General features: G+C 37.6%; 2 protein-coding genes across 2 annotated transcripts; both read left to right on the forward strand.

Moving 5' to 3' along the window:
- Positions 1–23,596: 23,596 nt before the first annotated feature.
- pacsin2 (protein kinase C and casein kinase substrate in neurons 2) lies at positions 23,597–44,246 on the forward strand. Its single transcript, XM_048155550.1, is given in 12 exon segments — positions 23,597–23,743; positions 29,644–29,699; positions 29,788–29,944; positions 31,534–31,769; positions 33,910–34,062; positions 34,387–34,407; positions 34,409–34,563; positions 34,802–34,922; positions 39,830–39,951; positions 41,530–41,679; positions 43,057–43,247; positions 43,327–44,246. Coding segments are annotated over 11 exon segments (1,470 nt in total). The 5' UTR covers positions 23,597–23,743; positions 29,644–29,645; the 3' UTR covers positions 43,437–44,246.
- A 2,792-nt stretch (positions 44,247–47,038) lies between these two features.
- arfgap3 (ADP-ribosylation factor GTPase activating protein 3) lies at positions 47,039–60,373 on the forward strand. Its single transcript, XM_048155549.1, has 16 exons — positions 47,039–47,226; positions 47,627–47,745; positions 47,883–47,955; positions 48,041–48,172; positions 48,251–48,331; positions 54,017–54,092; positions 54,173–54,244; positions 54,312–54,361; positions 54,511–54,644; positions 54,839–54,976; positions 57,461–57,580; positions 57,654–57,722; positions 57,803–57,920; positions 59,208–59,295; positions 59,379–59,509; positions 59,602–60,373. The coding sequence occupies exons 1-16, from the start codon at positions 47,158–47,160 to the stop codon at positions 59,617–59,619; spliced, it is 1,488 nt and encodes a 495-aa protein (XP_048011506.1). The 5' UTR covers positions 47,039–47,157; the 3' UTR covers positions 59,620–60,373.
- The last annotated feature ends 2,887 nt before the right edge of the window (positions 60,374–63,260 follow it).

The raw sequence follows: 63,260 nt of genomic DNA on the forward strand, positions 1-63,260 counted from the left end.
AAATGATATTCGCCTTAACACAGATTCAGGTAAATTATCAGTGCTGGTTCTTCTCGACCTCAGTGCTGCATTTGACACTGTCGATCACAACATACTTCTTGACAGGCTGGAAAACTGGGTTGGGCTTTCTGGGATGGTCCTTAAATGGTTCAGGTCATACTTAGAAGGGAGAGGTTATTATGTGAGTATCGGTGACCATAAGTCTGAGTGGACATCCATGACATGCGGAGTCCCTCAAGGTTCAATACTCGCACCCCTCCTGTTCAACCTATATATGCTGCCACTGAGCCAAATAATGAGAAAGAACCAAATTGAATATCACAGCTATGCAGATGACACCCAGATTTACCTAGCCCTATCACCTAATGACTACAGCCCCATTGACTCCCTGTGCCAATGCATTGATGAAATTAAAAATTGGATGTGCCTAAACTTCTTCAGTTCAACAAAGACAAAACTGAAGTCATTGCATTTGGAAACAAAGATGAAGTTCTCAAAGTGAACACGTACCTTCACTCTAGGGGTCAAACAACTAAAAATCAAGTCAGGAATCTTGGTGTGATTTTGGAGTCAGACCTGAGTTTCAGTAGCCATGTAAAGACAGTAACTAAATCAGCATATTATCATCTCAAAAATATTGCAAGAATTAGATGCTTTGTGTCCAGTCAAGACTTAGAGAAACTTGTTCATGCTTTCATCACCAGCAGGGTGGATTATTGTAATGGGCTCCTCACTGGTCTTCCCAAAAAGACCATAAGACAGCTGCAGCTCGTACAGAATGCTGCTGCCAGGATTCTGAGCAGAACCCGAAAACATGAACACATCACACCAGTCCTCAGGTCCTTGCACTGGCTTCCAGTTACATTTAGAATTGATTTTAAAGTACTGTTACTTGTTTATAAATCACTCAATGGCCTAGGACCTCAATACATTGCAGATATGCTCATAGAATATAAACCTAACAGATCACTCAGATCATCAGGATCAAGTCACTTAGAAATACCAAGGGTTCACTCAAAGCAAGGAGAGTCTGCTTTTAGCTGTTACGTCAGCCGCAGCTGGAACCAGCTTCCAGAAGAGATCAGGTGTGCTCCAACAGTAGCCACATTCAAATCCAGACTCAAAACACATCTTTTTACCTATGCATTTGCTGACTGAGCACTGTGCTATGTCCAAACTGTTTGCATTTTATTTTATACGTATTATCTTTTTATTCTTTTAAATTCCTTTTCCTGTTTTATTTCTTTTTTAATGTATTTTATATCTTTTACGTATCATCTTGCTTTCTGACTTTTAATGCATTTTAAATATTGCTGTCTGGTTGAAAGAGCTGGGAGAATTAGGAAGAAAGCATTTGTGATTAGGTTTCAAATTTGGTACAAACCATGAGGAAATTTGAGCTGTGGTGCATGGTTAAGATATCTCTGGATTACAGTCAGGACACTTTCCAAAGGGGAAATTTAAACTGTGTTGCATAGATAAGATATCTCCAGAAGGGGGGATAAGGGCTGTGTGGTGCAGTTTGAGGTGTCTTGGCAAAAGGGGAGATTGAAACTTTGTGTATCAGTTTGAAGTGCCTTAACAGGTAGCAGTCCTGTAGTGTGAGGAAGATCCATTCAGATCTGCTCTGATGGATAGATCTGTTTAGATCCACTCTGATGGACAACAACAACAACAACAACAACAAAACTCCCTGAGACTTCCTAGCTCATCCATCCAGATAGCAAAATTCTCTGTTTTTACTGTTATTTCTATTCCTTATGTTCTATTTTTATTATTCTTCTTTATGTAAAGCACTTTGAATTACCATTGTGTATGAAATGTGCTATACAAATAAAATTGCCTTGCCTTGCCTTACATCCTTTCGACCAGGTATAAAATTATCATTTCCCCATATTGGGCTAAAAGCAGATAAAGACTCCTTTTCCTTTAAATAAATTCGTACTTCCCCCAGACATTTATCATGTTCAGTACTATTGGATTAAATGATATTGCACTCAAATTTTTCTGCAACATTTTTGTATTGGCTGAATAAAGATATACAGGTCCTTCTCAAAACATTAGCATATTGTGATAAAAGTTCATTATTTTCCATAATGTAATGATAAAAATTAAACTTTCATATATTTTAGATTCATTGCACACCAACTGAAATATTTCAGGTCTTTTATTGTTTTAATACTGATGATTTTGGCATACAGCTCATGAAAACACAAAATTCCAATCTCAAAAAATTAGCATATTTCATCCGACCAATAAAAGAAAAGTGTTTTTAATACAAAAAAAGTCAACCTTCTAATAATTATGTTCAGTTATGCACTCAATACTTGGTCGGGAATCGTTTTGCAGAAATGACTGCTTCAATGCGGCGTGGCATGGAGACAATCAGCCTGTGGCACTGCTGAGGTGTTATGGAGGCCCAGGATGCTTCGATAGCGGCCTTAAGCTCATCCAGAGTGTTGGGTCTTGCGTCTCTCAACTTTCTCTTCACAATATCCCACAGATTCTAAACCATTTACCAGTGGTTTTGGCACTGTGAGCAGGTGCCAGGTCGTGCTGAAAAAACGAAATCTTCATCTCCATAAAGCTTTTCAGCAGATGGAAGCATGAAGTGCTCCAAAATCTCCTGATAGCTAGCTGCATTGACCCTGCCCTTGTTAAAACACAGTGGACCAACACCAGCAGCTGACATGGCACCCCAGACCATCACTGACTGTGGGTACTTGACACTGGACTTCAGGCATTTTGGCATTTCCTTCTCCCCAGTCTTCCTCCAGACTCTGGCACCTTGATTTCCGAATGACATGCAAAACTGAGCAACAGTCCAGTGCTGCTTCTCTGTAGCCCAGGTCAGGCGCTTCTGCCGCTGTTTCTGGTTCAAAAGTGGCTTGACCTGGGGAATGCGGCACCTGTAGCCCATTTCCTGCACACGCCTGTACACGGTGGCTCTGGATGTTTCTACTCCAGACTCAGTCCACTGCTTCCGCAGGTCCCCCAAAGTCTGGAATCGGTCCTTCTCCACAATCTTCCTCAGGGTCCGGTCACCTCTTCTCGTTGTGCAGCGTTTTTTGCCACACTTTTTCCTTCCCACAGACTTCCCACTGAGGTGCCTTGATACAGCACTCTGGGAACAGCCTATTCGTTCAGAAATTTCTTTCTGTGTCTTACCCTCTCGCTTGAGGGTGTCAATGATGGCCTTCTGGACAGCAGTCAGGTCGGCAGTCTTACCCATGATTGCGGTTTTGAGTAATGAACCAGGCTGGGAGTTTTTAAAAGCCTCAGGAATCTTTTGCAAGTGTTTAGAGTTAATTAGTTGATTCAGATGATTAGGTTAATAGCTCGTTTAGAGAACCTTTTCATGATATGCTAATTTTTTTGAGGTTTTCATGAGCTGTATGCCAAAATCATCAGTATTAAAACAATAAAAGACCTGAAATATTTCAGTTGGTGTGCAATGAATCTAAAATATATGAAAGTTTAATTTTTATCATTACATTATGGAAAATAATGAACTTTTATCACAATATGCTAATTTTTTTGAGAAGGACCTGTAAATTAAAAGGAATCTTAGACTTTACAAATGAATTTTCTATTTCTATCTATTTAGGAGGAGCGCTTACCGAAAAATGAAACATTATCACCCTTAACTGGGATGCCCAATAGTATGATTGAATATTCGGGAGTTTTAATCCTCCCCTGTCATATGGTAGGTAAAGCAAAGATGTCCGGACTCTTGGGTGTTTATTATTCCAAATAAACTGGATAAACATTCTTCTTATGTTGGTGAAAAATGAAGTAGTGGGGGGCAGAGGAATATTTTGGAAATGATAGAGTAATTTGGGTAGTATATTCATCTCCAATATATTAATTCGACCAATTAATGAAATTGGTAAACTTAACCATCTATTTGCCTGGCAAGGCCAGACTGATATATATATATATTCTACAAGATATATCAGTCTGGTCAGCCTGCCATCCGTCGCGATTCAAGTCAACTCCAAAACATACCATGCAATCAGATTTGTTTATTTCAGTGATGCAAACAGCGTCACTCTAGTGCGGCGAAAGTCCCTTCAATATCAACAAAGATTGCACACAGGAGACCCGAGAGTTTGTTCTATTCAGCCGTGAATTCAGTTTTAAATGACCAAAAACACATTAATGATTTACTTTTCGCTGTTGACTCTCTTGTCGCTTTGCTTACGTCATATCCGCCATTCTCTGATTGGTTTACTCCGCTTTCTGTTTGCTCGGATTTGCTCTGCCAAAGAAATCGAATTGATTCGATGGCCGACCAGACTCATGCGCTGGTACAGTGGTGAGGTTGGATTTTCCAGGCAATCTATCTATAGACTTAGTAATTGAATTTGTTAGGGCATTGTAGTTCAATGCAGTTATTTTTTCTATATCTGACATAATCTGAAGTTCTAAGTATGTAAATGAATCTGTAATGTTAAGATTGGAAGTTAAGTATGATAATTTTGACTTTTCCTCTTGATTAAGAAATAAAATAGAGGTTTTAGATGGATTTATCTTATAACCAGAACATTTCCCAAACCTTTTAATAAGATTGAGTAAAGCTGGAATAGATTGGCTGAGCTCGGTAAGAAATAATAAAACATCATCTGCATAGATATGCTGTGTTATTGAGCCTATCCTAATTCCACTTATGTTGCTTTCAGCTCGTACTGCAATAGCAAGTGGTTCGATTACCAAGAGAAACAAAAGTGGTGACAGAGGACATCCCTGCCGGGTGCCTCTATTTACTTTCAAAGGCTTAGAAATAATTCCATTGGTCAGAACCTCTGCTGTAGGGTATGTATACAACAGCTTAATCCATAAGCAAAATACTTCTCCAAAACCAAACCTTTGTAGAATCTCCCAGAGGGAAGGCCATTCCACCCTATCAAAGGCCTTCTCTGCATCTAAAGATAAAATTGCTGTATCTGGAGAATCCTTTTTACAATGTAAAATATGAAACAACATCTGGACGTTGTGAAAACCCTGACGGCCTTTCACAAATCCATTCTGATCACGGTCTGCTATATTTGGTAAGACATTTTCTAGTCTTTTTGCCAATATCTTACTAAGTATCTTTGTCTTACTAAGTATCTTTATCTTTGTCTTACTTTGTATCTTTATCTTACTAAGTATCTAAATTGGACAGTAGGATTCACACTTTGTTTTTAATTTGTTGGGTTTAATAAGGAGCATAATCAGTGCACCTCTTATAGATGGTGGGAGAACACCTTGTTGGTATGACTCTTTAAACATATTCAAAATAGGAGAGACAAATTTTTTCTTAAAGGTGCCCTAGATTATGTTTTTAAAAGATGTAATATAAGTCTACGGTGTGCCCTGAATGTGTCTGTGAAGTTTCAGCTCAAAATACCCCATAGATTTTTTTTTATTAATTTTTTTAACTGCCTATTTTGGGGCATCATTATAAACGCGCCGATTTATGCTGTGGCCCCTTTAAATCTCTGCCCACAGAGCTCGCGCTTGCCTTAAACAGTGCCTTAAAGTTTACACAGCTAATATAACCCTCAAATGGATCTTTACAAAGTGTTCGTCATGCATGCGGCATGCATGCGTCGGATTATGTGAGTATTGTATACTGTTGTATCGTTTACATTGATTATGAATGAGTTTGAGGCTATGCTGCGGCTAAAGCAAACATTACACACTGTTGGAGAGATTTATAAAGAATGAAGTTGTGTTTATGCATTATACAGACTGCAAGTGTTTAAAAATGAAAATAGCGACGGCTCTTGTCTCCGTGAATACAGTAAGAAACGATGGTAACTTTAACCACATTTAACAGTACATTAGCAACATGCTAACAAAACATTTAGAAAGACAATTTACAAATATCACTAAAAATATTATGATATCATGGATCATGTCAGTTATTATTGCTCCATCTGCCATTTTCGCTGTTGTTCTTGCTTGCTTACCTAGTCTGTTGATTCAGACGTTGATCCAGACGTTTTGCCCTTGTCTAATGCCTTTCATAATGATAATGTTGGGACCGTGGGCTGGCATTATGCAAATATTGGGGCGTACACCCCGACTGTTACGTAACAGTCGGTGTTATGTTGAGATTCGCCTGTTCTTCGGAGGTCTTTTAAACAAATGAGATTTATATAAGAAGGAGGAAACAATGGAGTTTGAGACTCACTGTATGTCTTTTCCATGTACTGAACTATTGTTATTTAACTATGGCAAGATAAATTACATTTTTCATTCGAGGGCACCTTTAAACTTCTTATAAAAATCAATAGGAATTACATCTGGTCCAGGAGATCGGCCCGCTCTCAAATTCTCAATTGCACTCAAAACTTCCTCTTCCGATACGTCTACTTCAAGATTGTCTTTTACCTCATTAGAGTTCTTAGGAATTTTAACCTCATTTAAAAAAGTTTCTTGTTGTTTCCTATATTCTGTATATTCTGAGCTGTATAAAGAACTAAAAAATTCTTTAAACACGTTATTTATTTTGACAGGATCCGTCGTAATATCTTCCCCATCTTCCTGAATAGAATTAATAGCACTTTCTGACTGCAACTGTTTGATTCTCCATGCTAAAAGTTTCCCTGGCTTTTCTCCTTAATCATAATAGCTTTGCTTCAATTTCATCTTACTGCTTGCCACTCTAGAGGCAGACATCTCTTCATACTAGGCTCTAAGAAATAAAATTTCCTGATTGATTTTTGTATCATTAATTTGGTTTTGAGATTGTCTTTTTCTAGGTCTTTCAATTTAGAATCCACAAGATTCAACTTTTCATTAAATAATTTTGATTTTGCTTTAGTAAAACTAATCATTTGTCCTCTAATAAAGGTTTTAAAAGCTTCCCACCTAATACTATCTGATGTCTGTGAAGTATTCATATCAAAATATAGGTCAATCTGCTGTTCCATATATTCAATAAACTTTGCATTTCCGAGCCACTTTGGATGTAATCTCCAGTTTGGTGGGTCACTTCTTAAATTAGCATCCACATATATCATAGAAATAGAAGCATGATCTGATAGTACCATACTATCATACCAACAGTCTTGGATTTTTGACAGGAGAGGTGCTGATATAAGAAAATAGTCAATTCTTGAGTGAGTCTTGTGCATACTTGAGTATCTCTGGGCTTTTGGTTTCTCCTTACATCAATTAAATTTAATTCATTTATAAAATTATTTAGTACTTTTCTTGTTTGATTGTGTGACCGATCCACTCCAGAAGATCGATCTTTACTCGGATCTAAGGTGCAATTAAAGTCACCTCCCATTATATAGTAACCATGTTGTGAGGAAATGGTTAAGAATAGGTTAGTAAAGAATGCAGCATTATCTATATTGGGACCGTATACGTTAATTAAGTTCAGTGTTTCTGACAAAAGGGTTCCTTTTACAATTACATATCTTCCCATATTATCATATTTTACCTCAGACATGGAATAGATTTATGAACTAAGATGATTACCCCTCTTGCTTGACTACTATAAGATGCAGAAAAAACTTGTCCAGGCCATCTCTTTCTAACCCTTATTATATCTTCAGATCTTAGATGTGTTTCTTGAAGGAACACTATCTTGCACTACAATTGTTTAAGTCGGAGCATGACCTGCTTAAGTTTTGTAAAGCTGTTAAGACCCCTACAGTTCCAGGATGTTATTTTAAGCTTTACTTCTCTAGACATTGTTATTGATTATATGCAATACACCATCATTCTCTATTCAATACTTGCATGCCCCCAAAATACAACAGAATAAAGAACATCGTCGTGAACATATAGACCAAAAATAGAAGGCAGCCCCAAATAAAACAAACAAACAAACAAAAATTATACATACAAATGAACTAATTAAACTGAATTAACACTTCCCAGGTCTCTACGACCACCCTTATCCCCCTGAATGTAACTTCACTACTAATTACACGGGTCCACCGACTCACTCCCCGAGGAACCGTTTTTTGTCAACATCTCGCCATCGCTTCCATACTTAAGCTCTTTAAGATTTAGCAGACTATTTACACTGATATGCAAAAAATGAAATAAATAAATCAAATGATAAATAAAAATAATAATTAAATATCAATTATAAGGTAAACAAACTTTGTCCAACTGATTTAGTCTTTCATTTACACTCTTTCTGATGCAGTACCATGCCCATACAAAACAATGTCAAGCTCAATGAAATAAATAAATAAGAACCCTTAACTAAATAACAAATAAAAATTATAAAATGTATAAATAAATAAGGTGGGCATTATTAAAGTCTCAAGTCTTTGTCATTACATTTCAGTTCAATTTGTTACACAAGTGACTCACCCAATTTCTATTTGAATCTACTCTGATGGATTGTTCAAAAAGGCCTCAACTTCTCCAGGATTTACAAAAGAGTTCCACTGGAAGACACCTGTAGCCGTGAGGGGAAGATGAATCTGTAATCCAGAGTTTTTTCTTGACCTCATTGTAGCGCTGGCGTTTCTTGCTGACTTCGGCTGAATAATCAGGAAAGAGCATCACTCGCTTGCCTTTGTATAGAACCTCTCTTTTTTCTCTGGCCACATTCAATACACGGACTTTGTCTTTGTAGTTGAGGAACTTCATTATCAATGCCCTCGGCGGTGCTTTGTCGTCTGATCTAGCACTTGCGATTCTGTGGGCTCGTTCGATGATCGGTGGAACCCGAGGCAGGCGCGCATAGCCGCGGCAGGTCCCGAGGCAGGCGCGCATAGCCGCGGCAGGTCCCGAGGCAGGCGCGCATAGCCGCGGCAGGTCCCGAGGCAGGCGCGCATAACCGCGGCAGGTGCCGAGGCAGGCGCGGAGGCAGGCGCGCATAGCCGTGGCAGGTCCCGAGGCAGGCGCGCATAACCGTGGCAGGCGCCGAGGCAGGCGTGCATAGCCGTGGCAGGTCCCGAGGCAGGCGCGCATAGCCGCGGCAGGTCCCGAGGCAGGCGTGCATAGCCGTGGCAGGTCCCGAGGCAGGCGCGCATAACCGCGGCAGGCGCCGAGGCAGGCGCGCATAGCCGCGGCAGGTCCCGAGGCAGGCGCGCATAACCGCGGCAGGCGCGGAGGCAGGCGCGGAGGCAGGCGCGCATAGCCGTGGCAGGTCCCGAGGCAGGCGCGTATAACCCTGGCAGGTCCCGAGGCAGGCGCGCATAAGCGTGGCAGGCGCATATAACGGTGGCAGGTCCCGTGGCAGCTCCCCCTTCCACGTATTAAAGATTTTACTCCTACGGCAGCGCTGCCCAGGCTCTGTCCACCTGTCAGCGCTGTGACACCGGCAACGGTAAATGGCACTGAGCCCAGCCCACACATCAGAGAAGTGTCAGCTCTTATTTTGAAAAGGGCTTATTGAGGGGGCGTGACATCACATTGAAGCAATACCCCTGATTGGCTGACTACACGTGTGGATCGTGGTCACACACACTGTAAAAAGTTTAACTATTATTTACTCAAGTTTTTTGGTGAAACATTTTTACACTCAAAAAAATTGAGTAAATTTTAAAGCTGCAAAATCAATGAAATATACTGTATAAATTGAGTAAATGTCAGTAAAAAAAATCGGCGCGCATAGCCGTGGCAGGTGCCGAGGCAGGAGTTTGTTTGCAGATTTGGAATCTATTTACAGATTGTGTTTTACATTTGCAGATTTTAAATTTATTTGTAGATCTTGTTTTGTGTTTACAAATTGTAATATGCATTTTTGACTCATAGTCTCTTCATTTTCAATGATTATGGCATTATTTTGTCACAACAGCGAAACAATAGTGTCAGAATTATGAAAACAAATGTGACACAATCTACAAACAGAACATGATCTTCACCTGCAAACAAGTCACTTTACATTCATTCAAATTCTGGTTTTCAAGTACAAGTCACTGATTTCTATTTAGAAAATAGAAACCTGTTTATTTCTGTTTATTTGTGGATTTTTAATCTTTTTGTAGATCATGCTTTATATTTGTGGATCACAAAGAGTTTGTTTGAGGACTTTGTATCTATTTGTAGATTGTGTTTTGTGTTTACAAGTTGTAATATCTATTTGTGAATTTTAGTCTGTCCATTTTCAATGGTTTTGGCATCAATTTACCCCCATAATTGTTGTCTTGTTGTTGCTGCACAGGCTGTCTCTCCTCCAGCTGCTGAAAATAAAAAGTATGTTAGATTTACTGGAATGAATAGACTCACACATTAACGTTAAACCAGTAAGAATTTAAGTAAACAAATCGTGAAGTAATTAACGGTGTCTGATTAACCGTTTTATACAGATTTATTGAATTTTCAATATGGTTCATATGAGCTTCAGGGAGACCAGGCAGTTGCCATTTAACGAATATAAGTGATTATTCTGCTGTTTATAGCATTAAACAGTTAACGTTACACTTAAAATAACTAAAATAAAATTATAAAACTGTGTCTCAGATTTTAACGTATCTCCTCATCTTTGCATAATGATGCATTTAAAAGTTAATGACCAAACGCATCGTTATAAAAGTTCACAATGCTGTTGCAGATGAAATATAATGTGGATAACATTTAATAAATATCTTTTTGTCAGGTTATTCTGATTATTAATCATTCAAGCCCCTTTATCTTAACCGCTCTGCTCAACCGTCGGTCTCGCACATCTGTCATATTTGTAGTTTTTTAACACTTTTTATTCGTATTTGTAGTTCTAATCGAATCATCGTCCACAGCGCAATGTGTTATGGGCAATATTAGCCATTAGAAGTACTGCACTTCGGATTCTAACCGGAAAAAGCAGACCATCCGGGTATCTTTGGAATACTCATTTCATCATACTACGATTTGAGACACACTAATTCTTTTTTCGAATACTATTTAGGACTGATAGTATGCGAATTGGGAAGCAGCAATCTATTTCTCATGGCCAGGAGTTAAATGTGTAAAAAAACCTATCAGAAACGGATAAGACTATAATAATATTTATTTTTAATTAAGAAAAAGCATGGAATTAAGAAATGATTATATTAACATGTTGCCTATTGTGCGATGCTTACAGCAGCATTCGAATGAAGTTTATCAATAAATACTAGAATATGCCATGTATATTTTTTATCACCTTTGGGGCAGCATAAATGACACCTTTTTAACTGAAAACAGAAGACTTTTAATGCATTTTTGCCATTCATAATTTGTTTGCACTGAAGAGGAGTTCTTGCACCTTCAAGTCTGAACACAGTCTTGGATATCGCTCAGAAAGTTGAGGAGGCATGTGACCTAAGCTCTTGTCCTGACTGGCATGAGCTCCACAAATCAAGGGTTACAGCCTCCAGACTTCTCGGCATTAGGCTGGCCACGATAAAAGGCCACTCTAAAATGTAACTCTATAAATAGTAAAAGTAATCTACATATGGGGATGATACCTCCCTGAAATGACTTTTTGCAGGTTGGGATGTCTGATGTCTACAGATGTAATGGATGACAGAGAACTAAACACTGACCCCCAAAACAAAGAAAGAGCTGGACAGGTCCAAAACATGTGGCTTAATTCGTGCAAGCTTACATTTTGACCAGTGAACTCTATGAACCACCTTACATTGAATAAGGCAATGACGGTCACAGATAGACGAGGAATGGACCCTGTCCAGCATTTCCTCCCATGTTTCCTGATCTATTTCAATATTGAGGTCTGAAGACCAACTGATACGCAAACTATCAACAGGGAAAGACTGTAAAGTGGCAAAAGTATTGATTAACTTAGATATTGAGCCTTATAGGCAGGAACACACCAAGCCGTCGGGCAGTTTTTGTTCGTCGGCCGACTAAGTTTTCTCAGTGTGTTCTGCACCGTCGGCTGAAGTTGGTCCTCGCCACCTTTTTTTCGGCCGATTCGAAATGTTGAATCGGCGTCGGAGCTCGTCTGTCCATCTGATCACTCTGATTGGCTGTTCAGCTACTGCCACCTGCTGGTTCGGAAAGGCATTTCATCTCGCGCAGCCGCAGAACTGACGTGCTGCTTGGCTGTCGGCTGTCTAGCATTGGTTTGGTGTGTCAGGCCAACTTTGGACACAGACCCTGCCGACGTGAGCCTACTTTAGTCAGCCAGCTCTCTTGATAGGTATTAAAAATATTTAATATTTTTTAAAGTTAAGTGCTTATTGTAGCCTAAATAGATGCTTATTGAATTATTATATTTAGAGAACGACTGATCATCAAATAGGACTATATCAAAGAGTAATCAAAATGGCTGGGGGAATTTATGACTCTGGATAATCTATATTTTTTAGTATAGAGATCACGGTTTTTCCACGATTCAAAAAGTAAATTACACAATCAAACAAAATATGTAGGGCTAATTTACTTGAGGTTCTGACAAATTGTTTTATTTAATGTTCATGTTACGAGCCCCTCTTTAAAGTCTAGAGGTAAGAAGGCGTGTAACAAAAAAACAAACAAACAAACAAACAAACAAAAAAGCGTGGAGAGAATGAGAGAACTGCCGTCTCCAGGTCCCAGGGCAGATACAATAATGCTCAATACCACAAGATTCAAAAATAAGATTTATTAAACAAATAGTAGACTTAAGGAGGGGAGAGGCCAAAATAACAAACAAAAGGACTCTTAAAGTTAAGGGATAACTTACCTACCAAAAGAAAATGAAATAAAAATCCAAACACAATTCCCTAACTCCCTTTCTGCATAAACAAGAGAAAATATGGCTCTTAAATAAAACAAAGGCATCCACCTCCCAACAGAACTAAAAAGAAAAGACTTAGACTTACAAGAAAATTGAGGCAACAGAATAGAATAACTGATGTTCACAAATAACTCTTAAATTAACTGAAAAACTCAGTACTGCTCAGATTACACTCAAGTCTCAGGATTTCAAAAATTAGCTGAAACACTAGACAGCTCGGGTGCCTCACTCACACGCAGACACTATATCAGTTCTAGCATTGCTAAAGGCCCCAGTATACTTCAAAGGTCCGTGTACTTTTGCGTCCATTCGTTTTTCCTTTTTTAAACCAGAAATGAAATATGGAAAATGCGGTTTCTTTGTTTTTTATTTTAACATTGATGAATAGAATTAGCAGATACAAGCCAATTTTCTTTATGCAAGATTAATATTTTATTAAAAATAACATAAATGATATACAAGTTGTTATTTAATATGTAAAAATGCTAAATTTAATTTCCAGTGTTTTGTGTCATACACAGACGCTAAAGCGCCCTCTAGTGCCTTTTCCTCTGGCGTCAATACAATGACTCCTTCAAGAGCCAGCCTAAATGACATTGATTAATTTTCATTCATTAAATTACTATTATTATTATTTGTACATTTAAATTTTAACCTAAACATTACATTTCTAAACCTTAAGCCTCTTGTTTAGCGCTCGAGTTCCCGCTTGTGGTCCCAATCCCGTCATTTTTATGTGAATAAAGGCCAAAACGACATCTAAATTACTGTGACTTTTTCATCTGGCTCTGTTAGGTGTTTTATATTGAGAAATTGTTTGGGATTAGGAGTCACTTTATAGCTATGCTGTTATGCTGTATATGAAAATATACCAACATTTGTTATGATGACAAAATTATACCCCAATATGTGATTTCGTAAAGACAAAATTCCCATGCCCTTTGCCTCAGTGGAGATTTGACATGAAATATTTCTCAATTCTCATTGAAAGCAAGGCGTTACGGCCGCGTCGCTGGACATTACGCTTTACGTGGCTTAATCCTAAAAACATCCAGGGAGAAACATTTTCTTTTCTTGTCATCACTAGCATCTGCTATAACTGCAACGTAAACAAAATGGAAGGACAATATAAAGTTATGCGTTTATAATGGTTTTCTACAAGTGGAAAACGCTGAACGTTGAAAGCGCGTTGCCTTCGACCTGACCTGCTTGTCTGCATATCTGTATTGGTAATTTAATATCAGTGTCTTAATGCATTAGCGTTTTCTTCATAACTGTGTTTTATTTTCTAAAATGCTTAACGTGTTATTAATTGTGTTCATAGTGGGCTGCTTATAAGGTGTAGTGAATTTGGTCCTCCAATATCACCATTAAGCCACATTAAGGATTTTTTCACGTTAAGCACTTAGAATGTCCCGCTTCGCTGGACGCGTTTGCTGCCAGTATCTCTTGGACATGCGGCATTATCGGACCCCTCGTGAGTGAGAAGCGTGTGGAAATCAAGTCAAGATAGGGTGACCACCCGTCTCGCATTTTGCGGGACAGTCCCGAAATTGGGAGCTTTGTCCTGCGTCACGCAAGACTTAAGTAGTGTCCCGCATTTCATTTATGTCTGTAATTTTTTTTTTCATCCCTGAAATTACAACAGAAGGAAATATAATAAAAACTAGGAGCATTAAAACTCTATTTGTGCAGCCGTCATATTCTAGCTGTGAAAATAACCAACCAGCGCAATCATAGAGAGAGGTTTTCCCTCTGATGACAACTGAATGGACAGCGCAAAGAGCAGGCCTCATCAAAGTCAGTAAACACAATACACCAGCAAGGATTTCATCCTCCATACTGGATAAGAACCTCAAGAGCTGCTCAAAGCTGCCCAAATCGATGATTTAAAGCATGCAATCATTCATCCTGATGTTAAATATTTCCAACGAACGGCGACGATCAAGCGCCACACACGGAAATGGTCGAGCACCTACAGAAAACGAGACATTCTCCATTTGTTTTAACCAATACAAAATTGCGAAATTCAGACACGACTTTCTTCATACGTTAATAGTTCATTTAATGCGGGTTTATGGCGTTATTATAATGAAAAATGTCGAGAGCGCATTATTGTATCACGAGAGCTCATCAAATGCGCGAGCAGGAATCTCTCCGCTCACAGGCGGATTCCCCTGCACAAAACTGGACGCGCGCGCGCTCTCGCTCAGATATCACATCTGCGTGCTCAAACTTTTGTCTTCCTGCATGCAGCCGTGAATCTATCTTCTCTCCAGGATTTAATGTTGCCATAAGCGCAACATTATGTAGCCTGGTAATACCAGACTCTGCTACTTCACTTTGCTTCGTAGACAGAGTCTGGAATGGCATAATAGAGAAGTGTTTTCTCTCTCGCTAGGGGGCGCTTGTCTGAAGTTTAAAATCATTGGTTACCCGTAAGCCAATCAGATACGTTTAGTTATGACGTATGTTATGCGCCTGTACAGCCGCATCGAAGCACAGACATCATGCATCGAACTCAAATCTATGATTGAACTTCCACTGTAAACCTGTTGTAAACACATGATGATGTGAGCGAAATACCGGAGTGAACATGGTATCCATAACAGAGCGAATTGCATCCCGTGTCTCGTTTCCCAAAATCACATCTACTGCTCTGCAACAGATCAATAGCCAGGTGGTCACCCTAAGTCAAGTATTATCATGTTTCAGAGACATGGCTCTCGAAAGTGTGGGGGAAACAACAATTTTACAAAAGAAAACTTGTAAATTGACATTTTTTCGACTTTAATCTGTCCTTTTTTAATTTTGGTTTATAAAGATGCAAAATGTAATAAACAAAAATCTGAAAATAAGTCAATATTTATTTTGTGCACATGAAATTTGTGTATTCGGTTTAATTTAAATTTTGGTATTCACCATAGCATTTAAAAATACAACCACCGTTCGTTTTTTGTTTTTCTTGACGTGGTTAAAAAACGAAAAAGGAATGGACGCAAAAGTACACGGACCTTCAAACGAACTTCTTTTTCGTTCTTCGTTTCGGGGTAAAACGAAGTTTGAAATGTGTGACCAGCGATATACTACTGTAAACGAACATGTGACGCCGCCCACACTGCTGAGGTTAGATGAATATGTAAATATGTACCGGGCACTTTCTTCTCAGTAACAAAATAAACGCAACAAAAATGAGAAAACAGCAACCACTTATTATAGAAAGAAAGCAAAGCGTCTGATCATAACAGCATGGGTATGTTAGCACGAGCTCTGCAAATTAGCACTCACGTCTTCATATAGCACTTTATTCAATAGATTGCTCAAAATCAAGCAGCTTTACAGTATCAAACATGAAAAACAGTGTTAGTGCCTCATTTTATCAGAAGCACAACTTCATGTTGTACTATAAAGCGGCTATCCAGTGTGTTCATGTTTTCACCCGCGGAGCTCTTACCTCGACAAATTCAACAGATCAAATGAGTCAAAGACGCGTCCCACGTGAGTGAAGGCGGAGCCTCAGAGCACACCTCCTATTATGTTATCGTCACTGACCAATGGCAGTACGAAGGTGTTTTGCAGCTGGAGCGAACTTTTCCTGAAAGTTCTCTTTGGCAAGCCGATTCGAACTTCACAAAAGAACACAAAACAAACTTCGTTTTTTGTTTTTTTTTTCAAAACAAACTTCGTTTTTTGTTTTTTTTTTCAAAACAAACTTCGTTTTGGCCTGATTTTGTTCGAAATGACGTCACACCAGTTCCTTCTTCGATTTCGTTTGAAGTATACCGGGGCCTTAACTTTACATTTCAGCTATTTATCAGCAAACTAAATGCAGAGAAAGTTAACACTCCTCAGTTTAAATGGTTCGCCATGTTTTATGTGGATATTGAAACGAAACGAGTGAAATAGAAAGCCTTAGTTTACATAATGAACAGTGGTTCAGCAAGAAATAAATATTACATCGCGAATATGGGAACGTTTGGATTCTTCCTGAATGAGAGAGGTAGGCTATGTGAGCCCATTCAGTTTTGCTCTAAATAAATTCATTTCTGCTTTATAATGAATGCCACTATAGCCTAATTTGTGTTTCAGTATATAGCTACTTATTTTTCATTCTTGTTCTGCTATGAATGAAACAAATTTAAAGGATTTTCTGTGGAGTGAGGCTCTAAAATGATCAAATTATTGATTTGTATGTGTGTAATGTTTGTAAGTGTTTAGTTTTATTTACCAGTAGGCTATTGTTATTTAAATTAATTTTATTTTTTGAAATTACGAAGTTGAGGGGTGACATGCGATTACTTCCTCTCATGGCCGGGTTATGTTTCTCTGTGTCGTAAACTATAGAGCGAGGCTTGTAAAATTTGGGGCGTGATATTTAAATGATGATTGTTTTCAGCCGCCAAATTTATCATCAGCCGTTCATTCGTGCGACAGAATTGGCCGCTTGCGAAAGTTTAATGAATCACACGTGAGCGTTGTCGTTCAATAGTATCCAGCTGCAGACCCGCAGCACCACAGTTTCAGAACCGCAGCCACAGAACGGAAGTGAGGGGCGGGGCTTAACACTCATATTTGCGTGACCCATACATGTCATTTTCTTTTGTTAAATATAAGTTGTTTTTACATGGATTTTGATCGGATCGATGTCTACAGTATTTAACAACAATACTTTTAAATAAATTTTTCTGTTCATATAGGCCTAATATGCATAAGATATCATGATGTACAAAGAGCACAATTTTAAAACAGCCTGCTTAATGTCAATGAATGGATACAGTCGTGTATACTGCGAGGATATTGGCTACAAACGCCGTTTTTATTTTAAATTATTTCCTCCACGTTCCAAATAATAGTTAATGACACAGAGTTTGAGAAGATTTATTTATTTACGTTTTTTTTGTATTAATTCAAACATATATTAATAAATGTGCAACATTTGACTGTATATTTGATTGTATTATTTCCTTCATGTTCAAATTGTTACAAATAATACTTAGATTATGTAATGTATAGGCAATTTAATGTCAAATAAAATTAACCATTAAAAAAAAAGCCTTGAACAAGTGAAACGTGTGTTTCTTTGTATGAAAACAAATAGGATATTTAAAAAACATTTCTAAAATAATGGGGTTAAAACATATTTAAACTGCTCACAATAAAATAAAAACAAGCAAAAAACAAATAATCATCTTTATTTAATATTAACACGATAAATATCTTTGACAAATGCAAAAAATCGTTAATGATAAAATGTAAATGATTCAATAGCCTATAGCAGATAAACACTTTATATATATATATATATATAAATTCATTCACCACATTATGACAGAAATATCATACTCACCGTATACACCTTCTGTTGTTAAATCGCTTAAATGCATGTTTCACTTGTTCAAGGATTTGCAATGATTAAATACATGTAGGCCTATATTTTGACATTAAATGCCCATACCTCCGTGTCTTTATTTGTCACAAGTTCACAACATGATACGGAAATATCACATACGGTCAAGGGAGACATTTTACTATAGCTATGGTTACACATTTATTAATATATTTTCAAAATTATATGGTTAAAAGTATTTGTTCACAGTTTATACAAATTAGTTCATGGCTTAACAAAAAATAGTTTGTATTATCCATTAACATGGTAATTAAAGCTCCTCTTTGTACATCATGATATCTTATGCATATTAGGCCTATATGAACAGAAAAATTACTTTATTTAAAAGTACTGTTGATAACCCTGTAAAACCCAAATATAGGGAAAAAAATGAGCAAATTTTTTTTTGACCTCTCAGATATTGTTTTAGGAGGCCTCTGATGTAGAAATTAAAGATTTTTCAATTTTTTTACATTTTAGTAAGTTTTTAGGGAAATGTTGTAATATTGCAACGTTGGGCCTAGGTAGGAGCAGAATTTCTGTATTTTTACTCACTTTGTCTGAACAGATATACAGAGCATTTAAGCATTCATTTGCAGGGCTGATTGCTTACTTTGCCCCATAACAGTATATATCATGAGTAATAATCACACAACAATCATATTTTTTTTATGAATAGGCATTTATTAATAAAAATGTTGGAAAAAATTGTGTGGTTTGAATGAAGTCTGTGTTTTGCAGTGATAGTCCCTAAGACAGTTCTTTTCATTTGAGAAGCACAGGCGAACATGCACTTGATACAGTGTATTTGTGTATCCATTATTGCAGTGTCTGCAGCATCTTGGCATTCTGAAATGGAAAAAGTAAAAATATAAATAAGTGAATAATACATATGGGTCTTACATTGTAGATAAACTGAAAGAATAGACAGGGTGGTAGACCATGTGTCGAGTGTAGAGATCTATATCCATCAAAGTATTATAATTTCAAAAATAAAATTCAAATGCTAATCAAAATTCCTCTACTACATTCAAACAATACTGTCTGGCTGGCCTATTAGGCTCTTTACTTATACTAAAGGAACACATGCATCCCCCCAGAGCACTTGCAGGTTCATGTTCAAGACCATTCACACCTGTCCCTGAACAATGCAACAGGCATCCCCCCCAAAAAATCCAAAACATTAAAAGCCTGATGCTATAAACTGCTACTTGGGCAACACTAATAATAATAAAAAAAAATCTCAGGATCATTTAGAAGTTAAAAAACAAATAAACTACAAAGATACAGGGAGTTTCAGATACTGCTCTAGATCAGTGGTTCTCAAACCTGTCCTGGGGACCCCTCACCACTGCACATTTTGCATGTTTCCCTCATCTAACACACCTGATTCAACTTAGGCTATTAACTAATTAGTAGAAACTGCAATAGTTGAATTGGGTGTGTCTGATGAGGGAGACATTTAGAACTTAGTTCAAATGAATCTAACAGTTTGAATTTCAATTTGTGACCATGTGAGAAGTGCAGGGTCCTTATATAATGTGTAAGGACAATCGAACCCATTAACTATGTAAATGTGGTCTTGAGGAAAAAAAAACACTTGCAAGCCTTTTTTTAAAATTGTTGAAAGTGATGTTGTAATTCTGCAACAGTGGGCTTTACAGGGTTAAATACTGTAGACATCGATCCGATTAAAATCCATGTGAAAACAACTTATATTTAACAAATGAAAATGACATGTATGGGTAGCGCAAATATGACTGTTAAGCCCCGCCCCTCACTTCCGTTCTGTGGCTGCGGTTCTGAAACTGTGGTGCTGCGGGTCTGCAGCTGGATATGTCTCTTGTCGTTAGCTGATTTTTTTCGTCCGGATGTACGCTGGTTTCTACGTCCGTTTGATAAATGAGGGCCAGTTTGTGTCATTTCAGTGTCTGCAGTTAAGGATGTGTTTAAAAGCTTCTCAGACACATTTGATGTGCTTAAACTATTTATGTACAATTTAATCTAAAAAGAATTTTAATGTCATTCAAAAAAAAAAAAAATGTCGCGTTACACACAAACCATCGTTCAAAGGGGGGCGGCCTCCCTCTCACAATATAGTTCCCACGTCCCTGTTTATGACTGCATGCTTTGAGCTCATGATGAATCAGTGACAGTCACACTTGACTAGATGATCCAAGATAAGAGTCTCGACACATAAAGACGATGAACACTTTTATTTACAGTATTTTTCAACACGTCTCGAAAGCAAAGTCCAGGGAATTAAGATCAATCACACAGTTTGATGATCAGTTCCTGTGTAAATGAAGGATCTCAATAGAAACCTGTGTGTTACTTCAACCGTACGTCTGTTTCTGTTTGAATTCAGTTCTCATTTGATTTACAGCATTTATCATGTTATTATGATTATTGTCAGGGTTATGTTTAGTGTTGTGTTTTTGTTCATATGTTCCTCTTGATCTGTTTGTGATTATTGTCAGCTGTGTTCACTCGTGAAGCTCTGTGTATTTACACTCCTGCTTCTGTTCAGTTCAGTCAAAGTCCCTTTAAGACAAGTCATTTCACTCGGCGGCCATCTTTGAAACGCCTCTCGGGCATCCTGGGCATGCAGCTCCTATCTCTTTGAATGGGGAAACATCAAATTCTCCAAAACTGTTCGCCAACCTTACGATTAAATTTCATATTTGAAATCACCAATGAAATCTAACAACAACCGGCTCATAAATTTAGTTTCTAAACGCTCGAATCATGACAAAAAAAACTATATATTTCAGGCTGGATCAAGCTAATGCGCATGCGCAGACCTAAATGCGCGTCTCTTCGGAGGCGCGCGTCTGACTGTTTCTATAGAAACCGGTGATTCTAACGGCCGCTGAAGTGATGCGATGACTTTACCAGTCAGCGATTGGCTCTTGGCAGAAGGCGGGACTTATTCCGCCATATTGCGCGTTACACTTTCTCCCATTCAAAACAATACGAGTGACACGTCTTGTGTTATTCTATAGACCTTATTTTCCAGAGAAACATGCGCGCCGCCATCTTTAGAATATTGTCTTTGAACTTCCGTTTTTGCTGTAGCCCTATATATTTCTATGGCATCTCTGTTGAAGAATAATTAGCTGGTGAAGTGGATTTACGTGTTGTAGAGTTAATGAAAGTTATCATGAGCATTGTTATGTTTAAAGCAGATGTCTTAACAAATGTCAGTAGACCAGGAAGATTTTAAAACGAGCAGTTCATTCATAAATGTAAGATCGCTGTGGAAATACAAACCGGAAGTCAAAAGACAACGAGCGTAACGCTGAAAAGGGGCGGGGCTACATAAGGTCTATAGTCTTTGGTTCAGTTCATCACCTCAGAGAGTCACTCACTCAATGTCAGGACTGTCTGATGAGGAGTTTCAGCTCATATATAACCTGTTTTGTGTAGAAATGCAGATAGACATAAGAATGAAATGTTTCCACAGATCAATTTCATTAATATGACTCATTATTATTTTGGATTATTATTTACATGATCAACTTTAGTAAGTGTGTAATGTTGCTGTTTAAGCATAAATGAGCATAGAAGTGTTACATTTTTCTGAATCAGAAGATGAACGAATTGTTGGTATTTTGGCCAATTGAGCATGTTGAATCGGTGTCCGTCAGTGAGAGAGATCTCTGTGATTGGCTGTTCATCCTAGCGAACAAATCAGAGCGTGGGAATAAACGCAAAAGTAATGAAAGCGATCAGAGAAGTCAAAACAGCTTTCCCTTTTGATTGACGAATATAGACTATTGATACCTGCTGATAGAGAGCGATATTTCCTGGCTAGGGTTGCAAAGGGGCGGAAACTTTCCACGGGAACTTAACCTGGGGAATTCTGGAAATATTCCAGTATGGAAACTTAAAAGGATTTTATGGAATTTATGGAAATTTATTAGAATTTATGGAAAATTATTGATAGTTTTAGTAATTTTTAAAAAATTACAATATTTATATAAAATGTATCTTATAAAAACAAATATAAACATTTTGTTTGGTCATAACATGAAATAACATTTATTTTTGCATTCAATTAATTCTAATTTAGTAAATAAGTAAAATAAATATATTTTTATTGCAGCATTTATTTATTTCAGTGTCACATGATCCTTCAGAAATCATTCTAATATGCTGATTTGATACTCAGTTATTATCAATGTTGGAAACAGTTGTGCTGATGAATATTTTTCTGGAACCTGTAATACTATTTTCAGGATTCACTGATTAATAAAAAGTTAAAAAGAACAGAATTTATTCAAAATAGAAATATTTTCTAACAATATAAATCTTTACTATCACTTTTTATCAATTTCACACATCCTTGCTGAATAAAAGTATGAATTTCTTTCACAAAAGAAAGAAAAAAATGACTGACCCCAAATTTTTGAACAGTAGTGTATATTCTTACAAAAGATTTATATTTTACATAAATGCTGTTCTTTACATTTTTATTCATCAAAGAATCCTGAAAAAAGTATCACAGGTTATAAAAATATTCATCAGCACAACTGTTTCCAACATTGATAATTGAGCATCAAATCATCATATCAGAATGATTTCTGAAGGATCATGTGACACTGAAGACTGGAGAAATGATCACAGGAATAAATTATATTTTTAAGTATATCAAAATGGAAAACCATTATTTTAAATTGTAGTTCTGTTTGACAGTATGACTGGGGGAATGCACAGCTGTTTGACCAGATCCACTGGATCATGGTGCAGTCGCTCAAAGCCGTGGCTGTGAGTCCAGATCATGAGGAGCGATTGTTCTGATGAAGCATGAACACGTCGAGCTGAAGCTCTCAATCGCAATAATGTGTTCCAAATTATAAATGTTTCTTGAGCAGCAAATCATCATATCAGAATGATTTCTGAAGGATCATGTGACACTGAAGACTGGAGAAATGATGCTGAAAATGATCACAGGAATAACTATATATTCACATAATAAACAGTTCAATGTCAATATATATTAAATATAGTGTATAATATATAAATATAGTGGATATCTCACAATTTTACTGTATTTACAATCAAATAAATCCAGCCTTGGTGAACAAAAGAGACTTATTTGAACAGTCTTTTTTCTATTTAACAAAATATTTAGTGTATTTCTGTTTAGTTTCTGCTGAAAAGGCTTTAATAAGCTGTTCGATGACAGATTCTCACTGTGACAACATGCCCCGTTACTGTGGTTTGACTGTGTTTACACTAAACCTCAGAAATATTCACTGGATAAATATATATTGTGATTATATATAAGACTGATAATGTCGTATATACTTGTAAAATGAATAATATTTTTAGTATTTTTCTGTTTTGTGTGTCTTTGACAATCCTTCAAACCGGATCGTTTTTCAGGAAATAAAAAGATTACGAATTAATGAAATTAAATCAATATTAAAAATATAATCTTTTTTGTTTCATTTCGCTGATAAATGTACCTATTTCTACCACAGAGAATATAAAAATAACAAAAGTAATATGTTAGTACGCGCTCCTGAAATGTCGAGAGCAGAGCTCGTGCGCGGAGGGGATGTGACGTCAGAGAGGCGCGCCTCCCTCCGCTCGCTCACTAGTCGTTGAATTTCGATGAAAAACGGGAGAAAGTCCGAGTCACATCGACACGGAGCGGCGGATCGCGACTGTCACACACTCAGGTAACGATAAAACATCGCGTCTGCCGCGGCTCAGCGCGCGAGCGGCACTTCACACACTTTTGTCGCAGTCTAGAGAAAGTTTGTGGTCAGAGAGAGTCCGATCATCGATCACTGATGACGGACCAAACGCTGTATTCACACAGGCGCTTCAAATCTCCATATCCGAGTGTTTATACTCTTACTCGACACCCGCAGCGGTGTGTCCGTAGGGCGGGGCGCGGGCGCTGTTCGCGTGGGGCTTTCCGTGGTCCGTTTTTACTCTTTCTGTGTGTTTAACGCGGTTTATTTGAGTGACGTGATAACACTGCAGTGTCACGTCACACTCTCTGTGTCTCTGTGTGTGTGTGTGTGTGTGTGTGTGTGTGTGTGTGTGTGTGTGAACTGACTGAACCTAGGTGACAAACTGGACTCAAACCCACTATGGCGTGGTTTACTGTCATTAGGATTGGGAAACATGTTCATGGCCTTAAATCCATTCAAATAATGTTTACATTTTGATAATCAAACTTTACAATCCTGTAAAAATAATTATTTTTTCATTGTTTCAAAGTAACTTTACAGAAAATCATGATGTCAGTGTTTATAATCTCTTCCTTTATCAGATTAGAGCTAGTCGATAATATAGTTTATATTTTGCGACAGTGTAAATAATCACGCAGGTTGAGATGTGCTGTAGTATATATTGATGTTTTTAGATTGTACATTACACTGTAAGTGTATATAATATAAAGTATATAAACTGAGGCGAGATGAAGTGACGGAGCCATGAACAATATCCATATTTAACAAGTTATGGAGTCAAATAAGACCGCCGTCGACTAAACTGAATTCATGTGGATTAGTTTTACGACCTCTTTATGAACTTTATGAAGCGTTGAAGTGGTAGTTGCGTAGACTGTCAATGGAGGGACAGAAATCTCTCAGATTTTAGGGCTGGGTATTGACACAGTTTTCACGATTCGATTTGATTACTATTCACATGCTTTCGAATTCGATATCGGATTATTTTGGGTGTAGTATTTCAGTTACAGTACATGGCAAATTTTCTAGAGGAAAAAAATCTCTCAACTAATGCTGTAAACTACACATGAGAGTCAGCTGATATTAGCTATAGTAATATTGAAGGTTAAAATTAACTTATTTATATACAAACACTTAAATTACACTCAGTGATGCTTTTATTATAAATAAAGTTTAGAATTACATAATCATATTTCTACTCCAATTCGTTTTTTTTAAATATAAACATTTAAATCGCGGCTGATTTATTCAAACATGCATTAAATATTGAAGAACATTAAAGAATGATAATGAATATATAACGGTGCATAGCTATATTTATCAGAATGCTGCTTTCTACCTTTTTCTAGCTGACTAATGAGTTTATGGTCACTGAATATTTTTTAGTAAGGTAGGTAACTAAAGGTAGGTAAATGTGATGTTACGTGACATTGTTTAAGTTTTATTGACGTCTTTCCGAGGTTGAAGCACTGATTGAGCGATTACACGAGACATGATACGGATTTCAGTAAGTTGTACTGTATATTTTAACATACCTTCAGATGTTCATGTTTATTTCGCTGTAACTGGTATTAAAGCGGAGGAGAGGATGATCACATGCTTCTGTCTAACTGAGGCGCTAAAGCGATCTGTCACGCCACATTAAACAGAGCCAAAACGGTGTTTATTTTCTGAATCTCATAATAAGATGGACGTCATTTGAAACATATTACATATTCTGCTCATTCATCAACTGAAAACAGACTAGACTAATCGATTCTTGGGATTTAAGAATCAATATCGGCTCATAAAAATGAGAATCAATTAAAATCGAGAAATTGATATTTTTTACCCAGCCCTATCAGATTTCATCAAAACTATCTTAATTTGTGTTCTGAAGATGAAGGAAGGTCTCACGGTTTGTAGATTAACATTGTCAGCCCTAAAACACAAAAACAAACACACGAGCTGAGCTGAAATTTGAGAGCTCACCTGTTTGGTGCAGAGCTATTATTATTATTACTTCAAACTATACACAGAAAAACATGTTCCTAACCTGAAGCACAGTAAACATTAGCTGAAATAAAATATTATCTTCATTTAGTTTAAGCTGAAATAAGGGTCTAATAATACTTTAAGGTGGAAATACAGACATATAAAATGTTAACATAGATCATGATTGAGACTGAAATAACTTTTATTTTATGATTTCATAAATATGATTGTGTTTGAGTCGCACCACATGACCGGAGAGACTCACCGACTGAATGAGTTTAATTTGGGTGAAGTCATTGATGATTGGTGTTATTTTGGTATAAGAGGGCGGGTTGAGACGCTGGGTAATCATGTGTGTGTGTGTTCATGATGTGTGACGCTGAAAAACATCAGACGCTGCTGCAGGTGTGTGTGTGTGTGTAGCTCAGCTGTCAATCACTGACCTCACCAGCCGACCAATCAGATTCAGGCAGCCTCGTCCGCGCACCAATCAGAACGAATCGATCTCCTCGAGTTTATTGATGACTCTGGAGTGTGAAACATTTAATTTCAATGCTGAGAATCTGAGGACTGAATGGATTCTGATTGGCTGTCAGTGTTATATGGAAATGAGTGTTTAACGCTAACTGATGCTTCTGGAACAAATACTGTATTGAGTCACATGATTGAAGATGTTTTCATGCAGTGACAGTCAGTGTGCTTCAGTTCTTCAGGAGATGATCTTGTGTGTGTGTGTGTGTGGCTCAGGGCATGTTCCCGCATCAGTGTGTTGTTGTTGTTGTTGTGTGAAGCACATGTGACGCTGTTGTTCTGCTCACTGAACACAATGAAGGCACAGCTGTGATTGACCAGCACTTTCTCTCTCACTGCACACAGAAGGGTTGTGGGTAATGAGGGCGCCGTTCATTCACTCCTCCACCTACACTTCCTGCTGGCGCTGAGACTCGAACCCATGACCTTCGGGTTACACGTCCGACTCTCTTATTAGGCCACAACTGCAAAAGAGAATGAATATGTAATCAAGTGCATATTTTTCTAGAGTTATTTTTTATGGACACTGAACATCTTTCCTGAGGGAAATGTGACATTACGTGACTCACGCCGACATCTTTCGGCGGTTGAAGCACTGATTGATCGATCACATGATTGATTTCAGTATGTTGTACTGTACCTTCTGATGTTCATTCATGTTTATTTGCTGCCGTTAGTAGTAGGGCTGGGTAAACAATATTGATTTCTCGATTTTAATCGATTCTCATTTTTATGAACCGATATTGATTCTTAAATCCCAAGAATCGATTAGTCTAGTCTGTTTTCAGTTGATGAATGAGCAGAATATGTAGCTCCTCCCATCCAATAAATCGCAATCATCTTTGTTACTTTTGATATGAAGCAAAGTCTCAGATTTCAAATGACGTCCATCTTATTATGAGATTCAAAAAATAAATACAGTTTTGGCGCTGTTTAATGTGGCGTGACAGATCGCTTTAGCGCCTCAGTTAAAGAGAAGCATGTGATCATCCTCTCCTCCACTTTAATACCAGTTACAGCGAAATAAACATGAACATCTGAAGGTATGTTAAAATATACAGTACAACTTACTGAAATCCGTATCATGTCTCGTGTAATCGCTCAATCAGTGTTTCAACCTCGGAAAGACGTCAATAAAACTTAAACAATGTCACGTAACATCACATTTACCTCAGAAAAACATATTCAGTGACCATAAACTCATCAGTCAGCTAGAAAAGTGAACTCTAGAAAGATAAATATAGATATGCACCGTTACATATTCATTATCATGTTCTTCAATATTTAATGCATGTTTGAATAAATCAGCCACGACAGCCGCGATTTAAATGTTTGTATTGGAGTAGAAATATAATTATGTAATTCTAAACTTTATTTATAATAAAAATCATGTTTGTATATAAATTAAAGAGACTCAAACACATTAATTGATGAATTTAGTGACGAATTATAAACATAATGTTTAGTGAACTTAAATTCACGTATTGACCGAGAACAGCACAGACTGAAAGGTTCATTCTAGAATCGATAACAGTTCATTAAAATGAGAATGAAAATCGAGGAATCGCTGCACAGCTGACACGTTTACCTGTTGTGATGTGTTCATGTTGAACACAGTGGACATGCTCTTTAAACGCCACTGCTTCAGTGATTCTGCCCTTCAGAAGTGTTTGGTTTCTGTGCATCACTAATTGACTGATAGATTTTCAGACTGAAATTGGCCAGTTAGTTCATGTGTTTCTTCTCCACCAATGAAAACAGCTGTACATATAAACATGAAGTGCATGTCAGAGCTGAAGTGATTGCGTTATGATAAATGCTGTATCACATGACGTATGTGAGGTAAAGCATCTCGACAATGTGACATTCCAGTGATCTCACGTCAGAAACATGCACAGACAGGAACACAGGGATATATTTATATCAGCAGTGAGCTGAAGAACAATCTCTATTGTGTGTTTGGACGAGAGCGAGCGAGCGCAGCGGACACATGATTCTCACTGACTGTCCCTTTAAGAGCCTCGGCCTCTAGAAGTTTCCGTGTTCCTCTTTCCCACTGTGAGGTAATCTGATTATGTAATATTGTTTGAGTCTCTAAATCGTGGAAAGTATGAGTTTGCTCAGTGTGAGTGTGATAAAGCCGCTGGAGGAATGGCAGGAATGTCCGTCGCTTCCCTGGAAAGTGTGGCGCTGTTTTCAGCTCACGGGTGACACGCGTCTTGAGGGAAACTGAAACACAACACACAGTTTTCTGTTCATGTTTTCAGCCCTGTTCATAGTTTCAGTGCTGTACGTTCAGCTCTATCACTGAGTGGAAATTACGGTTTAACAGAAAAGGTCAAATTTAGGATGAATAAATGAAAAGTAGAGCTGTATAGTCCATGCACATCATTGTTGTGTTAAATTCATGTCCTGGTAATCAGAATCTCTTCTCTGATGAAGAGGGCGGGGCAACCTGTCACTCACATGAGATCCACCAATAGCAAACCACAATTAATTCCCCACAGACAGAATCAAGCCCCGCCCTACATTTGTTCTTGTATGCAAAGCCGTTTCACTTGGATATACGGATATAGCTCAACTTCCCTTTCATGACGACTTTAAGTTTAGATTGATATATTCAAGAGATAATCAGTTTATCATCCATGTTATGATTTAAACTTTGTTTGCTAATAAAAGATAAAGGAATTGTTTAATTTTCATTTGATTACATTTAAAAGATCAATTAAATTAATGGTTTATTCCTAAATTTGATTACCATCATTTATGATTATAACTTTGTATTAAATACTAAATTCTTAAATTAATTCAACTTATTTATTGGACATTAAAATTTTCAAACATTTAATAAATTATTAAATTGTAAACGTTTTTTGAATTCTTTTGACTTTTTGATTAAATTGAATTAATCCATTAAAATGGATAAAACTTAAAACTCATAGAGTGATAAAATGTAATATTTGATAAACTTTTTATAAATTAAAGTTAAATTCTACACGTTTTATTATTTCAATTAATTAGACATGACTTTTTATTTAATAAAATTTAATTTAACCATTAAAACAAAAATTAAAATTAAAATTTGGGAAAATTAATAAAATTAATTAGGGAAAAAATAATGAATAATTTGGGATAAAGTAAAAAATATTTTTACAATGTAAATCAGCTGTTTTCTATGTGAATATATTGTAAAGTGTAATTTATTCCTGTAATCATTTTCAGCATCATTACTCCAGTCTTCAGTGTCACATGATCCTTCAGCAATCATTCTAATATGATGATTTGATGCTCAAGAAACATTTATAATTCGAAACGGTCATATGTTTGTGTAAACTGATCCATTAAGTGTTAATTTGACTGTCATGTGGTTTCAGCCATGTCAGACTTCCACGACTCTCTGGTCGACGTCTCCAGCGACAGCTTCTGGGAGGTACGTATCTCTCGTCAGTCACCGCGCGTGTTTGTGTTCCCGTTAGCGTCGCGTGTCTGTAACGCTTCTGTGTGTGTGTGTCCGTCAGGTGGGGAACTACAAGCGCGTGGTGAAGCGCGTGGATGATGGGAACCGGCTGTGCAACGACCTGATGAACTGCCTTCACGAGCGCGCGCGCATCGAGAAGAGCTACGCGCAGCAGCTGAGCGAATGGGCCAAACGCTGGAGGCAGCTCGTGGAGAAAGGTGTGTGTGTGTGTGTGTGTGTGTGTGTGTGTGTGTGTGTGTGTGAGCTCGTGGAGAAAGGTTGCGCTCTCATCGCCACTGACTCATTTCTCTCTAGAAATTTGCTTCATCTGAAAAGGATGTTTTGAGATGGTTACTAGGCTGCTGAGTGTGACCTCACTTCCCCTAAACACTCTAAAAAGAGCTGCTGATGGGATTGTGAATCATCTGAGGAAGCCTTATATTGAGGAAGTGGAAGTGGATCAGTGCTTCTCAAGACCGGGAACTTATGTGACACGTGTGTGTGTGTGTGTGTGTGTGTGTGTGTGTGTGTGTGTGTGTGTGAGAAAGCTGCTTCTGAAACCATCACTGAACGTCAATCTCTTCCTATCATCCCATGATGTAGTCCACCCGCTGGCGACGCCCCTGTTTACGAGTCACGACAGGCTTCGTTAGCTCCGAGCGCTGCATTTCAAGCACCGTTGATCATGTATGTCTGTTGTTCTTTCTAAAAAAATATTCTAGATTATGAAGAAGAATCAACTGTACATGTGTGTCACGTGCGTCTCGTCCAATCAGAATCTAGAGGCGGGGCTTAAGTTTGAACTGGAGTGATTCATTCACTGTTGTTGTGTGTTGTTGTGTGTTCACAGTGAGTGTCAGCTGCAATCTGAGATAAAGAGAGCATCAGTAACCATGACTGAATTTGACTTATTTTGGGTAGTTATTGAGGGTTTTTAGACCTCCTCCCATCTCTGATCATATCTGCTCTTTCTTCCCGCACAAATGCTTCCTGAACCTACTACAATTATTTTAGTAATGTTCATAAATGCAAAAGCCGTAACTTTACCATATGAAAATCATTCAAATACTAATTTCTCATTTATCTAATTGGTTAACCATTAATTTTGCTATGTATTATTATGATAAATACCTGATATTGCTGAAGAACCTAAAAGAGCACAAACCTTTGGATTTTCTTTTGTGAAAACATGAAAATATATGAACGTCTATGAAGATTTACGTCAGAACGGCTTTGTAAATAAGCCCCATGTTTGCTGATTGATGATAACGATGATTCGAATGACTTTGCAGCAGGTGTTCAGGAAAGCAAAGTTCACCCAGAGTTCCCAGGAATGCTGCTTTCTGATATGGTGTCGTGATCTTTGATTTGGTCATGTGCCGTTATCTTTCTGATAATGTGCATTATCTTGGATTCATAACATTCCTGTATCCAGCTGCATTAGATGAATCAATCCTTCGCACAGTGTTGTGAACGTTGCTCTCTGACCTGTCTGTTTGTGCTTGGTTTCGATGGCGCACACACAGCTGTCCTGTAGCTTCTGGCGTTAGCTTCATATCATTGTTTAGCTAAAGGCCATATTTAAATGTGATACTGAGGAAGAAGCAAGTCAACACAGAAATGTTTCCATGTGAACTACTTTCTAACGTGTCGCCCTTCGCTCTTTGGTTTTGTGTGGTGCGGCTCTGAGAATGTCAGCGGTCCCAGTACAGAACCCTGGGGCACTCCTGAGAAACTCGGCTCTGTCGCTGTCTTTGTGTTCTGTTTGCAGCAGAATCTGTCTAAACATCTGCGCTGTCTCCTGCAGGGCCTCAGTATGGGACGGTGGAGCGAGCGTGGTTTGCTCTGATGACCGAGGCCGAGAAGGTCAGCGACCTGCATATGGAGGTGAAGGCTGCTCTGATGGGCGAGGACTTTGAGAAAGTCAAGAACTGGCAGAAGGACGCTTACCACAAACAGATGATCGGGGGCTTCAAGGAGACCAAAGAAGCAGATGACGGCTTTCGCAAGGCACAGAAACCCTGGGCCAAGAAACTCAAAGAGGTACAGTCACTCAACTCTGCCAGCAAGGACAAAGACAGGATTAAAGCTGTCCGTGAGCTTCAGTTCCTGTGTGTACAGTTAGCAAAGCCTCTTTTAAATATGGGTGTGCCCAGCCTATTTGCACATGAGGATATTTAGTAAATCTACCACAACACACCCACAGAGCACACACTCGATTTGTTAGAATGTGCTACTTTTGATCAGTGCAGAATCATCTGTGAATTATTTATTTTTTTATTTACTGTATTCATCACCAAACCAGCAGGGCTGAAATCATTCCACTTCCAGTTTCATCAGAAAAATTCTCTAAAAATCATTCTACTTCTGATTCCTTAATTTTCTTAATTCTTTGACTCCTTAAATTTGTTTTTAATTAAATCATTTGACTTCTGATTCCTTATAAAAAAAGTCCTTAATGAAATCTGATTCTTTTAAAGGTCCCGTTTTTCGTGGTTTTTTGAAGACTTGATTGTGTTTATAGTGTGCAATATAACATGTGTTCATGTTTCGCCTGTAAAAAAACACAGTATTTTTCACATAATTTACTTATCTGTATACCGCTGTTTCCACTGTCATAAAAACGGGCTGATGACTTCCTTGTTCTATGAAGTCCCTCCTTCAGAAATACGTAACGAGTTCTGATTGTGCCAGCGGTTCCTGTGTTGTGATTCGACAGCAGTTTAGCGCATCTTGCCCAGAAAGGTCACGCCTCTTACCATAACGTGGAGATGCACGCGCTCAGTGTTATTGTAAACATGTCTTTAATTTTACCCTATCAATTTGAGCCGGAATCAGACCCGGTGATTGGACTGCGGGATGAAAATAACAGCGTTTCGACGACATGGCGACAAACACACTCTACAAACGCAACTCTTGTGTATTCCTGTGGGTGGAGGTTAGTCAAAAAACTGTTTTAGTGACGTCATTAAAGAAGGAAGTAGAGGGATGTAGTCCAAACTGGCCGTTCGATGTAGGCGACTTCTGTTAAATAAAATATCTCGCTTGGCATTGAACTTTGAGCTTTAAAATTTTACAGATTTTATTTATACTCTAACAACAACATTACACACTAACTAAAGTTTGAAACATGGGATCACGAAGAACGGGACCTTTAAAAATAAAAGTCCTTAAACATTGTACAATAATCATTTTTAGTTAGATTTTTTTTTTCAAGGAATTTACTTCTGATTCCTCAGAAAAATCATTTAAAATGTCTTTTTATCCTCTAGTCACTTTGCATAAAACACGTATGAAAATAAATAAGAACGTAAATAGGACCATTACACCTGCCAGTGCAGTCATGTGATCAAAGTTATACATGGTTATGCTTTTGAGGGCTTAGTGTAAATTTGCATTTCATCTGTTCTGTGAAGTATTCATGAAGGGCGTGTGCTTTGGTTTTGTGTGGTGCGGCTCTGAGAATGTCAGCGGTCCCAGTACAGAACCCTGGGGCACTCCTGAGAAACTCGGATCTGTCGTTGTCTTTGTGTTCTGTTTGTGACCCAGAGTTGTTCACGAGGACAACATCTGATTGATGCAGCGCAAAGACGGCAGAATCGGTCTAAACATCTGCGTCGTCTCCTCAGATTGTGCTACATTTGATCAGTGCAGAATCATTTAAAGAAGAAGATCTGTGAATCAGTTTCCATTTGTTTTATTATTCACTAAACCAAATCATTCCACTTCCGATTCCATTAAAAAATTCCTTAAAAATCCTTCTACCTCTGATTCTGATGAAATTATTCTTCATCTGATTCCTTAAAGTCTTTAAAAAGTGTAAATAAAAGTGTTTGATTTCATTAAAAAAAATAAAATTCAACGTCTGATTCCTTAAAATCATCTTTTTAAATCTTTTTTAAAAATGAAAAATTGCTTTTGTTCTTTTAGTCACTTTGCATAAAACACATATGAAAATAAATAAGAGCGTAAATATGTCCATTACACCTGTCAGTACAGTCATGTGATCAAAGTTTCACATGGTTATGCTTTTGAGGACTTAGTGTAAATTTGCATTTTGTCCGTTCTGTGAAGTATGCATGAAGGGTGTCATTAGCAAGGTGTCCATCCATGCGTGCTGATTAACTTCCCCCACATCCCCCCTGACGCAGTGGATCATAATGCTGCAGGATGTGTGTTACAGGTGGATGTGATGAAGAAGGCGTACCACACCGCCTTCAAGGAGGAGAAGGCGGCCGCCAGCCGAGAGAGCACCAGCAAACTGGACAACAACAACCCAGAGGCTCAGAAGAAGCTGCAGGAGAAAGTGGAGAAGTGCCAGCAGGAGGTTCAGAAGGTCAGGTCACTGTTTTCCCTCTTCCTGTGAAGTCTTCCTGATGTAAACGAGCTCTGCTGTGATTGGCCAAGCGCTTCACTCGTGAAGTGAGTGAATTCTGAACACTGGCTTGTGTGCTTTCTGTCCTTCTGAACGAGGGTTTGTGCAGCTTCTCCCTCTGGAGAGGAAGTTTAGAGTTATATAGAGCATCAATCTCTTATTTCAAAAGAGCGAGACGCTTCCTGTGTTTCATCACATGAGCCCTGTAGTGTCTTGTGTTTTGATCATGTTTGGAGATGAAGCGCTATGAGAGGTGTGATATCTCTTGTGGTTGTGTGTTTCCAGACTAAGGAGCGCTACGAGAAGTCTCCTGGAGGATCTGGATAAGGTGACGCCTCAGTACATGGAGAACATGGAGCAGGTGTTTGAACAGTGGCAGCAGTTCGAGGACAAGAGACTGCGCTTCTTCAAGGAGCTGCTGCTCGGCGTCAAGCAGCACCTCGACCTCTCCACCAATCACAAGTGAGGACCTCACTGCTGTCATGTCTGTGTGGGGCAGGAACTGCTTTGAGGCGGCAGGGCGGCTCTTGCTGGTTTGTGGTCATTTGCATAGACAAGCACAGAAGCGCTGTTATTGTTCAGAGACCAGCATGCAAAGCCCTGGGATGAGTCTCCCTCACGCAAACCCTCCAGCTGTGATGGTTTGATTAGTTCTCAGTGTAGTCACAGGGTCTGACGTGTTCGACGTCTCTCTCCTCAGGTACCAGACGGTGTATAACACACTAGAAGACACCATCCAGGCAGCCGACGCACAGGAAGACCTCAAGTGGTTCCGCTCCAACCACGGGCCCGGCATGCCCATGAACTGGCCTCAGTTTGAGGTACACACACACAGGGCACATTCGAGCTGCTCCTTTATGTACAGTGAAAGAGAACAGGGCTAACGAATGCCAGAAATGACACAAAACACAACAACGGTGTCATAACAGCAGATCATATGATGCCAAAGTTACCTCCTAAAGTCATACAATACCATGTGTGAGGAACAGGATGAAATTTAAGACGTTAAACACTGAAAGTCTCGTTCATTCGTTGCACCAGCACTGGTCTGAAAACACAAACACAGATGAGTTTAGAGAGTGCTGGTGGAGGGAAAGATTATCCAGTGCACATCATGAGATTCAGACCTGCGTGATGTTGGCCCCCCACCCAACGCAAAACGTCGGCTCAATCATTTGTGCTTCGTTTGTGCTGGTTTGTGCCGTAAAAATTTTCGTTTGTGCTGCTTTGGTTTTTTAGATATTAAAAGAATATTTATAGGTCATTCTGAGGTCACCCATCCACCCACATGTTCCAAATTCACCAAAAATAGTCTCAATCGTTTGTGCCGGTAAAAGTTTCGTTTGTGCTGCTTTCGATTTTAAAATATTAGACTTTGAATTATAGGCGATGACGTCACTCAGCCTCCCACATGCTCCAAATTCACCCAAAATAGTCTCAATCGTTTGTGCTGGTAAAAGTTTCGTTTGTGCTGCTTCGTTTTTTTTTTTTTTAGATATGTCTATTAAAATAATAGGCTATTTATAAAATCTCAGGTCAATCAGCCCCCCACATGCTCCAAATTTCTTGCCAATGTAGCCTACATCTATAGTGCAGAGCACAACAATACTTCTCTTGTCCACGGAGGCGCCTGCGTGATCCCTTCCATTGTTTCTGATATTTTAGGTTTTTCCAATGAAACACAGATTATGTTATTATTTATAAAAATAAAAAACAAAACAAAAAAAATTATTGTAATAACGAGTGAAACATGTTGCATCATTAGGTTTTACGTATGCCTTTTAAGAATAAAATAAATACAAATCAAATACAAATTTCCTCAATGTTGTTTTAGACCACATAAAGCCAAAATGAGTACTCAAATTTTCGAAACGAATTTTAAAGCATAAACTAATTTGTTTAACCCATAAACCAAAAATACAAAAAAAAGTCTTATATAGGCTTAATTCTTTTTTGTCTTTGTTTATTTTCAAGTAAACTCAAATTAAACGAATGCCTTTATTTGTTTTTTCGATTTGGTTTAGTTAGACAATTAAATAAGTCGTTTTTTCCCGACGTATAATTAATTGAAGGAATTACACGGACTGATGCAGCTTTTTTGATGCAACAACTTTCCGTTTCTGACACGCGCTTGTCACTGAAAAGAAGGAAAGCAAACAGAGACTTAATTTGAAATCACATTGCTCCTACTATTTCTGTTAAATGTCTATGCTTTGGTATATAGCCTAATAGTCACTATAATATGCTCTTATGCGATTTGTAATTGCAGCCATTCAGTGTCATTCATTTCAATGCAATCAATGTCTAATATTTATAAAGCGAGGCAGCACAAATGAAACTTTTATCGGTACAAACGATTGCGACTGTTTGTGGTGAATTTGGAGCATGTGGGGGCCTGAGGGACCTCAGAATGAATTGCCAATTCTTTTAATATTTTAAAAACCGAAGCAGCACAAACGAAGCACAAACGATTGAGACTATTTTCGGTGAATTTGGAGCATGTGGGGGGCTGAGTGACATCATTGCCTATAATTCAAAGTCTAATATTTTAAAATCGAAAGCAGCACAAACGAAACTTTTACCGGCACAAACGATTGAGACTATTTTGCCGGCGTTTTACGTTGGGTGGGGGGCCAACTTCACGCAGGTGAGATACAGTCATAATTATGAGATAAAACGTTGATATTAAGATAAAAAGTTCAGTCAAGAGAAACATAATTATGAAGAAAGTCTAAATTACGAGAAGCTAAGTCATAATTATAAGGTAAAAAGTCAAAATAATGAGAGATTTGGTGAAAATGATGAGATAAAAAGACCAAACCATAAGAAACTGTTAGAATTATGAAAAAAAAGTCTAAAATATGAGATTTAATATATATTAGATATTTAGTCATATTTATGAGATGATGACTCCAAATCATGAGAAACATAATTATGAAGAAAAAGTACAAATTATGAGAAACTAAATCATAATTATGAAGTAAAAAGTTGAAAAAATTAGATATTAGGTGAAAATTATGAGATAAAAAGACCAAACCATAAGAAACTGTTAGAATTATGAAAAAAAGTCTAAAATATGAGGTTTAATATATATTAGATATTTAGTCATATTTATGAGACGATTACTCCAAATCATGAGAAACATAATTATGAAGAAAAAGTACAAATTATGAGAAACTAAGTCATAATTATGAGGTAAAAAGTTGAAAAAATTAGATATTAGGTGAAAATTATGAGATTAAAGACCAAACCATAAGAAACTGTTAGAATTATGAGGAAGAAGTCTAAAATGTGAGATTTAATATTTATTAGATATTTTGTCATAATTATGAGATGAAAAGTCAAAATCATGAGATAAGTCAAAATATAATAATAAAGTTTAAATCATGAAATATTAACTCATAATTATTAGTAAAAAGTCTAAATTATGAGAAGCTAAGTCATAATTATGAGGTAAAAAGTCAAAATAATGAGATATTGGGTTAAAATTATGAGATAAAAAGACCAAACCATAAGAAACTGAGAATTATCATGAAAATTATGAGATAAAAAGACCAAACCATAAGAAACTGTTAGAATTATGAAAAAAGTGTAAAATATGAGATTTAATATATATATTAGATATTTAGTCATATTTATGAGATGATGACTCCAAATCATGAGAAACATAATTATGAAGAAAAAGTACAAATTATGAGAAACTAAATCATAATTATGAAGTAAAAAGTTGAAAAAATTAGATATTAGGTGAAAATTATGAGATTAAAGACCAAACCATAAGAAACTGTTAGAGGATTATGAGAAAAAAGTCTAAAATATGAGGTTTAATATATATTAGATATTTAGTCATATTTATGAGATGATGACTCCAAATCATGAGAAACATAATTATGAAGAGAAAGTACAAATTATGAGAAACTAAATCATAATTATGAAGTAAAAAGTTGAAAAAATTAGATATTAGGTGAAAATTATGAGATAAAAAGACCAAACCATAAGAAACTGTTAGAATTATGAAAAAAAGTCTAAAATATGAGGTTTAATATATATTAGATATTTAGTCATATTTATGAGATGATGACTCCAAATCATGAGAAACATAATTATGAAGAAAAAGTACAAATTATGAGAAACTAAGTCATAATTATGAGGTAAAAAGTTGAAAAAATTAGATATTAGGTGAAAATTATGAGATTAAAGACCAAACCATAAGAAACTGTTAGTAATTATGAGGAAGAAGTCTAAAATGTGAGATTTAATATTTATTAGATATTTTGTCATAATTATGAGATGAAAAGTCAAAATCATGAGATAAGTCAAAATATAATAATAAAGTTTAAATCATGAAATATTAACTCATAATTATTAGTAAAAAGTCTAAATTATGAGAAGCTAAGTCATAATTATGAGGTAAAAAGTCAAAATAATGAGATATTGGGTTAAAATTATGAGATAAAAAGACCAAACCATAAGAAACTGTTAGAATTATGAAAAAAGTGTAAAATATGAGATTTAATATATATATTAGATATTTAGTCATATTTATGAGATGATGACTCCAAATCATGAGAAACATAATTATGAAGAGAAAGTACAAATTATAAGAAACTAAGTCATAATTATGAAGTAAAAAGTCAAAATAATGAGATATCAGGTGAAAATTATGAGATAAAAAGACCAAACCATAAGAAATTGTTAGAATTATGAAAAAAAGTCTAAAATATGAGGTTTAATATATATTAGATATTTAGTCATATTTATGAGATGATGACTCCAAATCATGAGAAACATAATTATGAAGAAAAAGTACAAATTATAAGAAACTAAGTCATAATTATGAGGTAAAAAGTTGAAAAAATTAGATATTAGGTGAAAATTATGAGATTAAAGACCAAACCATAAGAAACTGTTGTAATTATGAGGAAGAAGTCTAAAATGTGAGATTTAATATTTATTAGATATTTTGTCATAATTATGAGATGAAAAGTCAAAATCATGAGATAAGTCAAAATATAATAATAAAGTTTAAATCATGAAATATTAACTCATAATTATTAGTAAAAAGTCTAAATTATGAGAAGCTAAGTCATAATTATGAGGTAAAAAGTCAAAATAATGAGATATTGGGTTAAAATTATGAGATAAAAAGACCAAACCATAAGAAACTGTTAGAATTATGAAAAAAGTGTAAAATATGAGATTTAATATATATATTAGATATTTAGTCATATTTATGAGATGATGACTCCAAATCATGAGAAACATAATTATGAAGAGAAAGTACAAATTATAAGAAACTAAGTCATAATTATGAAGTAAAAAGTCAAAATAATGAGATATCAGGTGAAAATTATGAGATAAAAAGACCAAACCATAAGAAACTGTTGTAATTATGAGGAACAAAGTGTAAAATACGAGTTTTAATATATTTAGTCATAATGATGAGATAAAGTCGAGCTCTGAAGTTGTCATTGCAGCAGGATCGTGTCAGTGACGTCACAGTGTTTGTCTGAAAACACAAGCACAAAAGAGTTTGCTGGAGGGAAAGATTTTCAACACATCTTAAATGTCAGTCTGTTCCTCACACATAACATCACGTGACTGCAGAAGTGTCATATGGGCGACTGCTATGACACTGACATGTGTTTTTGTCGTTTTGGAGCCCACAGCTGTTGACACATGAATCAGGACAGACAGGAAGTGCTGAAGGTGTGTGTTTGTGTTGTAGGAGTGGTCCACGGACTTGAATCGGACGCTCAGCCGGCGGGAGACCAAGAGGAAACCGGCCGATGGAGTGACTCTGACGGGAATCAGTCAGACGGCAGAGCCGGTGTCGAAGGCCAGCAGCAGGTACCCAGAGCTAAAGCAGTGCTCTCGTGTTCGCAGACGTGTGTGTGTGTGTGTCAGTGTTGAGCTGGAGTGTGCTTGAGTGACGCTGTTGACACATGAATCAGGACAGACAGGAAGTGCTGAAGGTGTGTGTTTGTGTTGTAGGAGTGGTCCACGGACTTGAATCGGACGCTCAGCCGGCGGGAGACCAAGAGGAAACCGGCCGATGGAGTGACTCTGACGGGAATCAGTCAGACGGCAGAGCCGGTGTCGAAGGCCAGCAGCAGGTACCCAGAGCTAAAGCAGTGCTCTCGTGTTCGCAGACGTGTGTGTGTCAGTGTTGAGATGGAGTGTGTTTGAGTGACGACCGGAGAAGGCAGCAGCATCATGAGCACTAACTGACCTTTGACCTCTGGTTTCCTGTTCCCAAGCCACTGCTGGAGCACACACACATGATCTGAATTGGTTAGAGTTCATAAAGGGGCTATGTGTATGAATCTTCAGGTATTAATCTCTCTTTTTATTGCCAGTGTGTGAACCGCTCGTAGCGTACGTTACTGCCGCAGTTCACCTAACGGCCACCGGTGTCGCTAATAACAAGGGTTCCTGAATTCTACACGCAGCCCCTTTAAGTCAAGAAATACGACTCTTACCTGATCGCTCTTGCCTGCACTACACACCACTCCCCTGTGACACCAGACACTGAGTGCTAGGAAATGATGTCAGCAGTGATTAGAAGTGAAGGAGCAGAGTTTAAAGTGCTCTCTGTGAGGCCCGTTTCTGCCACATTAAATCACTATTGTGACTCTGAGATACTGCCATAATTATGAGAGCGCTGAAATATGAGATGAAGAGTCATAAAAATAAGATATAAAGGTCAAAATTATGACACTGATATTCAGAATCACGAGGTGCCGTCACAATTATGAGAAAGTTGAAATCAAAAGATACTGAGATGAAGTTAAAAGTCTGAGATTGTGTCAGTTACGAGGCTAAATCATGATAATGAGATAAAAAGGTCAAAATTAAGATTTGATTATTTTAAGTAATGAGATAAACATTTGAAATGAGAATCATATAATTGACATTTAATCTAGTAATTGTGAGTTAATTATAATTAAAGTCAAGATCATGATAGAAAAATGTGATTGTTTGTCATTATCAACTTGGATTTCATAAGAACGACTTTATCTTGAAATGTGACTTTATCCATTAATGAGCCTTTCATCTTCAGTTCGATCTCATCGTTTTGACCGAATGATGATTAGTTGATGTTAGTATAATGCAGTGAAAACATGAGCCAATCACAGTGTCTGTTTCATACTGAAAGAGCAGCAGCAGAAGAAGCCTCTGTTAAAGTGTGATCAGTCACTGGAGTCAGCTGACATCACCGAAACGCTCGAGTGTGTGTGTGTGAGAACATGTGAAACCGGTTCTGTCAGTGTGTGTCTGACACAGATCCTGCCTGAAGCGCGCCGCGGCCTGTGGGTGTGTGTGTGTTAGCGCTAGTTGAGCTCACACGTCTGTGTGTGTGTGTGTGTGTGTGTGTGTGTGTGTGTGTGTGTGTGTGTGTGTGTAACGCTGTCTCTGTGTTGTTAGCGTGACTGTGGCCAGTAGCTCAGAAGCAGCTTGCTTAAACCCGTTCGAGGATGACGAGGACGAGGATGAAGACGATTCGGCGGTGGCGGAGCAGCGGCCCGAGAGCAGCCCGCTCAGTGTGAAACGAGAGGAAGTGATGATAGCGCAAACGTTGGTGACCTGCACAGCTCTCTCTCTCTCTCTCTCTCTCTCTCTCTCTCTCTCCTCCGGCCTCTGCTTGTGTTTGTTTCAGGAGTCTGTCTGTGTCTCTGCATGACTGCTGCTGTGCTGAACCTGCACTGATACACACACACACACACACACACACACACACACACACACACACACACAAAACTCACGCTCACACACACACTCTCACACACACACACACACGCACACACACACACACCGTGTCCTGACCAGAAACAGTGTCAGACTGAGCTTGATATTATTATATATTATTTTAAAAAGGTATTATTTCACATTTTATTTATTTTAATTATAATTTATTAGTAATTATTTATTAGTAATGATGTAATTTATTATACATCATTTATATATTATTTTAAATTATATTATTATTTTTATTTCTACTAAACAGTCAAGTAATAGTAAACTAAATTATTTATATTATGTATTTATTTTAAATTGAATTTTATTTTATTTTCAGTCATTAGTAATTATTATTAGAAGTAAATTGTTTATATTTATATTATAAAATGTTTATATTATGTAGTTTTAAATTCTATTATTTCATATTTATTTTCAATTCAAGTCGTTATAGTAGTAATTATTTGTAGTAGTAAATTCATATATTATTTTACATTATATTATAATTTCATAAATGTATGTTTAATTTATTCTGGTTTCATTATAGTATTTTTATTTTATAGATTTTTAACAGTAAAGTCAGTTAATGTACATTATTTTAAATTGTATTATAATTTCACATTTTTATTTTCATTTATTATCATCTTAACCAGTCATTATAGTCAAGTAGTAGCAATTATTATTAGTATTGAAGTAAGTTATTATATTTTGTTATTTTAAATTATGCTATAATTTTAGATCCTTGTTTATTCATTTAATTTTATTTTAACCAAACAGTCACTATATTGAAGTGGTAGTAATCATCATTATTATTAGTAATAGTAAATTATTATATATTATTTAAAATTATATCATAATTTATTTATTAATTTTAATTTCAACCAGACAGTCATTATAGTCAAGTAGATTCAAAATGTTTGATAAACCTTTAAAGGTCATTGTGTTTAGTCTTGTTCTGAATGAACAGAAGGAAAGTGATTTTCAGACGGTCATGTGACTGCAGTTGTCTGGTCGGGACACTCTGAGTGTCTGAATGTGAACACAAACTCCAGTCACGTTTGTCCGGTGGGTGTGGCATGTTGGCGTCCTCTTCCTCCTCCTCCTCCTCCTCCTCACAGCTCTGAGACGCTCACTCTTCCCGCTGCGGTCCGGCCGTCTGTCCCACTCTGTGTCACAGGTGTCTGTCTGTTACATGTGTCCTGTTTCCTGTCCTCTCAGAGCCAGTGTCGTGGAGAAGGAGAAGATGGTGGTCGATGGCTCGGACGAGGAAGCGGGGAATCCCTTCGCCTCCGCTAACGCCAACGGCAATCCGTTCGAGGACGAGCCGTCCTCCCCGGAAGTGTCGGTGCCGGTGCGCGCGCTGTACGACTACGAGGGTCAGGAGCAGGACGAGCTGAGCTTCAAAGCAGGTACAGGACCTGAGTGGAGCGAGTGTGATTTCAGAGTCATGCGTGTGATTTCACGAGTGACGTGTGTGTGTGTGTGCAGGAGAGGAGTTCACCAAGATCGGCGAGGAGGACGAGCAGGGCTGGTGTAAAGGACGGCTGAGCAACGGCACCGTCGGACTCTATCCGGCCAATTACGTGGAAGACATGTAGTGAATCCGGCCCGTATGACTGCAGACGACAGCACTGTCACATGATGGGAAACAGTGCCTCACTTCAATCATACTACATTCACTATAATATCAACCTTAGCCAATAGAAGGACGTTTTTGCTCATCACTGACCAGCCGTTCATCCCGAGGAGGAGAACCAGCGTGGATCAGTCACCTGACATTTTAAAGATATTTTACCAATGCTGTTTGCTTTTAGGAACGTAATCCATGCAGATCGCAATGACCCGTCTGTACGCCTGACCTCTGACCTCCCAGGCCATCGAGACTGCGCTGTGTACTTTTATTTTCATTTTTTAGGAGCGGGTCCGTCAGCTTCAGCTGGACCTTGACGTGCACACTGGACGACATGCTGTAGTTACACTCGTGAAGCGCATATCCTATCTAAAGATATCTAGTGTGTGTGTGTGTGTGTGAGTGAGCGTGAGTTCTCCTGTCCTTCAGTGCACAGATGCTGTGATCACGATGAGAATGTATTCTGAGCGTTACGCCGTATGAATGTTGACCCGAGCTGATTGTTGTGTACAGATGAGTCGACGCCCAAGCCTTCCCGCCTCTCAGGTGTCATGACGGCGTCCGTACGGATGCTGTTCGCTGCGTGTGATCGCGCTGCCGTGTTTTTCACGTATATGTGCAGCGACGTAACGAAGCCAAAATGGATCGAATGAGTTTTTAACATTGCTGTTAGCGTCACGTGACCTGTTTGATGTCACATGGCAAAACTCAGTTACACAGTTGGAGTTTATTTACTTTTGTATATTGTCGAGCTGGCAATAAATGAATTCAAGTTACATTCGTTGAGTTGTTTTTTTTCTTAAATTTCATCCGTATTTTTCTGTATATATATTTCCAATTATGAGGAAAAAATTAAAATATTTATGAATTAAAACAGAAAATAATAAATATGGATCATTCTACAGAATTGTTAAAAAAAAAAAAAATTCAAAACGTATGGAAAAGTATTGTTTTTCCACAAATTTTGTTTGTATGTAAATTGTATAATATCCAACATTTCTAGTGATTGTGCAGTTAATTCTCATATTGTATTTTCAGAAAGTTTTAGAATATTTTTCCTCATCACATTTGTCACTACCAAAACATGATAATAAATAATTTAATCAGAAGAGTTTCATTGACCTATTAAGATTTTGTTCACATCTACCTCGTAAATACAGTTTTTGTTATTTCATTAAAACTTTTTTACAGGTAAATCAATTACAATTACAATTTAATCAATATTTCAAGTGTAATTTATGAGATTTGTTGTATTTTGAATCTTTTATTGTAAAAGTCATAAAGTTTATCAAACTGATTTCAAAGTGAAGGATTCATTAGTTTGAATAAACATTGAACCAAACACTATAATAACATCTTCAATATACTTTATTTTTCGTGACCGCACAGTTTCGGTAGTGACCACATGACACGATTTAACTCTCATACTAAAACATAGTAAAATACTAATGATTTGCATAACTGTACTAAACTTGTGTTTATTTCCCCCAAATAAATGATTACGTGTTCCTTTTTGTCACTACCAAAACAATGATGTCATGACCAAAACGTGGTGAAACAACTTTAGACACTTTTGAGCTGCTCAAAGATGCTAATCAGCACATAGTTAGCTAGCACAGTTCTGAACAGTTGTACAAAGAAAAAAAAAAGAAATTTTATCAAATAACACTCAAAAAAACATTAATGTCACTACCGAAACTTCACCATGTTTCGGTAATGACAATTTTAGACACTTGAGCCGCTCAAAGATGCTAATCAGCACATGGTTAGCTAACACAGTTCTGAACAGTTGTACAAAGAAAAAAAACTAAATTTTATCAAATAACACTCAAAAAACAATGTCACTACCAAAACTTCACCACGTTTCGATCTTGACTGTTTCGGTAGTAACAATTTTCGATGTTTTTGAGCCGCTCAAAGATGCTAATCATCACATGGTTAGCTAACACAGTTCTGAACAGTTTTACAAAGAAAAAAAAAATATCTATTAACACTCAAAAAACAATGTCACTACCAAAACTTCACCACGTTTTGGTAATGAAAATTTTTGATACTTTTGAGCCGCTCAAAGATGCTAATCAGTACATAGTTAGCTAGCACAGTTCTGAACAGTTGTACAAAGAAAAAAAAATTTAAATTATCAAATAACACTCCAAAAACAATGTCACTACCAAAACTTCACCACGTTTCGGTCGTGACTGTTTCGGTAATGACAATTTTAGACACTTTTGAGCTGCATTAAGATGCTAATCAGCACATGGTTAGCTAATGCAGTTCTGAACAGTTGTACAAAGAAAAATAAACAAAATTTTATCAAATAACACTCAAAAAACAATGTCACTACCAAACCTTCACCACGTTTCGGTCTTGACTGTTTCGGTAGTAACAATTTTCGATGTTTTTGAGCCGCTCAAAGATGGTAATCATCACATGGTCAGCTAACACAGTTCTGAACAGTTTTACAAAGAAAAAAATTATCGATTAACACTCAAAAAACAATGTCACTACCAAAACTTCACCACGTTTCGGTCGTGACTGTTTCGGTAATGACAATTTTAGACACTTTTGAGCCGCTCAAAGATGCTAATCAGCCAATGGTTAGCTAACACAGTTCTGAACAGTTTTACAAAGAAAAAATAAATAAATTTTATCAAATAACACTCAAAAAACAATGTCACTACCAAAACTTCACCACGTTTCGGTCTTGACTGTTTCGGTAATGACAATTTTCGATGTTTTTGAGCCGCTCAAAGATGCTAATCAGCACATGGTTAGCCAGCACAGTTCTGAACAGTTGAACAAAGAAAAAAAATTATCGAATAACACTCAAAAAACAATAATGTCACTACCAAAACTTTACCACATTTCGTGACAATTTTCAATATTTTTGAGTCTAGCTCAGATGATAATCAGCACATGGTTAGCTAACACAGTTGTACACACATAAAAACTAAATTTTATGGAATGAGACCAAACAAAGTTTGCTTAATTGCAGAAAAAGGTGTTTGTTAGTGACGTTCCTTAAAGCTGCCACACAGATTTTCAGACTTCTGAACACATTTAACTCAGAATGATGATCTATCTGCTGTGAAAGAGAGGCTGTGAGAGGAATATTTCCTGATCAGAAATGTAGAAGTGTGTTGAAATCAGTCTCAATGACTCAAACACACACTGTTTCGGTAATGACATGAAAATGCAGAACACGTTTTATTTTTACAACAAATTTCATGATTTACAAAGAAAATATAAAATAAATATTTTTGGAGCTTCACTTTTTCGCAAGTTGAAATTTAGGGGTCAGGGTTCGGGACAGCCAGCTCCCAACTGAAAGTACCCAATAAATGATGAATTTATGTATATTAATCTTACTGATATTTTAAATATTATCGTGGGATTCAGTAGATAATAGAAGGATCTTAGTAAGCAATGTGAATACCTAAATGCTTTTTAAATGTGTTTTTGGTTGTGGGACAGCACCAGTTCTGTAGAATGACCCATACATGTAATAATACATACACAAACAAACAAACAGAAAAAGTTCGTCGTGTCTGTTTGCATGAGTGGAGCGTTCGTGAGTCTTCGGCCAATCAGCGCGCGGCGCGGCGGTGACGTCACCGCGGGAGGAAGTGAAGCGCAGATGCGGGATCGTCCAGAGAGTTTCTTCACTCCGTCTTCACGCAGCTGTAAACATGACGGACCCCAGTAAACACGACATCACCACCGTCCTCAAGAGACTGCGCTCCATTCCCACCAACAAGGTGAGTGTGACCCGCGGAGACGAGGCGCTGTCCCGCCGGGAAGCAGGAAGAGTTTGACACGTCACATGTTTACATCAAACATATGGCAGGAGAAGTTGCTGTTTTTGGACGCGAATCCTGCGTCATGACGCTTATAAACCGGATTAACTCGTGAAAACAAGTGCACAGACTCAGACTCGAGCTTTGATTGTCATTTTTAGACATGATTTATGAAAACTAACCCGTGTTGGAATTAAACATACAGAACAAAAAACACAAAACTAAGTGGAAAAACATCAGATATGAGCTGACTGTGTGTTTAAAATGTCTCTGTGTGAATTTAAAACATTATAAGACTGTTATATGGTGGTCATGATGATGATGATGAAGATGATGAAGATGGTGGTGTGTGTCTCCACAGATGTGCTTCGACTGTTCGGTGAAGAACCCCAGCTGGGCGAGCATCACATACGGCGTGTTCCTGTGCATCGACTGCTCCGGGACGCACCGCTCTCTGGGGGTTCACCTGTCCTTCATCAGGTACACACACACACACACACACACACACACACACACACACACACACACACACACACACACTGAACTAACGAAAAAAGACCTCAGACAGGTATTTATAAACACAAACATGGCTGTAGGTTCTGATGGTCTCTCTGTAGGTCGACGGAGCTGGACTCTAACTGGTCGTGGTTCCAGCTGCGCTGCATGCAGGTGGGCGGCAACGCCAGCGCGGTGAGTGTGTGATGATGATGATGATGATGATGATGATGATGATCTGTGAGTGAGGGGCGTGACTGTGACGCCTGTGTTCCCACAGAATGCCTTCTTCAGTCAGCACGGCTGCAGCTCCAGCGCCGCCAACATCAAATACAGCAGCAGGGCGGCGCTGCTGTACCGCGAGCGGATCAAGAGTCTGGCCACGCAGGCCACCCGCCGCCACGGCACCGAGGTGATGTCGCTGACACACAGGTCACCTGATCATGATGATGTTGATGATGATGAAGCTCATGTCTCTCTCTCTCTCTAGCTGTGGCTGGAGGGTCAGGCTCCGCTCTCACCCACGTCACCCGGAGACAAACACGAGGACTTCTTCACGCAGCACATCCAGGTCAGAGTCCACACAACATACAATATAAAGTCATATGATATAATATAAGGCATATATATATATATATATATATATATATATATATATATATATTACGATAAGGACTCATTTGTTCACATCAGTTAATGCATGAACTAACGGAGTAATATATTCCACAGTATTTATTAACTTTTGTTTATGTTCATGTTCACATTAACTAATGTTATCAGTAACAACTTAAAAAAATGTATTCGTAAATGAACATTAACTAACATCAATAAATGCTTTAGAAGAGTTTTTCTTTGTTCATTTATGTAAACTAATGTAGTTAACTAATGTTAACTAATCAAACCTTTTTGTAAAGTGTTACCAATATTTCATGTCATTGTTTCTATGTGAAAATAACATATATATTAATGTGTTATAACGCCCTAGCAACCACCCAGAACACCTTAGCAACACACTAGCAACTACCCAGAACACCTTAGCAACTCCCTAGCAACTACCCAGAACACCTTAGCAACTACTCAGTACACCTTAGCAACTCTCTAACAACCACATAGTGCGTGAGTTTTCCTCAGAAAATGTATACGTCTAGTTGTTATTCTTTTATAGCAGAAAATCAACAACAAGTCAAAATCTTACATAGTAAACAAAGTTTATTAGAAGGTTGTTGACATACACAATTACAAACAATGAGTCACTGATTCATGCATTTATCATGTAATGGTTTTAATAATGTGTCTACTATAGTTTGTCTGGTGTATAATATAATATAATGTAATATATATAATATAACACCATAATATAATATAACAAAATAATAAAACATGACATTATATAACATATAACATAGCATAACAGTGATAATAGTGACTTTATCAAATGTTTACAGAACAAGTGGGAACCCAGTGTGCCTGTTGCTTTCTCTATTTCTGTTTTATTACGTGATAGAAAGCCTAAGGCCTTCTCAAACCGTTTGGCAAACCCATTTAATCTGCTGCCTATTACACGTCAAACTAAGATTACTGTAGAGACAGAAAGTAAGACTGTTAAGTTAGCACTTTTAAACATCCGCTCACTTAAAAATAAATCACTTCTAGTCAATGACTTAATAACCACAAACAACCTAGATTTTATTCTTCTAAATGAAACATGGCTTGAAGACAGCTGCAGTGCAACAATCCTGAATGAAACAGCCCCTCCTAACTTTACTTTTATGAGTGTCTGTAGAGCTGTTAGGAGAGGTGGAGGTGTTGCTGCTCTATTTAAAGATGTCTATCAGTGCAAGCAAGTGTCATTTGGGGATTACTTGTCTTTCGAATATTTAGGTATTGTGTTAAAAGGTGCTCCTCGCATTCTACTTATAGTCATTTACAGGCCTCCAAAATACTCTCCAGCCTTTGTGGAGGACTTTACAGAACTGTTATCAGCAATTTCCTCAGAGTTTGACTGTTTTGCTATTACTGGGGATTTTAACATCCACATAGAAAATGCAGAATCCAATATGGCAAAAGAAATCCAAACAGTTTTGAATACTTTTGATCTGACTCAACATGTACATGGACCTACACACAATTGTGGACACACTCTAGATTTAATTATTAGTAAGGCTCTAAACATTTCATCCATTGTCATTAAGGATGTAGCGCTATCTGATCATTTCTGTATTTTCTTTGATATATTGATCTCTCCGACTGTTGAAGCTAGATCTGTCTCGGTCAAAAAGCAATGCTTAAATGAGAATACTAGTGCACTGTTTATGAAGGCTATATCTTTAACACCAAGCATATCTGCAGACTCTGTTGATTTTCTCCTTGATTCTTTTAACTCAAAAGTACAGAATGTTATTGATAACATTGCTCCTGTGAAAGTCAGGAAGAAAAGTGGCAAACAAAAAGCACCGTGGAGAAACTCAAAAGCAGTGCAAAATATGAAAAGACAATGCAGAAAAGCTGAGCGCATGTGGCAAAAGACAAAACTTGAAAACCATTATAACATCTATAAAGATATTCTTCATGCTTTCAATGTGGAATTAGGCAAAGCTAGACAGACCTTCTTCTCAAATATTATAAACAGAAACTTAAACAACACCCGCACTCTTTTTGCTACTGTAGAGAGACTAACAAACCCCCCAAGTCAGATTCCCAGTGAAATGCTCTCAGACAGCAAATGCTGTGAGTTTGCTTCCTTCTTCTCTGAGAAAATTAATAATATCAGAAAGGTGATCATCACATCCTTGAGCTGCACTGGGGAAAAACAGATCAGATCACAACATCAGAAAGCAGCTATTATGTCTGTTTTTGAAGCAATTGATGGTAAAATTTTGGAAGAAACAGTACAGCACCTTAAAACATCAACCTGCGCCCTTGACACACTTCCCACATCTTTTTTCAAAAGCGTGTTTAACTGTTTAGAAGCAGATCTCCTAGAAGTGGTAAACGCCTCACTTCTCTCTGGGACTTTTCCAAAATCCCTGAAAACTGCAGTTGTTAAGCCCCTCCTGAAAAAGAGTAATTTGGATAACACCATATTGAGCAACTACAGACCAATCTCAAATCTTCCTTTCATAGGCAAGATCATTGAAAAAGTTGTTTTCAATCAGCTGAACAAGTTCTTAAGCTTGAATGGATACTTTGACAACTTTCAATCTGGTTTCCGACCGCATCACAGCACAGAGACAGCACTCATAAAGATAATAAATGATATTCGCCTAAACACAGATTCAGGTAAATTATCAGTGCTGGTTCTACTCGACCTCAGTGCTGCATTTGACACTGTCGATCACAACATCCTTCTTGACAGGCTGGAAAACTGGGTTGGGCTTTCTGGGATGGTCCTTAAATGGTTCAGGTCATACTTAGAAGGGAGAGGTTATTATGTGAGTATCGGTGACCATAAGTCTGAGTGGACATCCATGACATGCGGAGTCCCTCAAGGTTCAATACTCGCACCCCTCCTGTTCAACCTATATATGCTGCCACTGAGCCAAATAATGAGAAAGAACCAAATTGCATATCACAGCTATGCAGATGACACCCAGATTTACCTAGCCCTATCACCTAACGACTACAGCCCCATTGACTCCCTGTGCCAATGCATTGATGAAATTAAAAATTGGATGTGCCTAAACTTCCTTCAGTTAAACAAAGACAAAACTGAAGTCATTGCATTTGGAAACAAAGATGAAGTTCTCAAAGTGAACACGTACCTTCACTCTTGGGGTCAAACAACTAAAAATCAAGTCAGGAATCTTGGTGTGATTTTGGAGTCAGACCTGAGTTTCAGTAGTTATGTAAAGACAATAACTAAATCAGCAAATTATCATCTCAAAAATATTGCAAGAATTAGATGCTTTGTCTCCAGTCAGGACTTAGAGAAACTTGTTCATGCTTTCATCACCAGCAGGGTGGATTATTGTAATGGGCTCCTTACTGGTCTTCCCAAAAAGACCATAAGACAGCTGCAGCTCGTACAGAACGCTGCTGCCAGGATTCTGAGCAGAACCAGAAAACATGAACACATCACACCAGTCCTCAGGTCCTTGCACTGGCTTCCAGTTGCATTTAGAATTGATTTTATAGTACTGTTACTTGTTTATAAATCACTCAATGGCCTAGGACCTCAATACATTGCAGATATGCTCACAGAATATAAACCTAACAGATCACTCAGATCATCAGGATCAAGTCATTTAGAAATACCAAGGGTTCACTCAAAGCAAGGAGAGTCTGCTTTTAGCTGTTACGCCAGCCGCAGCTGGAACCAGCTTCCAGAAAAGATCAGGTGTGCTCCAACAGTAGCCACATTCAAATCCAGACTCAAAACACATCTTTTTATCTATGCATTTGCTGATTGAGCACTGTGCTATGTCCGAACTGTTTGCACTTTATTTTATACGTATTATCTTTTTAGTCTTTTAATTCCTTTTCCTGTTTTTATTTCATTTTTAATGTATTTTATATCTTTTCTGTATCATCTTGTTATTCTGACTTTTAATGCATTTTAAATATTGCTGTCTGGTTGAAAGAGCTGGGAGAATTAGGAAGAAAGCATTTGTGATTACGTTAAAATATTGTACAAACCATGGGGAAATTTGAGCTGTGGTGCATGGTTAAGATATCTCTGGATTACAGTCAGGACATTTTCCAAAGGGGAAACTTAAACTGCGTTGCATAGATAAGATATCTCCGGAAGGGGGATTTGGGCTGTGTAGTGCAGTTTGAGGTGTCTTGGCAAAAGGGGAGATTGAAACTTTGTTTATCAGTTTGAAGTGCCTTAACAGGTAGCAGTCCTGTCGTGTGAGGAAGATCCATTCAGATCTGCTCTGATGGATAGATCCATTTAGATCCACTCTGACGGACAACAACAACAACAACAAAAAAAACTCCCTGAGACTTCCTAGCTCATCCAGATAGCAAAATTCTCTGTTTTTACTGTTATTTCTATTCCTTATGTTCTATTTTTTATTATTATTCTTTATGTAAAGCACTTTGAATTACCATTGTGTATGAAATGTGCTATACAAATAAAATTGCCTTGCCTTGCATAATATAACATGTAATATAGAGTAATATATAATATAATATAATATAATATAATATAATATAATATATAATATAATATAATATAATATAATATAATATAATATAATATAACATTATAACAATGTATTATATAATATAACATGATGTAATATAACAATATAATATAAATTAATATATGATATAACATAATATAACATGTATTATAATATAATATAGCATAACATAACATAGCATAATATAATATAATATGACATGATATAATATAACATAGCATAATATAATATAACAATATAATATAAAGTAATATATGATATAACATAACATGTAATATAATATAATATAATATAACAAATATAATGTAACATAATATAATATAATATAACATGATGTAATATAACAATATAATATAAAGTAATATATGATATAACATAATATAACATGTATTATAATATAATATAATATAATATAACAACATAGCATAATATAATATAATATAAAGTAATATATGATATAACATAACATGTAATATAATATAATATAATATAACAAATATAATGTAACATAATATAATATAATATAACATGATGTAATATAACAATATAATATAAAGTAATATATGATATAACATAATATAACATGTATTATAATATAATATAATATAATATAACAACATAGCATAATATAATATAATATAAAGTAATATATGATATAACATAACATGTAATATAATATAATATAACATAGCATAATATAATATAATATAATATAATATAATATAATATGACATGATATAATATAACAATATAATATAAAGTAATATATGATATGACATTACATGTAATGTAATATAATATAATATAATATAATTTAATATAACATAATTGAGTCATATGTATTTTTTTCAGAAGTTTAAATTCTGAACACATGAATTTGTACATCTGTAATAAGTCATTTATGATATTTATCCCTTTTAGTTTGTAATGTAAACTTCATCAGATAACACCCTAGCAACACCCTAGCAACCACTCAGAACTCCTCAGTTATAGTTTTTTCTGCTGTAGAAGAATAAGAAAGTCAAACTCTCACACAGTAAACAGGATGTTTCTTCGTGTGTGTAAAGCTGACCTCATGAATGCATGTGTTAAATGTGTGTGTTCAGCTGCCCATGCTGAAGGAAGGACACCAGCTGAACACGAGTGCAGCGCAGGACTCCGTCCAGGACCGGAATAATAACGGTATGACAGTGAGCTGTTCGTGTACAGGATACAGTGTGTTGTCTGCTCTGTCTGGACACTGTTGTGTTTGATGGGCGCAGGTGCCGGTGAGGAGGGTCCCAGTGTGGAGCATCTCAGCGCGTCTCCTTCATCACCATCATCATCTTCATCAGGTGACCCTCACCCCTCAGACACACACATACAGCTGAAATCATCATAACTCATAACCCTCTCTTACAGAGCTGCCCTCTCTGATCAAGAAGAAACCCGCCGCCGCCGGCAGGAAGGCCGTGAGTTTACCACACACATCATTTAACAGAGCAAACCAGAGTTTAACCGTATTTGAAGAACCTGTGTCGGGTCAGAGATGAGGAAAAAGATGAAAGAGATCAAGGATGATGAGTGTGTGTGTGTGTGTGTGTGTGTGTGTGTGTGTCAGGCGGGCAGCAGGAAGGGCGGTCTGGGCGCTCAGAAGGTCAGCAGTCAGAGCTTCAGCGCGCAGCAGAAACGAGCTCAAGCCGTCGACAGACTCCAGGAGGAGATGAAGAGCGATGATGACCCTCAACACCTGACGTGAGCTGATCTCCGCTCTGCATCTCCTTCGCCAAAGAAGAATCATTTTATTACATGTTAAAAGATTGATTAATCTGTTGGTAACTCTTTACAGCAAGGTTCATTAGGTTCATCTCTCGTTTCTGCCTGTTCTTCGCCTGTGTTTTGATCAGGAGATTTCACATCTCTCTCTCTGTGTGTGTGTGTGTGTGCAGAGGCTCGTCTCTGAGCCGCTCGTTTGACGGTCTGGAGCTGCAGAAGAGCGCGAGGAGGGACGAGCAGCTGATGAGCCGTATGGACGGCAAGAGGAAGGAGCAGGCGGAGCGGCTGGGCATGGGCTTCGGCGCACGCAGGTCAGTGCTGGGGGCAGCTGTTAAAACTACATTCGTTTTCTCCACGGGGAAGAAGATTTTTGACTGACAGCTTTACAGTGACCTCCGAGATTGTTAATTAATGCTATTTGCTGCTGTTGAAGCTGTCAGTCTGCATTATTTTAACTTCAGTTAAACAATCATGTTTATCAGCTGAATTCATGGTGGGAAACTACATTACCCATGATTCTGTGCTGAAAATTCCACCTATCAGAGTTGCGCACGTCCTGATATTGCTGAGTTAATGCGTTCCTGGGTCAACATATTTTGTTGATCCTGGAACAACATTCTAGTCTGAAAATTTAGTCTTAACCCTATTCCTACCCCTAAACCTAACCCTACCCATAAGTTATCCCAAAAATCAGAGGGAAATGATTGATTAATAACATTGATGTAGAAGCACCAATTCATGATTTTAATCTATAAACTTTCCCTCAAATCTGATTGGTTGATTTGAATGTTGTTCCAGGATCAACAAACATGTTGAACTCGGCAATATCAGGTTATGCCAGAGTTGCGGTGAGCAAATCACACCAGAAGAGCTCTTCCGTCACTCCCATGAATCACTGCGAATGACTTAATGTCTCCTTCATTGGGCAAAATGACCCGAAGCCCTAAAATAATACTTTGTTGTTGTTGTTTTTGTTGTTGTTTTTGTCCAGAAGGCTTATTTAATTTCATTTTGATCATTTTTTTCCCTTTTTTAATTTCATTTACCTTTTTAAATTTTAGATTTTATCAAAAATAATATTCATTTAACATTTAATCATTTAGCAGACACTTTTCTCCAAAGCGACTTACAAATGAGCACAATTTAAGCACATTCTTTGTCTTCTTTCATCATAAATACAAAATACACCCAAAACCTGCTCAGAATATCTCACATTGGGTGTCTCTGCTGACCTCTGCTGTTAAAATATATATAACATGATATTTCATGACTCTTGCCACTAGATGGCCTTATAGCTCTATATGGAGTGAAATTAACTGTTCTCCAGGGTCCTAAAGTCTGCCTGGTCAAATCTAACCACTTCATATCTGTTTGCAGTCTGCTATTTATATTTATTTGAATTTATATAATTTATATTTAAATTGATATTTATTTGAAAAACATTTTTTCTGACCAATTAAAAACACATTCCATTCATTCCTAAGGAGGTCAAATTGACCCGCGAGGGACTCTTTTGTTATTTTTTTTAATTACGACCACACAAACTCCTCAGATCCATTTAATTTTTATGCATTCCAAATTCAAGTGTGACAAAAGTCAAAGGGCCTCATTTATCAATGTAAGGTAGAAACGAGTGCAGATCCAAGTGCAGAAATCATCTTATGACGGGGTTTACGTGTGAACATACATATGCTGCCAATCCTATCGTACATAAATGTGGCGGCTCAAAACAATCATCATTTAAATAATAATATCTAAAAATTCACGGTTTAGAAGCCTCGCCCCTACAGTTTATGACACGGAGAAACATAACCCGGTCAAGAAGGGGAAGTAATCTCATGAAATGGAAATTATATTACACCAAAAACAACTGCAAACATTAATTTAGATGTATAGTAAATACCAATAAAACGAATCATATACAAACATTATAAGCACAGCCTAGGGCTATGTTCCCCTCACTACACAACACATGCTTTACACTTAACGGTATTCAGAACAGAACGAGAAGGAAAAATAAGTAGGCCTAGCTATAAATTATATATTTAACATAATTATGTTTTATAGTGACATTCATTACAAACAACAACCATCAAGCCACAATGAATTCATTTAAAGCGAAACTGAAACTCATACTCTCTCGTTTGGCACAAATCCAAATGTTTCCATATCTGCCATGTATTTGGATACTAAGCTATTATTGATTATGTAAACAAGGCTTTGTACTTCACACGCACCATAATGTGCTTCTCATGACAACACAGTGAGGCGTTCGGTTCACAGTGTTTGGTTGAATATTTTATTAGCAAAATCAACTTAAAACGCTAATTTATGGTCAAGATATCAATCGAAACTACATTCAAAATAACAAAAAAACATAGTGCTTTTGTAAAATAAAGGACACAAACAGGATGTGCTTTCTGCCGTCCCAGTTCCTTGTTTTTGGAGGGCGTCACAAAAATGAACTGCATATACTACTTGTCGCACAGCTTTTTGTTTTGTTTTGTTAATCAGTTAATTATTTAAGTGAAATATGTTTCACATATTTATTCCCTGTTCCTTTTTTATTTTATTCTGATTTTTAAATCATTTTTTGCTTCAAATCAGAGTTTGTGATGTTATGAATCTCTTCATAGCTGCTCGTCTTAAAACGCTTTCACAAACACTTATTTTATTCTATGAGAGAAATTAATGTGAAAGGAACTCTTAATAAGTGGAATAAGGCTGGCTGTGTTCTGGCCAATGAGATGTCAGTGTGGGCGGAGCTAAGCAGCTGTTTCTCCCTGTGTTTCCAGCGGCCTGTCGCACTCGGTGACGGAGGACATGCGGATGATCCAGCAGGATTCTCCGGCTCTGAGCTCCTCCAGCAAAAGAGTGTATGAGGCGGAGGACGAGGACAGGCGTTTCTCCTGCAGGTGACGTCTCGCTGCTGACGGCGTGTGTGTGTGTGTGCTCTCGTTCATGAGTGTGTCCTGCCTCTTCCCGTAGGCTCCCGGAGGAAGAGTCTTCGGATCCGTTCTTCTTTCAGCAGGCTGACGTCGACCACGATACAGAGAGGTCAGACGAGGCGTTCTTGTGCTCGGCCTCAATCCCATCAGGCCGTGCTCTGAACGCCGTGTTCTTGTGTTTTCCCACAGGTCCGCGGCGAGGAGGACGACGGAGCCGCGGTACGTCTCTGATGACGCCCAGAGGAAGTTCGCCAACGCCAAGGCCATTTCATCCGACATGTTCTTTGGGAAGCAGGACAACTCTGAGGTGAGGCGCTGCGAACACTCGCCTGAGGAGTGCGAGGATCTCTGTGTTGTTAACTCTTTCTAGATCTACAAATAAAAAAGAAAATTGGAGTGATATCTTGTTTTTATGTTAGTGTAGAAAATAAAGTCACACTCAGTGTCTTTGGGGTCTCCAGGCAACAAAATGTAATTTTGTAACAAAATAATTGTTTTTTAAAAACAAAATGTAATTTTACTCTGTTTATTAATGTTTTTACTCAATATTTGTGCAGTTTTTGGAGGATTTATCATATCTTTTAAATTTATATCAATAAATAAAACAGTATTTTTTTTAGTAGGTTTTTATACAAAAAACTGCTTTTTATTTAAAATTCACATTATAAAAGACCCACATTTCTAACTTTCATTCATGGGGATAACATGGATAATTTGACATGGTTTAGTGTGAGATTTTTGCCCATCTTTTGGAAAATGCAGTTTTAAAAGTAAAAAATGATCACTTTATCCAGTAGATGGCAGCAGAGCTCCACTATTTGCTTTTTGACTGACTGAAAGACATCTTTACACAAGTATTTTCAGCTGGATTCATATCTAAATATTATGAAAACACAATAATATTGCTTTTTGTGAAAATTTTGCATTTTTTTTGTACTGAAAAAAAAAAAGAGTTTTACAAAAATGTTGATTTTGAGGATGAATTTTGTCCATTTTCTAAGTGGGGTCTCATCATGATGTAACAATATTGAAAACTTCGTTACAAAAATACTAAACCTTTGACAAAAAAGTAGCTTTTATTACTATAATTGTGATTTCATAATATTTAGATATGAATCAAACTGAAAAAAAACTTGCTTTCAGTCAGTCAAATAGCAAATAGTGGAGCTCTGCTGCCATCTACTGGATAAAGTGATCATTTTTTAACTTTTAAAACTGCATTTTCCAAAAGATGGGCAAAAATCTCACACTAAACCATGTCAAATTATCCATGTTATCCCCATGAAAAGTTAGAAATGTGGGTCTTTTATAAAGTGAATTTTACATAAAAAGCTGCTTTTTGTATAAAAACGTACTCAACAAAATATTTATTTATTTATTTATATAAATTTAAAAGATATGATAAATCCTCCAAAAACTGCACAAATATGAAGCAAAACATTAATAAACAGAGTAAAATTACATTTGCGTTTAAAAAAAACAAGTATTTTGTTACAAAATTACATTTTGTTGCCTGGGGTCTGTGAAGACCCTGAGTGTGACTTCCCAAAGGAAGACCGTACAAGGGCTAAACGCGGGTGTTTCTCTGTTTCAGTATGAAGTGCGGGCGCGGCTGGAGCATTACTCGGGCAGCTCAGCGATCAGCTCCGCGGATCTGTTTGACGACCAGAAGAAATCTTCAGGTGTGTGTCACTGCTGAAATCAATGATGGACTCTTCTTCCAGTGTTTGTTCGGAGTGATTTATGTGTTTTGGATGTGTCCCAGTGTCCGGCGGCTCATCCCGCTTGAGTAACATGATGCCCGCCGTGCCGGACATGATGCAGCTGAAGAGCGGCGTTCGGTCAGTGGCGGGAAAGCTGTCGGTCATGGCCAGCGGAGTGGTGTCCTCTATACAGGTCAGCTTCTGCTTCTGCTGAACCCGTTAACCGAACCCGTTCATCTGTCTGGATCCATGCGACTGACGCTGTTCCTCTGTGTTTTCCTGCAGGATCGCTACGGCACATGAGCGTCGCTGGAGCACCCGCAGACACGACCATCACTGAGTGAAGGAGCTTCTTATCAGCTTTTCTCTTTTCTTCTCTATATCTTATTTAGTCGGGCAGCATTTGGTGTGTTTGATTGGGATTCTGTTTGTCGTTTGGGAAATGTGTGCTTTGGGGAGCAGAAATCTGTAATTGAAGTGAAATATTTGCACTCATTTACTATTGCACTATTCTGAGATATAAACTCTCAGTTCTCAAACTGCACTACTTCAGCTGTGTTTCCTACAGTAAAGCGGGAGTAACTGTTGACTGATCATGAGAAGGAGGAGGATTATGGTCACATGCTCATCAGAGCAGCGGATGTGATGATGTTCTGCTCATAGAAGGGCTTTATATGCTGTATGAATGTGTGATGATGATGATGATGATGAGCAGCTCGCTTCACACACTACCAATGATCTGATGTGACAATCGTTTACCTAAGCCAGGGGTAGGCAAGTACGGTCCTGTAGAGTTTAGCTCCAACCCTAAAAAATCCTCACCTACCTATAGCCTTAGTAATCCTGAAGAGCTTGATTAGCTTGTTCAGGTGTGTTTGATTAAAGTTGGAGATAAGCTCTGCAGGACTGAACTTGCCTATCCTTGACCTAAGCCTTATTAATCTCATTGCCATTTATATGTTTTGTTTTTCTCATTTATGAACATTTATCAAACATGAAGGTGGGTGATTTATCTGTTGAACTGTTTAATTCAATAAAGTACAAATTTGATGCATAACTGCTCCGTGTAAAAAGAGTTTATTATTTTTCTTAAATGAAAGTACATATATTTTTATTTTCTTTTAATAATACAGAACCAAAGAATGGAAAAATAAGTACATTTCCTGTTTCCTCTTCTTTGATTCACAGGAAAGGAAATCAATAGAAAACCCAACAGAAAAATGCTTAATTTTTGAATGGCATCATATCCGCATTACCCTCAATTTCCTGGTTTACTTCCATAGAAACCTTGGAAACAACAAAGATGCTTTAATATATTGTTTGCATGTTGTGTGCTTACATATCTGTGTCTCGAGAGAATGCAGTATTCAAGCAACAAATTATGTTTTATAAACAAAATTTGGGAGGATTGCATTCAGATGGTCAATCTAATTAGCACCAGAGGAGGCATATACACACAGACGAGAGCCAACACACCTATAGTTACCTCGACAGTTTTCTGCATCCCTCCGCCACTCCGTTCCTCTCTTGGTGGGTTCCTATTCCCATGATCTGGGTTTGGCTAAATTCCAAGCTCAGAGCCCTTGATCCCCTTGGACAGCATGCCAAATACACTTATTTTACTTGTTTACTCTATTCGATCATTTTTAAGTGTGAACTCGTAAAAACAACTACCACAGGTAACATTATTTTCTTATTTATTATTGGGACAGAAATAGGGGGGGCGGGATCGGGAAAGGTCCACGAGCTGGAATTCTAACTCAGGTCACGCGAGCTGCCCACAAGACTATCAGCACCGGTGATAGGATACTACATTCAACTTGAAAAATAAAATGCAATTCTCCATCATTCAAAACATTTTGCCTACTTAAATAAAGCTTTATGTTTTGTCATCGCAGATCTAAATCTATAAATCAAAAAATGTATTGCATTTATGAAGAAAAGGTTCAGCACCCAAGCCTCTATCGCTATCGCCTCAATGTGTTCAGTGTCTTTGGGCGGATTGCTGTGGCAGATTGGCAGCAACAGCCAGGATTGTTTGTGATTTGGTTTAGTGACTTAGGAGTCCTCTTGACTTCTCCTAACATTTCAGAGATTTACGAGCAAATGTTAAAATGCTTTGTGAAATACTTTAGTAAAAATTTAGGAGTCCTAAATTTAGGACTGACATGTCCATTATTTTTAAGAATTTCTCCTAAATTGGCAAGTTAGGAGCTACCTTTAGTTCTTTTGGGGCCGTATTCACAAAACATTTTATCTTACCATTAAGAGTTCTCCTAAATAGCAGTAAAAGTTCTTAGCTAAGAGTTTTCTCTTAAAACCTATTCACAAAGCTGCTGAGACAAACTTTTACTAAGGAATAGACTGAAGTCTTAAGCTAAGAGTAAGGGCAGGGTTGACCTTGTTGCTAAGGAGTAAACACACAGTGATTGGCTGATGGGGGAGGAGTCAGTATCGAAGATGAATCGACTTCGATAATGAACCCGATTTTGCGTGGCTTATCAGTGAACTACGGCTCTGTCTATTAAAAGGCGCTCCATTTTAAAGCAGGTGATGGCGATTTAGAGGTAATCAGGGAACCGGCTTTACTGACGAAATGCGCGTGAGAATCGCATGCGATATATCGCCCAGCCCTATTAGATTACTGAACTTTAAAGAAAGAATTATGTTGATTGCAAAGACATGATTATTTTGTGAATGTGAGTGTGAAAGATGTCACCCACTGATATGTGGAGAGTAAAGAAAAGAAAAACTGTATTGAGGTGTTTAACTTGAAATTAACAAACGGACTCTGAAAATGAAACATGTTTACACTAAGGGAATGTTCTTGTTTTATACCTTGACTTGAGAAATTTATAATAAAGATACTGAGATTTTTATATGAAGATGGCGGTTCGCTCTTTCACTCGCTGAGTATATGATTCTGTTTTCCAGGGCTGTCATTTAGGAGAGCTGAGAGTAGTGAACCCCAGTGAAAATCATTTGTTAATCCAGTTGCATTATTTGAAACTCGTAACAAACTGTGGGGGCTCGTCCGGGATCTCTCCTCATTACAACCAGGGGGAGCAGATCCAGAGATACTAGGACCACGCGACCAAGGTGACAAGACGCTGCTGCAGGCCAGGAGTCAACCCGTGGGTGTCCGAGGAGGGAGACCAAAGAGAAAAGGGATCTCAACCTCGCTTAGGAGCCGCACTGCTGATCCTGAGGCCAGCGCACGTTACTTACCAGAGGGCTACACGCTGATCCTGTGGTCATCGCACACCAGCATCAAGGGATCTCATCTGGGATCGGGAGGTCGACACACACACACACACGCCACTTATTAAGTCACTACACCGCTGATTTATTGAATTTACAAACCACAAGGGGACATCAGGACTATACACCATGTCAGCACCATGGGGCATCAAGAAACAACTATTCAGACTCTCAAGCAATGACATCTATCAGGTTGCAAAAGACATTGCAATTAACAGTCAACATGAAGAAGAGCTGAATGCGAATGATGAAGAAGGCTGCATGGAGTATGTAGTCTCCTACATGCAATCTGACACCTTACTAAGACTTGAGGATGAGGGTATGGGTCAGTTGTTGGTTTTAAATGATTTGATAGGTAAAATAATTAATGCTGATGCTCCTGTTAATTTTCCTGTGGGTGCGTTGAGTGATGGTAGCACACACGTTACACCTTTTCACAGTCCATCCACTACACTCCCAAACTCTGCATCACAACCTCATTCTCACCCTTACAGTACAGTTATGCAGACACAACCTCACTCTAAAACACATACCAATACAACAACACAGTCATTAGAAGAACTGAGACAAGTGTATGAACAGCTGAGTGAGAAACTGCGATAAAGATATGCTTGTAAACAAAGATTCAATTACCATATCTGAACTCAAAGGCTTCCTCAGGTCTCACCTTGGAGAGAAAGCGA

This window comes from Megalobrama amblycephala, linkage group LG14 (genome assembly GCF_018812025.1).
Source record: "Megalobrama amblycephala isolate DHTTF-2021 linkage group LG14, ASM1881202v1, whole genome shotgun sequence".
NCBI classification, from domain to species: domain Eukaryota; kingdom Metazoa; phylum Chordata; class Actinopteri; order Cypriniformes; family Xenocyprididae; genus Megalobrama; species Megalobrama amblycephala.

What these genes read in the sequence shown, in the direction of transcription:
- arfgap3 (XM_048155549.1), top strand. Translation starts at nt 47,158, where the DNA reads ATGACGGACCCCAGTAAACACGACATCACCACCGTCCTCAAGAGACTG. An exon ending in CCAGGACCGGAATAATAACG is followed by an intron (nt 54,093 to 54,172) that starts GTATGACAGTGA and finishes TGATGGGCGCAG; the next exon opens with GTGCCGGTGAGGAGGGTCCC. An exon ending in GGAAGCAGGACAACTCTGAG is followed by an intron (nt 57,921 to 59,207) that starts GTGAGGCGCTGC and finishes TCTCTGTTTCAG; the next exon opens with TATGAAGTGCGGGCGCGGCT.